The sequence below is a fragment of the Solanum stenotomum genome, chromosome 8, assembly GCF_019186545.1.
Source record: "Solanum stenotomum isolate F172 chromosome 8, ASM1918654v1, whole genome shotgun sequence".
Taxonomy (NCBI): Eukaryota; Viridiplantae; Streptophyta; class Magnoliopsida; order Solanales; family Solanaceae; genus Solanum; species Solanum stenotomum.
In genome coordinates this window covers 10,934,330-11,004,870 of record NC_064289.1, presented here as the reverse complement: position 1 = coordinate 11,004,870, position 70,541 = coordinate 10,934,330, and the positions used below count along the sequence as shown (strand labels likewise).

The 70,541-nt window shown below is 33.3% G+C and overlaps 7 protein-coding genes and 1 long non-coding RNA gene across 11 annotated transcripts in view; 4 read left to right on the top strand and 4 right to left on the bottom strand.

Annotated features, from left to right (window-relative positions):
* Nucleotides 1–8,372, bottom strand: part of LOC125874931 (uncharacterized) — an 8,413-nt gene extending 41 nt beyond the window's left edge. The window contains exons 1-9 of one of the 2 annotated variants that reach the window (XM_049555983.1): nucleotides 7,991–8,372; nucleotides 5,086–5,349; nucleotides 4,893–4,995; nucleotides 4,109–4,188; nucleotides 3,918–3,995; nucleotides 2,374–2,465; nucleotides 776–887; nucleotides 435–560; nucleotides 1–351 (exon numbers count right to left, since the gene is read on the bottom strand). The exon at nucleotides 1–351 is cut by the window's left edge and continues 41 nt beyond it. In XM_049555983.1, coding sequence (XP_049411940.1) covers nucleotides 235–351; nucleotides 435–560; nucleotides 776–887; nucleotides 2,374–2,465; nucleotides 3,918–3,995; nucleotides 4,109–4,188; nucleotides 4,893–4,995; nucleotides 5,086–5,349; nucleotides 7,991–8,302 — 1,284 coding nt within the window. In that variant the 5' untranslated portion in view covers nucleotides 8,303–8,372 and the 3' untranslated portion in view covers nucleotides 1–234. The remainder of the gene's footprint in view (nucleotides 352–434; nucleotides 561–775; nucleotides 888–2,373; nucleotides 2,466–3,917; nucleotides 3,996–4,108; nucleotides 4,189–4,892; nucleotides 4,996–5,085; nucleotides 5,350–7,990) is intronic. The other variant, XM_049555984.1, reaches the window with a different exon arrangement.
* Nucleotides 8,373–13,687: 5,315 nt separating this feature from the next.
* LOC125874943 (B-box zinc finger protein 32) lies at nucleotides 13,688–14,855 on the bottom strand. The gene has a single exon (XM_049555996.1). It carries the CDS (start codon nucleotides 14,529–14,531, stop codon nucleotides 13,743–13,745), a length of 789 nt encoding a protein of 262 aa, XP_049411953.1. The 5' UTR covers nucleotides 14,532–14,855; the 3' UTR covers nucleotides 13,688–13,742.
* Nucleotides 14,856–24,405: 9,550 nt separating this feature from the next.
* LOC125874928 (protein ROOT PRIMORDIUM DEFECTIVE 1) lies at nucleotides 24,406–28,714 on the top strand. The gene is made up of 3 exons (XM_049555979.1): nucleotides 24,406–25,925; nucleotides 26,409–26,846; nucleotides 28,246–28,714. Exons 1-2 carry the CDS (start codon nucleotides 24,481–24,483, stop codon nucleotides 26,413–26,415), a joined length of 1,452 nt encoding a protein of 483 aa, XP_049411936.1. The 5' UTR covers nucleotides 24,406–24,480; the 3' UTR covers nucleotides 26,416–26,846; nucleotides 28,246–28,714.
* A 639-nt stretch (nucleotides 28,715–29,353) lies between these two features.
* On the top strand, nucleotides 29,354–43,338 carry LOC125874925 (mannosyl-oligosaccharide 1,2-alpha-mannosidase MNS1-like). The gene is made up of 14 exons (XM_049555977.1): nucleotides 29,354–29,558; nucleotides 31,326–31,373; nucleotides 32,055–32,249; nucleotides 34,264–34,376; nucleotides 35,132–35,197; nucleotides 35,322–35,493; nucleotides 36,649–36,738; nucleotides 36,888–37,012; nucleotides 37,130–37,195; nucleotides 38,447–38,555; nucleotides 38,644–38,742; nucleotides 39,259–39,339; nucleotides 39,424–39,594; nucleotides 42,799–43,338. Exons 1-14 carry the CDS (start codon nucleotides 29,406–29,408, stop codon nucleotides 43,051–43,053), a joined length of 1,743 nt encoding a protein of 580 aa, XP_049411934.1. The 5' UTR covers nucleotides 29,354–29,405; the 3' UTR covers nucleotides 43,054–43,338.
* A 640-nt stretch (nucleotides 43,339–43,978) lies between these two features.
* LOC125874929 (metal tolerance protein C4) lies at nucleotides 43,979–50,355 on the top strand. Of its 2 annotated transcripts, XM_049555980.1 has the most exons (13): nucleotides 43,979–44,538; nucleotides 44,643–44,697; nucleotides 45,727–45,859; nucleotides 45,957–46,012; nucleotides 46,385–46,499; nucleotides 46,595–46,652; nucleotides 46,765–46,883; nucleotides 46,960–47,079; nucleotides 47,629–47,730; nucleotides 47,806–47,878; nucleotides 47,957–48,024; nucleotides 49,665–49,725; nucleotides 49,801–50,355. In XM_049555980.1, exons 1-13 carry the CDS (start codon nucleotides 44,232–44,234, stop codon nucleotides 49,923–49,925), a joined length of 1,392 nt encoding a protein of 463 aa, XP_049411937.1. In that variant the 5' UTR covers nucleotides 43,979–44,231; the 3' UTR covers nucleotides 49,926–50,355. The 2 variants fall into 2 exon arrangements, with proteins under 2 accessions (XP_049411937.1, XP_049411938.1); XM_049555981.1 differs by lacking the exons at nucleotides 49,665–49,725; nucleotides 49,801–50,355 and adding an exon at nucleotides 48,905–49,013.
* A 309-nt stretch (nucleotides 50,356–50,664) lies between these two features.
* Nucleotides 50,665–55,120, bottom strand: LOC125874933 (protein MANNAN SYNTHESIS-RELATED 2-like). Of its 2 annotated transcripts, none has more exons than XM_049555986.1 (6): nucleotides 54,818–55,120; nucleotides 54,133–54,241; nucleotides 53,962–54,032; nucleotides 52,892–52,977; nucleotides 51,388–51,967; nucleotides 50,665–51,201 (listed from the first exon to the last, which is right to left on the bottom strand). In XM_049555986.1, exons 1-6 carry the CDS (start codon nucleotides 54,911–54,913, stop codon nucleotides 50,923–50,925), a joined length of 1,221 nt encoding a protein of 406 aa, XP_049411943.1. In that variant the 5' UTR covers nucleotides 54,914–55,120; the 3' UTR covers nucleotides 50,665–50,922. The 2 variants fall into 2 exon arrangements, with proteins under 2 accessions (XP_049411943.1, XP_049411944.1); XM_049555987.1 differs by having other exon boundaries at nucleotides 53,962–54,029; nucleotides 54,818–55,064.
* A 2,518-nt stretch (nucleotides 55,121–57,638) lies between these two features.
* LOC125874935 (uncharacterized) lies at nucleotides 57,639–61,926 on the bottom strand. Its single transcript, XM_049555988.1, has 7 exons — nucleotides 61,493–61,926; nucleotides 61,316–61,378; nucleotides 60,405–60,541; nucleotides 59,944–59,981; nucleotides 59,797–59,842; nucleotides 58,562–58,726; nucleotides 57,639–57,909 (listed from the first exon to the last, which is right to left on the bottom strand). Exons 1-7 carry the CDS (start codon nucleotides 61,861–61,863, stop codon nucleotides 57,728–57,730), a joined length of 1,002 nt encoding a protein of 333 aa, XP_049411945.1. The 5' UTR covers nucleotides 61,864–61,926; the 3' UTR covers nucleotides 57,639–57,727.
* Nucleotides 61,927–70,295: 8,369 nt separating this feature from the next.
* Nucleotides 70,296–70,541, top strand: part of LOC125874956 (uncharacterized) — a 1,975-nt gene continuing 1,729 nt past the window's right edge. The window contains exon 1 of the long non-coding RNA XR_007447332.1: nucleotides 70,296–70,541. This exon is cut by the window's right edge and continues 19 nt beyond it. This is a non-coding gene — a long non-coding RNA (uncharacterized LOC125874956).

The window sequence follows — 70,541 nt, the reverse complement described above, 5'->3', positions numbered from 1 at the left end:
TCTTGAAACACCATCACCAACCTTACATTGCAAATTTAGGTCGGTAGAAGTCAGTTTTCTGAAGAACTCAGCACACCCACAACCATTAACCCTCTATAAGGCTATAAGTTAATACTTCCGCAAAAAAAAGGTGACAAAACTGATTCTTGTAATGCCATAACCGCCAACCTTACACAGGCTATTCCACTGATCATTTTGACTCCTTTAAGTTAAATAGATAGCATTTTGCAATCTTCATTTCTGCAAATTGTGAAGTCGGCCTCCATTTATCAATTTCCAGAGTGCTGCTTTGGCTTCTTCTAGTGTTTCAACTGAATGGCCTTCTTCAAATGATATTCTTTGTACATTGAACTGCAGGAAGTAAAGTAAAAAGAAAAGTTTAAAGGGTGTGATGTGAAAACAAATGACTTAAAGAAGCAGCACATAGAAAGTACCTGTGCCCCTTGACGGACACGAATATCTGTCCCCTTGCTATCTATTGAGATCAAAGCGGCATCATCCACCTCACTTTCTTGTGCTAAAAGATCTTTTAGAGGCTTTGAAAATATTGCATTGAGCTCCTATAAGAATCACCAAAAACATTCACGAGCTTAGTCGAAGCCTCGAAAAAAGGGAAGGAGGAAAAATGAAGCCTCGTATCAAACCTAGAATGGTAAATACAATCTACATATTCACTTACTTCAAAGTTCTAATAGTACTACAAATATATAGTAGCATGGGCACATTAATCAAGTCATTCAGTGATTATCAATTCCTCAAACTATCAAAAACGTACCTTAAGATATTGTTCACCACCATCAACAGCAATTTTATCAGGATGAAGTGACTCATACTCCTTGACATCCACCCAAGCAACAGTTCCAAAGCCTCCAATGAAATATATATCGCTGTTATAATTGATAAAGCAAGTAAGTTCTTTGAGCTATACATTGCTAATTATTCTCTACGCAACAATCTGCAATGAGAGCTTGCCTTTTGTTTCTTCCTTTCAAATAAACCATTCACAGGAAGTGGTAGATGGATCTTTTCAAATTCAAACTTAAAACATGGTAGATACGTTGGTCATGTTGTGTTCAATCAAACAACCAATTATGACTCATCATAAATGGTAAAACACTAGTGGTACGCACACAGAATCAAAAAGTAGATAACCTCCAGCATTACTATTATTACTATTATGATTACTATTCTTATTGTTGCTGTTGTTATTATTTGATAGGTAACGTAAGAGTTCTATTGATTCATGTTAGCAGAAAAGCGGGTGAAAATCCAGCCAAAAAGAGAGAACTTCACAAAGAGGGTAAAGAACAGAGAAAATAGACACATGGCTTCCGACTCTAAAACATTGACCAAGCTGATCTTGCACCAATAATTTAGCAAAAATATACATTTGTTTTGAAGATTAGCCATATCATCCTTTCTGACTTAAAAAAACTCTAGCATTTCTCTCCTTCCAGAAAACCCACCAGTGACGGTAGGGGATGGTGTTCCAAATTCTATAAGAGGCTTTAGACATGCCCCTCTGCTGCTCCTTATGAATCTTTTCATAAACAATTCTGCCCACCGGAAAATTTCAAATAATCCAGAGGTGTCTTACATATATGCACAATAGCTGAGAAAGTAGGTGCTGTGGAAGGAACAGCACAGCAAAAGGAATGTTTCACATGCTTTGAGCTAAAAGATATACTAAGTAGAGAGGATGCTTAAGCAAGCAGAATCCACTCTGCAAATACAAAATCATAAAATATAAGTACTGGCAGCAGAGCACAAAAACTTTGAAGCGAGATGCAAGAGACTCCTGGCAGAAAGGAGCCTGCTTTGTTTAAGCAATTTTATTTTTTTGATAAAGTAATTAAATAGGAGCCTGCTTTGTTTAAGCAATTATAATGGACACATGATCTATCCTCTTTCTGTTTCTCAACATTTACATATTCAGATTCCAGAGTGGAACTCCAAGTTTACTACTGTAGAAAGAAGTTGGCAGCAAGAGAAGTCGTACCGAACTGCTACAGACAATCGACATTTTCCACGAAACCAAGTTAAATAAACCCAAAATGTACAGTAATAATTCAATAATAAAGAGATTAATAATTTGGTTACAAACAGGTAGCATAAGAATAAAATGCTTATAATGAAAATCAACTAGTAAATTTAGAAAATAAGGTGCACAGGTTAGTAGTAAAAAGGCATTTGCCAGACAGCCAGAGGCCAGAATGCACAGAGTGAAAAGATAAATCCAAGTCAAAAATTCTGAAGAGACTGATGATGTAAATAGTTCGGAGAGAGAATGCATATAATAATTTGTATACTCCTTTCATTTTCATATGAAACACGAACCCAGCAGAATTATTACTTGGAAGAAAAAGAGTTGACCTTATATTTTGCATCCTAAAGTAAAAAAAGTTTCCCCATTGTTGAGAAGGACCTTGCTGATGTTTTGCTATATACTGCTTGTGTGCCCATTCCTATTGAAACAATCGATACAGTTGTTAAGAAAACTGCAACATTCATATCATTTAGAGATAATTCTAATAACTTGGCTCAACCAACAGAAAATAATGGCAATTAAAGGTTTAGTTTTCAACATAAAAATTACAAAATTCTACAAGTGGCATTTGAAAGCAGATTGCAGGATCAAAGCTGGCAGGGCAGCAAATCTTTTTCTTTTTTGGTTCTTTTATGGGGGCGAACCCATCATCTCCAAGTTTTCAAAGGTTGGCTCCAAACAGTTTTCTCAGGGTGAAAATAAAAAAAGTGAGTTGTTTTTTAATATCGAGTAAAGTTAAGTTATATTACGAAAAACAACAACAATATACCCGATGATATCCCACAAAGTGGGGTCTGGAAAGAGTAGAGTGTATGCAAACCTTACCTCTACCTCGTGGAGGTAAAGAAGTAAGTTTAGTTATATTTTAATGGAAAATATAGAATCTACATAAAGACATGATTCCAAAGAAGACAGAAGGTCGTGAAAGGGAAACATAAGAAAATCGATCTAGGCAAGACACTTTATACACCATGCAGAAAATAAATGTTCACCTTCACTTCTTCGTCCATTCCAAGATAATGTACGGTTCCCCGGAATGGACAGTTCTAAAAATATTTTAAACCAGAAGTTACATAGGTTGTCTTTACAAGCTCCATTATTACACTTCACTGTGCTATTTTTTTATCTATTCCAAGAAAGTCTTAAAAAGAACCTATGGCTTTGCAATTTAAAAAAAAAATACAAATAGAACCTATGGACTTTGCATGTGAACTTCTACATCTTTGTACAATACCAATACTCAACTGTTATCTTACTATGAATATAAAAATCAAACACAAGTATTCAACTTGGGATATATTATTGAAGAAAACAAAAGTAGTTGATCATAATAATAAAAAGATGTCCCTCCTCCTATGTGTCAACTGTTTTTCACCTAGTAAATAATGAAATAGGACCCCTAGTTGAAGAAACTGAAAAATCAGGCAAAGGATTCCATCAAAAAGACTCCACTGAAATAAATTTGATATGACGCCTAGGAGGTCCAACCCATACCAATTCCTTCTTCAAAGTGTATCAAGTAAACCATAACTTCCACTTATCAAGTGTAAAGAGTAAAACAGGAGAGAAATCGTGAGGCCCCTAGGATCTGACGGAAAAACTAATTCCTTTTCATATGTCAACTGATAAAGAATACTACGGTTGATGGTGGACTGTAACATACAGTTTTTAAAAAACAAAACGTAAGAGACAGTTAAGAAAGACCAGATACATCTGGTGTACGTGAGAATTTAAGCAAGCGAAATTATATCATTTTTGAGGAGACAATAGAGATGGCTAAGAAGTTTCTTAAGTGTCTTATTCTAAAGGTAAATATTTGATGTTAACAGTAATCTGAAATTGATCACTACGTGTTGAATAAGACAGCTACCTGTTGATCTTCAGGTAGTGGATAGACATCACCAAATATCGTGACCCTTGCATTAGATAAACCACTCCATCCTGGAATCTAAACAACCAAAAGTGCAATAAACTCAGAGACATAACATAAGCAAAATGTTTCATTCTCAAAAAATTATATAAGCCAAATGTACTTGATGTTTGCTGAAATATATCACAAACCTGTACAACCAATGTGCATCTCGGGTCAGCTAGCAAATTACGGGTGTGTATAGCTAATGGCGAGAATGAAAATATTGGATCTGGCAAAAGAATGAGAAATAATTAATGGGACATTGTATGTAATAAAAATAGGAAAAGAGGCATATATATTATTTTGTCTACTTACGAAGATTTGCTTCATTAAACATCAAATCAAGAACAACATTTTTACAAGAACTTTTAATAATTAAATAAATGTATTACATGTTCAATTTCTTATACAATGGTCAGTTGCATCAATGCTGAAAACTCAATTTAGTTCAAGAATATTTACCAATAATGTACCTAACAATTTCCTGGTAGGTTTAGACAAGTTTCTTAGTCTTCACCACTTTGGTACCACAACCAACAAGGTAACTCAACGCATTAAGATGAGTTAATTCAAGATCATGCTCAAAATTGTCAACAAATAAGAACTTTAACCAAGACCAAAATGATCCCTTTTACAAAATTCACATGGATCAAAGTGGCCTACACTTATTGAGAATCAATATACTCAAAATAGAGTTTGAACTCGATTTCATATTCTAATTATTATTATTTTTTAATGACCGTGGTGTCCGGAACAACTTTCGTGCACCTCAACTAATTCCACAGAATACCTCCCACTAGCAATAGGTACCATGTAACTTTGTCCACCAAGGCTAGGACGCACTTTATATTCTAATTTCTCTAGACTTAATTGTAAGAAAACCCAAAAGATGGGTTTAAAAAAAATTGTTCGGACAATAGAGTAGCAACTTACGCCCCATAGAATCTGGCGCAAAATCTACAAGTGTTCCAAATGGGTAGCCTTCTCGTCGATGATGCATCCGCGACATCACAGTGCATAAATGAGCAAATCTAGCCTGCAATATTAACAATGAAAACACACAAGAAGATGTTATTTTTACAAATATCTGAAAAACTACAAATATATAATAGCACAAGGAATCTACCTGCTCCATTAGATTGCGGACAGCTAAGGCAGGTTTAGGTAGGCCATGAGCTGAGGTTGCACTTTGTACCCCTCCAGAAATGGGAGTTCTGAAAAGCCCAGCCCTTGTACCGCCACTAGTTGAGTGCTCAAGGGGTGAAACCACTTTTGAAGCTTGATTCGAATCATTTCTGTTTATTTCTTGTTTATCTGTATTATCCTTCATAATATGAGAGAGTCCATCACAACAAAGTTGAAGTAGCCATTTAGAGTTACGAGTAATGGACTATATTAAGAAAAGAGAAGTATAATTCAACATGTCAAAAGAAAAAAAAAAGATTCTTCAACATTATTGAACTTAATCTTTTATATGTTCAGGTCTACATTTTTTTATCAAAAAACCAATTCATAGAACATTTCACCACACAACATTCATTTGTAAATACAAGAGTGTTTCATTAAAATTAGTTGCCTAAACTCAAATTTTAGTAAGAAGTTTTTTCATTATCCATGATTTATAAGTTAGTATTCTTATATAATGTAGTATTCTTAAAAAATGTTTTTTCATTATCCATGATTTATAAGTTAGTATTCTTATATAATGTAGTATTCTTAAAAAAACATTTAAGTATTTAACTTCACAGAGTACTGTATGATAAGAGTTAATTCAAATTAATAAGATGTTAGTCATGTGTTCGCAATATATTACCTTGAATATTATTGTAAAAAACTTAATTTACTGCAGTTGCAGTACTATTTAAAGATCTAAATTATTTGTAATGTTTAATAGTATAGACTTCGCTTATCATTGGCAATGGGGCGGAGCGGGTTGAGCTTAACACACAAAATTTTTAATCCTCCCCGCTTCGCATTACAACATTTTTTATTTTCAACCCCCCTCCCCACCCTGCATAAATTTTTTAATATTTTATTTTTCTAGTTAAGTTTGATACTAAAAATAAATTCATATTTTCATTAAGTTGTATTAATTTAACGGAAAAGGGTCAAAATTGTCCCCGAACTATATGAAATAGACCATTTATACCCTTCGTTATATTTTGGGATCAAAAATGCCCCTGTNTTTTAGAGGTCAATTGGGAAACATGTAAGAGATTGTATTATTTTTTATTGAACAATTTTTATAACTATCTTGAATATTTTAGTAGCTTAAAAGAAATTATCTTAATAAATAATGCTTTATCAATCATATAACATGTAAAAAGTTAAAATTAAGTTTGAACCCACATAAAATCACATGTACCCCGCACCGCACCGCACCGCATTAGTTTTTTAAAAAAACACTTCAACCCGCCCCGCATCCCACCCCATTGCCATCCCTAATTGGCAACCATATTTTATCCTTTACTCAACCTTTTAGTTATATTAACTTAAGTTTACTCTTCACATTGGTACCTTTTATTTATATTTTAGGGAAAAGGGTCAAAAATACCCCTCAACTTTGGTTTATTAGTTGACTATACCCCTGCCATTAAAACAAAGTTATTTATGCCCTTGCCGTTACCAATTTCACCATTTATACCCCTCTATTGACGAAAATCCCCAAATTGACTCAAATTAACCAATTTTACTTAAATTACCCAATTCTAACCCGATCCGACCTGACCCAAACCACCAAATAATATAACCCATTTTTGTTCTATCTTGTTCATCTTCATCTTTAATGTTGGATTCCTTTTCAAAAACAACCTGTAAACAATACATTTGAAAACACCCATCAAACAATTAGCAAAAACCACCTGCTCCATCCACGAACTCCAGCAAAGAGCGAACGCCGCCAGTCCCCTCCCTTTTCCCCTTTTACGTTTCTCTGCCAGTCCCCTCCCTTTTCCCCTTTTAGTTTCGCCGACAGTCCCCTCCCTTTTCCCCTTTTACGTTTTCTTCTATTGTATATGTGTTTTTGGCTCCAACTCCGGTGAACAATGACCATGAACTCCGGCAAGGCTCTGCAAATCAGCAGCCACCACAGCCTCTCTCCCAACGCCAAAATCAGCAAACCCATTTCTCGAATCAGTTAACAACACCAATACAGCTCCACGACCGAGCTTCACCCTCATTTTCCGGTGACCCTCTATTTTCTTTCCATTCTTATAGTTTATGATGATTTATTTTTTTTTTACATTTTTCACTTTATTCTCTGTGTTTCAGATTTGGTTAGGGAGTTCAAGCTCCAATAATTTTTCATTCATATTCGTTGTTCAAGTTTGTGTATGCTATTACACTTTGTTGTTGATTATTTAATTTTTGGTTTGATATTATTGTATTTTTGGGCACTGTTACAGCTTTTGCTTGTTAATTTGTTATTATGATGGACTTTTTTTTTATTAATTTTAAAGTTGAAGATTAACAAAAATGAAGATGAACAAAAATGGGTTTATATTATTTGGTGGTTCGGGTCGGGTCTGATCGGGTTAGAATTAGTTAATTTGAGTCAATTTGAGGATTTCCGTCAATTGAGGGGTATAAATGGTGAAATTGGTAACGGCAAGGGCATAAATAACTTTGTTTTAACGGCTGGGGTATAATCAACTAATAAACCAAAGTTGAGGGGTATTTTGACCCTTTACCCTATATTTTAACTTAAGTTTATTCTTCACATTGTTATGTGTGTCGCATGTAATTTATCTAAACATTGTATTCATCAAAACAATAAAGTATAATACATTATGAAACTATGTGTATCAACTATCCAAACAAGCTGCGAATATGTCTTTCAAGTCATACCTAAAGATACTTTGGGAATATCAAGTTGAAGTATTCCTAAGGGCAAACAATAATAGATATTGACAAGCTAATTTCATCATCAACATACTAGTGTAATCCCACAAGTGGAACTAGCTAATTTCATGAATTTCATAAATTGGTCTGAGATTTCTTGTTTCTATGATTATCAGGGGAAGAGGTTTTACCTGGGACAACGAAAAAGTTGATTCAGGAACTAAGCCAAACGCATTATCATTCTTCAACCCATTAATATCCTCTTCTTCGCAACCGCTTTCACCCGAGAGTTCAGCACGGCTAACCACCAGACGGGGAGAGCAGCAGCCGCCAAAAGAGCAAGTTGAAGGCGGGCTAAAACTAATTTTTGGATAACAAATACTGCGCCTGTTAGATGGATTGATGGATTGAAATACTGGAGGGGTTTCTGAAAACCTGGAGACACGATTGGAGCTTGAGATGGCTGCTTCCATGGAGGAGGAGAGGGTGTGCGACGACGCCATGTTTAAGAATTATTACTATGGGATTGGGGCAATGTGAGCTGAAGTTAGAAGAGGGAAAGAAGGTCGCCAAAAGTAGTGAAAAAAGGTTGTAGGAAAAAGGAGGGCGTTTAAATAAAGCTAACCATAAAAGCATCATGTTTGATCCGGCCCACATTTACTCGGCCCAGTACTAAACCTTATTTACATGAAGGGAACATACACAAATCTTACTACTTTATGAGCTAATTATTTAGATTCACGATAGTTTGCAATATTACATTCCTTACCTCTAAATATATGTAAGTAGAGCTGTCAAAATGGATTTGGCCCGCTAGGCCGGCCCAACTCAACCCTTGAATTAAATAGGGTTGGGCTTAATTTTTTCAGCCCATTTAAGAATGAGGTTTTTTAGCCCAGCCTCATTTGGCTCGCTGGCCTCGTAGGCCCAACCCGTAAGTCTCAGAGGCCAGCCCGTGGGCTGTTAATTTTAAAAATATTTATTATATATATATATATATATATATTAAGTAGTGTTTTATTTGTTAAGATTTTGTTAATAAATATTTTTAAAATATCAATATAAAATCAAGACGAACTTCTTTACATATCTTTTATATTTTAGAGGCATTAGCCTACTAAATTTTCTCATTAGCTTTGGTCCATTACTCCATTATAACTATGAATCTTTGACCTCTTTTACTTTTACTTTTATGCCTAATTTTCCACTTCTTCTTTATTGTCTTGTTTATGAAAATAATGATCATGTAATGCTTTTTTACTCTGATGAATCTTATGAATGTTGTATCTTGGCTATTATGTTTTTGTTTTATAAATATTCACTGAAGTATGTGTAATTCATGAATGAATTTCTGTATGTATTGATGTCGTGTTCATCAGACATCAATATTCGTACTCTTTCTAAAAGGGAAATGTTGTCCATTTTTTATTGAAGGGCCAACCCGTCCCAACTCGTGGACCGCTTAGGGATGGGTTGGGCTCCTATTTTATATGCCCTTTAATTAAAAGGGTCAGCCCGTCCCAACCCATTTAACTCTCTAGCCTGTTAGGGTTGGGTTGGGTTGGACTAGCCTATTTTGACAGCTCTACATGTAAGACAGATGCATATCAATTAGTGTGTCAAATTAAGGGATATAATTGAAAGTCATTAATTAAGAGAAAATTACACTTAAATAACTTGAGAGGATATGGCATATCACAACTCCTGAAAGAATCAAAACAATTAAAAGCATTCATCTTCTTTTGGAGGGATTAAGTAGAGTTAAAATTCTTTAACTCAAATTCATGAACTCTTATTTAGATATATGCGAATATTTTGTCAGACACATGTACACTTAATCAAATACACTGATAAAAACAAGGTACATATAATTTTAACTCAATAGTGTATAATGTGGGTATCAGACACGGATTGAAAAAAAAAGGGTACTTGATAAAGGAAATAGAGATCACAACCATCAAGCACGTGTACGAATAAAGTGGCAGACAATCTGGCAAATGAGGGAGCAAGGTGACCATTTTTTAAAGGGAAAAGAGTATGAAAAATACTTCAACTTTGGCCGAATTTTCTGTTACAATACCAAACTTTATGTAGGACTTTTTACCCCTGAACTATTTAATAGTGTATTTTAAAGGTATATATGTGCCCACGTGGACATATTACTATTTAGAATGATGCAATATTTATGTTGTCCACGTGGGCACATATGTACCTTTAAAATACACTATTAAATAATGCAGGGGGTAAAATGTCCTCCATAAAGTTTGGTATCGTAACAGTAATTTCAATAAAAGTTAAAGTATTTTTCAGAACTTTTTCCCTTTTTTAAAGGAACGAGCATTTGAAAGTTCCTTCAGTGTATGCTATTGAAGTAATGCAAGTAGACACTCTCGGAACTATTTTTATTAGAAGAATTAAGGCATGTAATATTGACAATGGCTTAAATCATATACGGTCTCTTAAAGTTGTCCACATTTTTTACTTAGACACCTGAATAAAGCCTTGACCCATTGAACACTTAAATCTTAACAAACTTATATTTATTTGACATAAAATAATAATAATCAAAAAGATAAACATGCGTGCATCTCAAACGCATATGCATACCAAATGGACCAATTAAATGATGACACATGTTGAATGGATTAAATATTTTTCGGAAAAGGGCCAAAATTGCCCCTGAACTATGCGAAATAGACCACTTATACCCTCCGTTACATTTTGAGATCAAAAATACCTCCACTGTTATCCCTAGAGACCACAAATACCCCTCAAAAATTAACAACCCAAATTGTTAATGACGTGGCAAGCCATGTGAGACTAATCTCTCCACCTAAGCTGCCAACTAGGATTTCCAACAATTAGAAATAAATCTTTTATTTTTAACTACATAAAAAATATTATATTTTTAATTACATAAATATTTACCACTCTTTATTAATATTTATATTTATTGCCGTTAAAAGTTATTTTTCATCATAGTTTAACTATTAACCAAGTATATTTCCACTTGATAAATAACTAATATATAATATATCTAACTTGATAGGATGATTTTTTGTATAACATACTTGTATCTTCTGTATGTATGAGGGGAAATTTATGGCTCATAATATTAAGTTTGTTCTTGTTTTTTTTGTTGGATTAATACAATTTTAGGAGATTCAAATTTTTTAAAAAAATTAGTGGTAATCCTAGTTGGCAGCTTAGGTGGAAGGATTAGTCACACATGGCTTGCCATGTCATTAAAAATTTGGATTGTTAACTTTTGAGGGGTATTTGTGGTCTCTAGAGATAACAGTGAGGATATTTTTGAGCTCAAAATGTAACGAAGGGTATAAGTGGTCTATTTCACATAGTTCAGGGGCAATTTTGACCCTTTTCCGAATTTTTTTAAAACTCTATTTAAATAACTCAAAACGAACTTCAAGAAAACAAAAATATATATTAAATTAACCCACCCCCACCCCCACCTTCTTCTTCTCCATTGATTCCACAGTGCCGCTGCACCTCAACCGCTACTTATTTCCATTTTCAATGTCGTCGGATCTTAATTCCTAAGCATTGAGACGCTGCACCTCAACTGCCACTAAACCATAGCCTCCACCCATTTCTTCTTCTCAATCGAATCTTATCCCTTTCATCGGCTCAATAATACACCATTGCTATCCATCTAAGCTAACCCCTAAATCACCTTTCATTCTAATGACATTAAACCTTTCATTCATGGTCTTCATCTTCTTTCACTAGTCATCATTATCACAATTACATGAAAAAATAATGAACTTTTGTTGGGAAAAAATAATCAATAACTTTGCTGGAATATTATTTTCATTGGAAATAATGGAGCTTTGTCGGAATATTTAAGACCTTAATTAGATCTACATAAAAAATAAATAAAAGGGAAAAAAATGGAAGAACAATTGGAGGGAGGAAGATGGGGAGAAGACGTTTTTTTAAAAAATTAATTACTATATTTTTTATTTTATTTTTTTATTAATTTAATTTAGGTGTATAAGTTGAAAAGAAAAAGAAAAAAATATCATTTTTTATTGTTCCATGCGCTTAAGGAGGGTGTTGTACACGCTTTTTGCCATGTCAGTGTTTTGTGTCTAATTGGAATCACTTTTGAATATATAAAGTGTTCAATAGGTACGAGGCTAAATTGAGGTGTCTAAGTGAAATCTATGATCAACTTTAAGTGGCTGCGTATGACTTAAGTCATTGACAATATAGGCCATCCAATGGCACTTAACTATGTACTGGGTCCATCTCGAAATCAGAGGTGGAGCCAAGATTAAGAGTTTGGGGTTTCTTAATTTCCTTTACAAAAAGAGCGGGGGTTCAAACCCACAACTCTAGCGTGAAAAGTATTTGCACGACTACTTCCTTATCACTGAACCGTCAATTAATTTTGTTAGGAATTCATAAGTTAATATACATATATTTTTATTTAATTTTCTAATACAAATATAAGGTCTACAAAAAAGCTACTGCGTTCGTCTTAACCCACAAACCCCACCTAGCTCCACCTCTGCCCAAAACTATATATCCTTGTCAGCATGAAGTTAATATAATATCTCATATTTACCCAAAAAAAAAAAAAACAGATAATCTCAGCTTCTCTCTGTAATGTAATGTAACTTCTTTTGTTAATAACTTGAGGCTTTATTTGATGCTTCATAATTTTGTATTAATTTTTGGCAATATTTTACGTGAGTACTCCAAAATCCACTATCACATGTCATTCCTAAAAAGGCCTATGTACTAATTGTAGGCAAATACTACATGAATACTCCAATATCCACTATCACATGTCATCCCTAAAAGAGCCCATCAAACAAAAGTGGCATTTTCAATTTGCGTCTTTACACTTCCATCAATATTAAATTTCAACTTTTATGCACAAGGATAACCAAATATGCTTGTTCAAATATTGAGGTTTATGAATGAAATACTTCATCAAAACTTTGAATATCTTTGTTTTGTTCGTTCTAAAAATATAAATTAAACTGTCTTTCTTGATACTATTTATGTTCTAATGGCTCAGATAATCCTTAACTTGCTTGGATAGAAGTTAAATAGGAAAATAACTTTTATATTCAAATAAGTAAATTTATATTCTACTCTCTTATATGTGCAACATAATTAAGAATATAATTAAAAGTTCGATTGATTCAATCCTAGATTTGTAATTAGGATTTGAAGTTGGTTTTCTTTTTTCTTAATTTAATTAGTATTTTCTTCTAGAGCATGATAAACAAGAAAAGTTGAAACTCACAAAGGAAATAGACATACTTAACAATGTGGCTATTTAAGTTACAAAAGGTATCAAATTTGGGAAGATTATTCTGAAGAAAACATCATGTAACTTCAGCTTGGCTCATATATGGCGTATGCAATACTCACTAATTCAATTTCATGAGAATTTTAAATATGAAATTTTGTAATTCAAAAAATGTTCATAATTTTAGTACGAAAGTTAGAGAAGGTGAATAATTCTAATCAAGGGGCATTCTTGTTTCTATACTAAACTAAAATCAGGTCGAAAATCATTGAAGTGTCAATTTCTACTAGTTATTCGTTTTCTCAAATTGATGTAGTGCCTCGATTTTTTAATTTGATTTTGACCAAGTTTTTAATAGTGTGGGTCTAACCTCGACTTTTTGTTTGATTTTGACCAAGTTTTTATTAGTGTGGGTCTAACTTCTAATTTGTCTTGTAAAGGTTTCTTCCTCGATTTTTTTTTTCATTTTTCCGGTGGTCCGACACGGACTTTATTGGTTCAAAAAAAGCGTGATAAAATGCTGAAAAACGAAAAACAAAAGAAAATACTTTTGTAAAACAGACCTCATGTTCAAATTTTTCTAATGATTTTCACAAATTTAGAAGATAGAAAATAGAAAATGAAAGAGGGGGAGAATATTCTCCAAAAACAAAAAATCAGGTCGAGGATTCAGCCCAGCTTTCTTCCATTCCTTGACGTCGTCGGTTGTTGGTTTTCACTATTTTTCGAAGCTTTAATTCTGTGGCTAATATTATCTTCGCCGGCACTCCCGAGATCTCCTCCAATTTCTTCAAAGATTGCCACGTGGACTTTGATTTTTCTTCAATATTTTTCAAACCGAACCAAAAACACGCCGCCAGGGCTACCCGCAGAGGCAGACCCCTAAACCGACTGAAACAAATAGCCAACACACTACAAGCCGTTTGCACCACACGTTCCTCACCGTTCATTCCGAGCTTAGTGCACCAATGCATGAACACACAAGTCGCCGCCCTCGGATCTCGCAATTTCGTACTTCTGGATCGCACTAAATTAGAGCTACCAGAATTGACTTCACCAATAGAATCGTTTGTAGAGTATTCCGAAAATTGCTTTCGATTGGAAGAGCTTATGTTAATCTTTTGAGTAACAGCACTGGACTGCGTGCTGGAAACACAAGTCGACGACGAAGACGATGAAAGGGAACCGAGATCGGAATCAGCAGACGAATTCCGAGAACAGGAAGGACAAAGAGCGGGACGCCGCGGTGAACAAGGGGAAAAACGATTTTTCGTAAGGGAGTTACAGTGAGAGCAAAGAGTAAGACGAAGGTGGCGAGAAACAAGGAAATTAGCCTGATGTACTTTAGTATCACAGTGAAAACAGAGAAAAGCTGAATCAGATGGACAAAACAGAGCAGCTTGATCATTGCAAAGCTCACAGAGTTTCGAGGACATAACTTCCATTTTTGTATACAAAAAAAATGTAGTTTAATTTCTAAATTTTGGAGCTTGACTTGTGATAGTGGAAATGGGGGAGAGAAAAGATATAGGAGGAGAAGGAATGAGGAAGGTGAGATAACAAAGAGTGCTACGTAATGAGAATTTAGACTTTAGAATGGCTTGTGAAGTGTATTATTGATGAATTTATATGTGTGGTTTAAAAGAAAAAGTGAGCACTGTCCAGTAATATTATTGAGTAAAGGAAAGAAAGGAGAGATTGAAGGAAAGCCAAGTGTTGTGGTTGTGGACTTCGTATTAACCATAAATGCATTTACCATATTGTGGAGTGTGGACTCAAAAGTTAACCACTCTATATACAAAAGTACGAAATTCACTCTTTTAATTTCATTTAGATTTAGATACTAACCATTATAACTATTTTTCTAAAATTAATTCATTCAATAAAAAAAAAATCAAAATTTGAGTTTAATATAGTAGATAAAATCATGAAAAATGAAAATGAATGTACCATAACAAAAAGAAAAAAAATTAACGGAATAGATATATAAATTAATTAGACATAAAAGCTTAATTAATTTGCTCACTCATTTAAACTAAAATCTAAAATAGAATAAGCCTTTTGTTTATGATAATAAATAATTGTATATTATATAGAATTATTATATCATGTTCAAGTTATTTATATATATTAAAAGATATATGTATTTTTATTTTAGAGAATGCATTAAATATTCTTTTCATGTTATGTAGATTTTATTACAAAATCTCAAATTATAATTAATTTTAATTTTTTTAATAAAATTGAAAACTGTTATTTTATGAATACAAAAACAAAATATCTTTTTAAATTTATAAGTTTTTATTAGAGGAGATTTTTTATGTGATATTTTAGAATATTGAATTAAACTTTTTAAAGTTTATTATATATCAGTAAGATTTTCGAAGACAAGAATTAAGATAATATATTGCAATAAATGGCACTAATATTTTATTAATGTTGTAAAGCAATTTTGGATGCCACGTGGGCCTCAACTATTAGAAGTTTTACATCACTCGTAATGGTGTGCAAAACTATTGTGCATGCCATGTGGAACTTTCTCATTAGGAGAATATCATCACTTGACCTATTAGATGGCCAAGTTATACATTTTGGGGTCGTTTAGTTTGAAAATGAGTTATGATAGAATAAGTTATATTGGATGAGTTATGTTGGGATTAGTTATGATGGGATAAGTTGTGTTGGGATTATTTTTTATTGAGTGTTTGGTTTGTTGTATTCAAAATAATAAATTTTAAGAACAATTTATTTATTTACAAAAATGCCCTTCATTAAGGTAAAAAGTGATATAACAAAAGGGTTGAAAGAGACATTTTTGTCATTTACCTATTTTATTCCGGGATAAGTTATCCTGGGATTACTATACCACCCAAGGAGAGGGATAACTTATCCCGGTACTAATTATTAATCCCGGGATAAGTTATCCCGAACTTGCCAACCAAACAACAAGTTCAACGGTACTATAATTTAATCCCGGTACTATTTGGTATTATCCCTTACACCAAACGAGTCCTTTGTATATTAAGCTAATGGCTATAAATAGCCACTACACGAAATGAAAATATATACGGAATACATTACCACTACACGAAATGAAAATATATACGGAATACATTACTTTCTATCTTTTTACCTGTTTTCCTTTTAGTTTATTAATCTTAATTTGCTTAGCAGTTATTTTATAACAATTAGCTTAAACCATAAATACGTAAAAACAAATAATTATATAATAAAAGTAATATTTCTTTTAGGTTTTTGACTCTCGTCAGTCGTGATCTAAGAAAGAATGAGGAAGGGTGATATAGCAAAGAGTGTTAAGTATTGTAAACTTACTATTAATTCATGGATTTGGCTTCTTTTCATTTATTTTTTCTCCATTTTTTTCTAACTTCTTGTTTGGATGAGAGACACATGTCATAAACTTAAATTAATAATTTAAATTTAATAAATTAAAGATATTAAGATAATTAAAATTTTTTATGTATTTGTTTTTAATTATAATTTTTAATCCCACAATTTTAGTTGTATATGATAACTTTTCTAAAAATATTGGAAACTTTTCTTACTTGTCTTTAGTAAAAAACATATTCGTACTTGCTTTGGATTATTATTTTTAAAATCTGTTTTTTGCTACTTCTTTCATTCCAATTTTTTTAGTTTAATTTGGATGTTTTGAAATAAAAAATTTGCAATGTTTTAAAGAATTAATAAATTTGGATCCTCTACTCTAAATAAGTATATGTGAACAGAATTTAATGTAACTTTTTTCTAAGTCGGGTATGTTTTGTAAATGATGTACNATATTAAGATAATTAATATTTTTTATGTATTTGTTTTTAATTATAATTTTTAATCCCACAATTTTAGTTGTAGATGATATCTTTTCTAAAAATACTGGAAACTTTTCTTACTTGTCTTTAGTAAAAAACATATTCGTACTTGCTTTTGATTATTATTTTTTAAATCTGTTTTTTGCTACTTCTTTCATTCCAATTTTTTTAGTTTAATTTGGATGTTTTGAAATAAAAAATTTGCAATGTTTTAAAGAATTAATAAATTTGGATCCTCTACTCTAAATAAGTATATGTGAACAGAATTTAATGTAACTTTTTTCTAAGTCGGGTATGTTTTGTAAATGATGTACCAATCAAATATTTGAATATTTCACAAAATAAATATTAATATAATAAAAAACAATTTAAAATACATATTATAAAGACAAAAAAGAATAAATCTAGTAGTTAGAATTGCAACATTGTCTTATATTTTGAAATTAATTATGTAAAATATTTATTATTTTAATTATTATTAAGATTTATCTTAAATTTTATTAATATATTTAAATTTATAATATGTGTCTTTCATCCAAATAAGAACATTAATAAAATGGAGAGAACATAGATGAAGGGAAGCCAAATTCTTCATCAATGTACATGCCACACGAGGAGTGTGGACTCAAAAAAATTCAACTACCATATTTTTTAACTTCTTTAGATAAAAATCAATAAAACTATTCTTTTAAGAATTAATTGATTTGATATTTATTTTATAGACAACTAAATTTTGAAAAATAAAATTTATAATAGTATTTGAAATCGTCGTAAATAAAAAGAATATGTACATGAATAGAACTAATCGGTTATAGCAAAAAAAAAATATATATCTTTTGTATTAGCGTAGGAATGCATTAAATCTTCCTTCCATATTATTAGTTTTTATTGCAATATCTCAAATTATAGTTAATTTTAATTTTTGATCAAAAATTTTTTTGTTGCTATTATTGCTTCTTTCTTTCTTGTATACGGGATAATTTTTCTTTTAATCGGTATACTTTTTTCATTGTTTTCTTCTTCTTTTACTTGGTTTTGATACACTTGAGTCAAAGGTCATTCGGAACACCCTCTTCCCCTTTTATTTGAGTTTCATGCACTTGAGCCGACAATCTTTTGGAATCAATGTGTCTATCTCCTCGAGGTAATGATAAGATCTATGATACTATGCCCTCTCTCAAACTCCATTTAGTGAAATTTCACTAATATGACGTTATTGTTATAGATAAGTCTTCTTATAATTATTAGAAAATTACAACTAGAGTTATATAAATCTATGAACTAACAAAAATAATTTTTTACAAGTTTTGACTCTTGGGTTCTAAGAAAAAGATTATTTAATGGTTTTATCCTTTTAAGTCATTCATGATTACAAGAGACTATCATTCTTCAAAATTCAAATAACATACTACCTCATATGTGGAGCTATAATTTTAAATACAAATTCGAAAGAATTAAATAAATTTTGTGAGCTAAATTTATAATTTTTAGTTCCACTTATTAATTTAATAATTAATAAATAAATTTTATATTTGTTTAGTCCAAACTGTTTAATGCTACGGCAGGAGCGATGGTAGTATATATTACAAATTGAATGGTGGAAGATGAGTGGTGGTTTTTTCATGTGGAGTCAAATGGAATGAAACAATATTTTAATATTCAAATTCAGACCATGCCACTTTATCACCCATCCTTGTCCACAAAACCAAGCTATTCTCACGTTTATTATATTGATTAAAAAAATTATAATTTAATGTGTCATAACATGTTATTTGTTATTTTTCTAATTTAAATTTGTTTAAAAAATCATTTTTTGTTTGAAATCAGATCAAAGAGTATTTTGATACATTTAACATATTTTTAAATTAAGACTATAAGATTTGATTTTTTTGTGTCTAAGTTAAATAAAACGGATAAATTAAAATAAAGGGAGTATTTTATTCTAAATTATTCCAATTAAGATTACATTTTTTTAATTACAATTATCATTCAAGTTTCTCTTACTCAAATTAGTATCACACTCTCCATTTTATTTCATGCACCACTTCCTCCGTTCCCAACCGGTCAATATATTAAAAATTAGTGTCTCTTATTAGTTGTCTACCTTACAAAATTAAGAAAGTATTAATTAAATCTTTTTTATATTACCTTCATAATTAATTTTTTTTAAAGTGTTTATATTTTCAAATTTCTTTTTTTTTTTAAAGAGTAAATTAATAAAATTATCTTCTTATTTATTATTTTTTAAACACAACACAAAATAAAAAAATGATCAACTAATATGAAATTGTTCTCTTTAAAACGGTATTTGCTCTCCGGAGCATTACTTCTTGCGAGTACACAACAGAACCAAAAGGAGATTTCATTTTTATCTTGTCATAATTAAAGTAGTTTATTTTTGGAGAATCTGTCTATAATTTTTACTTTCTCTGTTTTAATTTATGTGACTTACTTTCATTTTTAGTCGGTCTAAAAAAAAATGACACATTTCTATATTAAGTAACAATTTAACAATAAAATATCTATTTTACCCTTAATGAAATGATTTACAGCTACACAAATTTCTATCATTCATTTTGGACCACAAGTTTTAAAAGTTTTTCTTTTTTTCTTAAATTTCGTGCCGAATCAAACTACATCACATAAAATGGGACAGAGGGAGTAATATTTAGTAAGTTTTTGAGGAACTACATATGTACTTATTAATTCCTCAATTTTTTAAAAAATGGTCTAGTTTGGGTTGACACAAAATTTTAAAAAATAAAGAAGATTTTTAATCTTATGATCTTAAATTTTGTTATGTCAAATATATTAAAATGTCATTCAATCTCATGACTTGAAATATATCTCGTGAAAAGCTGAAATTAAATTATTGTCTACAGAGAAAAAAATCAATCTTTTTAAACAGACTAAAAGAAAGACATAATGCATAAACATGACCTTTAATTTGGCGTGAGCTGATAACTATGACCTTTAGCTTTGGATGTGCACAAGTAGACACATAAACTTATAGTGTAAAATTGAGTAAATAGACACATTCATCCTACATGACAACCTACATGGTAATTTTGTGTCCTACATGGCGTCATAACTCATACGTATATTATGTCATGTAGGATACGTGATCTACTTGTTCAATTTTATACAAGTTTAAGTGTCTATTTGTGCATTCTTAAAGTTGAAGAACATAGTTATCTGTTAAAGTCAAGTTAAAAGTCATGTTTATGTATTATTTTTTTAAATGTACAAAAGTACAATGCATCAAATTTACAAAATAGTTTGTTGTAGGTACTCGATACCTATACATAGGGCATGTTGTTTTTTCCCATCCTTTTTGTTTTGTTAGTTAAAGAAGACAATAATACTCCACTATTACTTACACTTGTCATGTGTCATGTTGCTTTCTCTCGTAGCCACGCAAGACAATGAGGGAGCATCGACCTCGATACGACACTCACCAATCAGCATTAAACTCCCACGCCAACGCCAACGCCATAAATAAATCAATTGCCCCAAAAAAATATCTGAGTATTTTATTCGTTACAACTTACAAGGCATGCATCAACGCCAACAAATTTGACACGTCCAAACTTCCACGATGTCATCATCAGAGTTGCTCATTTTAACACATCATCTCTTCTGCTTTACTTTCTCCAAGTACCACTATGCCCCTATAACTTCCTTTTTTTTTATTGGTGTTCGATGTCCGCATTAGATCCTAAATTCTCTTTTTCTTTTCAAAGATTAAGATTCTAATATTCGTGATAATTAATTTATGTTTAATTAATAAATTTTAAAAAATTTTTAAGTATCAATTAGTGTTTGAAAAAAAATTGTGAGTAAGAATATGTATTTTTAGGGAAAAACATTTTTTAGCTTTTAGAAAACAATTTCTTCTTGTCCATAAAAATATTTTATTTTCTCCTAAAAAGTTGGTAAAGATCTAGTAGTATAGTTGTATTGATTTAAGACCACAAAATTTGAATTTTTTTTATACTTTCTTAAATTTCACATTAATTCAAGATTTGACTATTAGAATTACTCACTTTTTTCAGAATATTTTTTTAAAAATTAATATTTAATTTTAAAAAATTTAAATCCAATTTCTGAAACCTGAATTTGAACAAAATCTAAACATATTCTTCAAATTTATCTTCATACCTTTCAAATAAAGTTTTCTTTTCTCTTCTTTTTTGTAAAAAGTATGACTTATTACCTAAATATAACTTCATATATTTCAAATAAATAAAATAAAAGAATATTTAACCAAAGCCTACTTATTTTTAGTGAGGGTATATTTGTCAATGAATGCCAGCTCAGAACAGTTCTTGATGTTTAAAGCTTGTGTTGTCGATAGTGACGTGGAGAAACTACTAAAGTCGAATAGGCGCTCGAATCGAGAAAATCGAAGCGGACCACACAATTACTGCATGGGAGTAGGACCACGGAAACATATAGTTAAGGAAAGAAATGGTGTGCATAGGTCATAGTATTTGTATGATGAGGTGTTTTACTTTACAGTGGAACGGTTTCATCCTTAATTATTACTTACTTTTTTCGTCTCGTTTTATATGAGGTAGTTTGACTCGATATAAAGTTTAAATTTTTTTTTAAAAAAATCTTATGATCTAAAATGAATGATAGAAATTTGTATGGTTATAAATCATTTCATTAAGGGTGAAATGAACATTTTACGATTAAATTGTTACTTAATATAGAAATGCGTCATTTTTTTTGAACTGACTAAAAAGAAAAGTAAGTCACATAAATAGAAACAGAGGGATTAAATGTTTTGGGTTCGGTTCTAGTCTTGAATATAAAATAATTCTAGTAGGAGCACTAAATTTGAATGAATTCTGCGATACACGATCCAAATTTAATTGATATTTTAGTTTTTTCATTGCAAAATTAAATAATATTTGACATATATTTAATTTAAGATTATGAAAATTAAATATTATTTAAAAAAAAAATGTTATATCAAAACCGAACAAATAAATTAAAATGTACAACGCAATTGAAATGTATCTTTTAAAAAAATCTTATTAATTTAGTTGATTGAGTATCTGAATTCCACTTTTGCTGGTGACGGTTCGATTCCCATATCATAATCGTATTTGAAATAAAGAAGAAGAAATGAATCTTCTATACGAGCTATGATCATTGCTGGCGCCACGTGTCGCATATTTAAGAAGCATTTGGCAAGTGGCTTAACGGAGACCACCAATATCATGTTGTGGTGCACGAGGATGGCATGTTCAAATGTCGAACAATATTTATTCACAACCTCGACGTGTTACGTCACTTAGATACACACAATTCCTAAATACTCTGTCCATTTATTTTTACCGTTTAATTTAAAAAATTAAGAAATGATTTTTCATTTGATTACTAAGTTGTTTTTGTTATTAATTACTTCTATAATTATTCAATTTAATTGTTTTACTGTCTTTTTAGCCTTTTTAGTAATTTTATAATTTTAATTTTATTTTTTCTCATATATATTTAAACTACAAAATTGATAACATTTTGATGTATTTGATATATTTTTAAATTAAGACCATATATCAATAAGTATTTTATTTTTACATTTGACATCTTTAATTTAAAGTAACAAATTTTAAAATATTTTTTAAATTTTTTTAATTTCTTATCAAGCCAAAATATACCAAACAAATTCAAATAGAAAAAAACTACTTTAAGGAATGTAGCAACACAATATTAAATAAGTGAAATTGGAAGGATCCTGCAAAATTTAAAAATTTTACTAGATAAACTCAAATTGGTTGTTTTGGAGGAGCTAATAGAGAAAATAATATTGATATTAGTTTTATTATGGTATTTAATTTTTATTTATATTATTTGAAATTTTCATAAATAGCAAACAAATTAAATTTAATTATGCTCTATAGCTATAGTTTAATTTGCTATGGATATTACCTTTTGTATATATACAAACAAGGTATTTATATATAAAATTTGTATACATACATTTAGGAATTTCAGAACTCCGTTTGTATATTTCACTTGCAATCAGAATTTTTCAGAACTCTATTTGTATATTTTACTTGCCATAGAAAATTTTCAAAACTCCGTTTGTATATTTTGCTTGCCATAACAATTTTTCAGAACTTCATTTGTATATTTCACTTGTCAATATACAAACAAAATAATTCATTATGATTTTTTCGATATTTATACAAATCATATACAAATAACTAGGGTAAGCATATAATCTAGATTTACACAATCAGGAACCGAATTATACAAACTTTGAGTTTATATAATTAGGAACTGAATAAAAAAATAAAAAAACTGTAACCACAAATCATAAATATATGAAACTATAGCTATGAAGCGTTATATACTATCAATATTTGTCATTTCTTATAATTTTTTCTATTTGAAAACCTGTGTATCACTAGTATATATGAAACGAATGAAACAATTTAAATAAAAATGAATGTAAATTTAGGTATTGAATTAGCATTTTTTTTATTTCCTATTTAATGCACAATATTTATATTATAATTTGATTATATTTGTATTTATACCGTACAAGGCTCCATTTAAAAAATCGTTTTCTACAGAAAAACTTTTTCATACAAAAAAATTTAAACTTGAACCTTTAATTAAAGAACAAGCAACCATATTTAGTCGGTGGGTGCAAGAGATTAAATGAGCAAGTTACTAATTAAGAGGCAATAGCTCGTTTGGAGAGACTGAATTTTTTTTTTTTTAAGTAAAAAAATAAAAGAAAGTCAAATTTTAAATGACAAGTCAAAAAATAAAAAAGTAGAGGAGTCTTATTTTTTATTTTTAACTTCTTTTAAGTTATTTTAAATTTATTTTTAATTTTATCAAATACTTTTTAAAAATTAAAATAACCTAAAAGTAGGTTTAATTAATTTTTAAGTCAATCTAATCAAACTTAAAAGTAGGGTTTGACAAGCGGTGTGAAGTGAGATTTTAGATAGGGCCCACCAAGCAAAGGAGTTAGTAAAAGGCCAATTTGGTTAATATAGTATGATGTCGTTTAGTTGGGAACAAGTTAATTCAGATTTAATTATTTCAAAATAAGTTATCCCATCATATAATGTAATAACTTATGTCGTCACTATAATATAAATGATGAGATAAATAATTTAAAGACTATCTAAACCTCCAACCAAATGTGGAAAAAGATAATTCTACTCTATCCCTAATAGAACTGCTTCATTTCGATTAAATTACAGACGTATCCTTGTGAACCCATATACAAAAGGTAGGATACATTTGTCATTTTAGTAAAAGATCATTAGGATACATTTGTCATTTTAGTAAAAGATCATTAGGATACATTTGTTATTTTAGTAAAAGATCATTAATGTTATTGTCATTTAAACCTTAAGTACAAGTTTTTTAGCATACGACACAAGGAAAATAATGCACAAATCTTATCTGAAATGACTATAACATCCTCAAAACGTAAAATTAATTACTCATAAGTAGCTTAACTGCTGTGTGATTCATCTTCCTCCTAAAACCCTAAACCCCAAATTCAAGAACTCACATAATAATCAAAATGCACATTTTCCTTTCGATTTCATCAAAATTATTACAGTCAAAATCCACATCCTTCAAGTCCCTCACATGGATTCCTACAATTTTCTTACTATCCCCAAAGCAAATGTCACAGTCAACTTCCATACCCAGAAACCAACAGCGTATTCGCGACCACGGCTACGATGATTACATGGAAGTGGAGAAGAAAATCCGTAAAGTAATGAAATTCCAAGAACTGCTTCTTACTCAACCAAATTCAATGATCGCCATTTCTCGCCTTGATATGCTTGCTCGCCGTTTTGGGTTCAAACAATATGAAGCAGGGAAGTTTATTCTCAAATTCCCTCATGTTTTCGAGGTATTCGAACACCCAGTTCAGAGAATATTATATTGCAGGCTTACTCGTAAATCACTGCTTCAAATTGAGCAAGAAAAACTTGCCCTTTTAGCTCAATTGCCTCAAGCTGTAACCCGTTTACGAAAGCTTCTGTTGCTTTCGAATACGGGGAGATTAAGGTTAGAACATGTTAGGATTGCAAGGAAAGATTTTGGTTTACCTGATGATTTTGAGTTTTCTGTGGTTTTGAAGTATCCCAAGTATTTTAGATTGTTTGATGCTAAAGAGACTAGGAATAAGTATATTGAGGTTGTTGAAAGAGACCCGCGATTAACTGTTTGTGCTGTGGAGAATGTTAGGGAGAGAGAGTATAGAGAAAAGGGTGGCGAAGAAGAGAATGTGCGGTTTTCGTTTAGAGTAAATTTCCCCCCTGGTTTCAAGATTGGGAAGTATTATAAGATTGCTGTTTGGAAGTGGCAAAGGTTGCCTTATTGGTTGCCGTATGAGGATATCTCTGGTTATGATTTAAGGTCACTCGAGGCACAGAAGAGAATGGAAAAGAGAGCAGTTGCGACTATTCATGAATTGTTGTCGTTGACAGTTGAAAAGAAGATTACTTTGGAGAGAATTGCGCATTTTAGGTTGGCTATGGATTTGCCAAAGAAGCTGAAAGACTTTCTTCTTCAGCATCAGGGGATATTTTATATTTCGACGAGGGGAAATCAAGGGAAATTGCATACGGTGTTTCTTAGGGAGGCTTATAGGAAGGGAGAGTTGATTGAGCCTAATGAGTTATATTTAGCTAGGAGAAGGCTGGCTGAATTGGTTTTGCTGAGTCCAAGGAAAGTCATTGTGGATAGAAGATTGATTAATTATGGAAAACAGGGAGGCGAGGATGAAATAGCTGACTACGTTGAGAATGGAGGAGATCATTCAGCCGCCCGAGAGACGGTTAGAGAAGATTTGGGAGAAGAAAGCCTGGACTCTGATGATGATTGCAGTATTGACTCTGATGGTGATTGCAGTATTGACACTGATGGTGATTGCAGTATTGACACTGAGTACACACACAAGGAAGCCAATAATGATGATGTTACTGATGATGCAGAGGACACTCGTGTCACTGAGTAATCGAACTTAGCTCAGCTATTATAGTGGTTCTTGATCAGATTCCCTTTGCTCATTTGGTGTTAAATTATTGGAAAATCAGCTTATTCAGCTGAAATTGTTTTTTTTGTATTGAAAATCTTGAGGCTCTTGATATCTTTATTCAGGGGTGGGCATAAATATTGAAATACCGAAAAACTGGACTGAACATAATAATTTAGTTCTTCGGCCTGGTCTTGATTTTTGTTTGATATTTGAACCGAGAGAAACATTAGCTGCTGGTGTTTGCTTCTACCTACTTTTCACAAGTTTGTGTTGCTACTGCCTGGAATTAACTTCGTTGAAAAAGAGGCTATTTTCCATAGCTTAGGCCTTAGCTGCTTGAATTACTTGTGTTACCTTAGCTTAGCTGCTGCTGTACTCATTGGTAATACTTGTATTAGCTTAGCTGCTGGTGTAAATGAAAATGAACTAATATATCATACAATTTTGTGTTGGTGCAGTGTATAGGCATAAGGCCTTTGGCCTTTTGCTGCTGAATTATTTGCTTAGCCTCTTAGACTCTTAGTTGCTGGCCTGCTGTGTAAGCTGCTGATACATGTTCGCGTCGATCATGCAAAATTGCAAGCCATGTGATAGAAAAACAGCTGCTGCCTTGGTGCATATGATATTAGGCCCATACCAAAGAACCGAACCGAATTACAAAAGATGGAACCAAACTGAGGTAATTTCAGTTCAGTATTTGGTATGCACCTGTGAAGAACTGAAAACCGAAGAACCGAATGCTCAGCCATATCGGGAGTTCTTTGATTGCCAAATGATTTGGGGGATCTCTGTGTAAAACTTGACTGTTTCATTTGTTTTACAAGACAGCACCGATGTAAGCTTTTACCCATGGCTACTTGAGAGCTGGTCAAGTTCTTCTTCCTCTTAGATGCAATGTAAGTTACTTCTTTCATTCTTGTACAATCTTTTTATTATTATAGAAATTAGATTCTGCTCTGCTTTTATCATCTTCAGTTGTCAAGCTATGTTTAGCATCAATATAATATAACAGATAATAAATAGTCACAAGTACATACGTTTATGTAAATTGCCTTCTATCCAAAAACAAAAGAAGAGAGAATGAAATGCATGTGTATTATGTATATCAATATGTGTATGTTATAATTTGGGCCTGCTAACATCTTATTTCATTATTAAAGAAACCAAGGGTGGTCCAAAGTTGCAAAAGCACCTGCTTAAGCTCCTATAGTTTTGCTCTGCCTAGTAATTTGCTGTTTTTCCTGAGCTGAAAAACAAGAAGATTCCATTGCATCCTCCCTTTGTCCTGTTTCTCTACTGTGATCTTCCTATTTATGCTGTTTTCTTCTCCTTTCTCACGCACATATGTAGAAATCAAGACCTTGCATGCTCTGGAAGCTCATGAAAGCGCTTGTATGTTTAGCTATTGCCTGATATATCTTTTAAACACTTACACTTCTTAGTCCTACATAATTTTTCTTGAGGTTTTTGATCTCGAGATTCTGAACTTGCTGACTGATTGAAGCTATTTCTGGTTCAAAAAGTCTGGGCTTGTTAAGCACTAGTTAGATTACAACAACAATAATTCATGTGTAATCCCACAAGTGGAGTCTAGGGAGGATAGAGTGCCACTTTGGTTATCATAGACTACTTTAGTCATTGATCTTTTTGTGCACTCTCAATATCTTTGGTGGGAAAAAAGGGTGCAGGGTTTTAGAGTACTCCCCGAGTAAAGCATTCTTTGAAAATATCCAATTGCTTAAACAGTTGATTTTGATCTCAACTACTTATTTAATTTCATTATCCCTTCATTCCATTTTCCAAATGGAGTTCTTCCCCCTTTGTATCACTCACCAATCTTGAGCTTGATCATGATCGATTTTGAATTTTTTGCAGTTAGGTTCAATCCTTTGTTTAAAAATCTTGTATGACAAGTACTTGTGCGGGTTAGGGTCCAACAGGAAGGAACTCATTGGGGATGAGGTAGTTGGGCCTTTGGGGACAGAAAAAATGAAGATAGAATTTTTGTGGGTGATTATATTGCTTCAGAAATAAATAAAAAGAAGATAGTGGTGGTGTGGCAATAGGTTTGGCAACAGTAATGGTGGAAGGAGTATATGGGCGGTCCGTCTGGCGTTCTGGCAGGTTTAGGCTGCTGCGATCAATGTTATTTTTTTAGGTCTTTTCCGGAAAAGGGAATATAATGAACATTACTTGTTTTGGGGAAGTAGTCTCATTTTCTATTGTTCCCGTTTTCTTTATCATGATTTAATTGCTGGTTTTTTTTTTCCATATATGGTCTTGTTGGCATTGTAGCTGGAAGAGTTAAAGAATGGTCGATAGTGTATAAGGTGAAAAGATGTAGTTGCAAGTGGTGAAGAAAATGGATATTGTAGATGATACCGTTGATGCTCAGCAAGGAGAAAAATTGGAAGATGCTATGTGTCATGCCTGGAATTTGTATGAAAATATGCGCGGAGCCACGATGAACTTCAGGCTGGGTTGTTGCTTCTAATAAGTTCTTTTTGTAAAAACATTACCGTTGTTCCATTGTATTTAGTTAATTAACAGTCATATCTTTGGTGGAGGCATCTTAGTAGGGCTCTTAGATGCCTTACTTGTTGATTGGTGTTCTTCTATTTTCTTTCTCTATTATTTAAGGTTTCGAGTGATTGTAAACATTTTAAGATTTAAGTGATTGTAAACAGATTGGATCAATTTTTTCTTTTCTCATACTCAATTTTTATGAACAATTTTACAAATACAAAATCATGTTAAGGTGAAGTTTGTTTTTAAAAGCTGCTTGAAAATTATGATAAAAAGAAGAGACATGTGTTTGAGGTAATTTAAGGCGAAAGCGGTATTTTGGCTTGCTTACGTGGTTTTTCTGTGAAATTTAGTTAATTTTAGTTGTTTTTCTAGAGAGCATCTATAAATTGATTGATTTTAGTTAATTTTAGTTGTTTTCTAGAGAGTATCTATTAATTGATTGATTTTATAGGAAAATGATGTGTCCAAAAAGGAAAACAATAATAAATTTATTTATAAGATTTTTTATTTTTTTTTGACTCTTATAAGTAATGATGATAGAAATATTTTTGAACAAAATTATTAATTGAGAACATTTTGATTTATTTCATGTAGTTAGACATTTTAAATTCACTTTCGCATGCACATGTTCCATCTATTGCTGGAGGGAGTTCCCAAAATCAGTTAATGGTGTGCAAAAATTGATTCGAACACACGGACATGAAAATAAATAAAATGTCAGTCTACATGCCAATTTGGCACCAACTAAAGAAAAAAAAGGAAGAGGAATTCGTACGCTAGTTCCTACGCCCTATTCCCTAACGGCTATTGGTCTTCGTTATTTCTCGTTTTAACTACTTGCCATTTTATTTTCATTCCCAATGGATTTCTCTCTGATTCACCAATCTCGATTGTGATCAATTTTCAATTTCTCTGATAAGCAGAAAATGGGGAGGAGTAGATCGTTAGCGAATAAGTGGAAGTACATCAATCCATCTTACTATTTGAAACGCCCCAAGCGTCTTGCTTTACTTTTCATCGTTTTCGTATTCGGTACTTTCTTCTTTTGGGATCGACAAACTTTAGTCCGAGATCACCAGGTGCGCGTTTTTCTGTTACCGTACTTTATTGCCACTTTTTTTTTTATTGGAGGCGGGGAAGGGGAAATGGAGAGGGGATTATAAGGTGGGGAATAAGTTCAAGTAACCAATTAACCGAGCTACTAAGATTTGCCTCATTGTTATTTTACTGTCGCCGTCCACATTTTTTTCTTTGATTTTCTTAGTAGTAGAATTAATGTAACATTTCTTGACTTGTTAATTGATTCTCTTGGTGATAGTTTCCGTTTTACTTTTGAGCTAGTCTTTCTTTGTTACCACAATAAGAATGTCTATGTTTCATTGGAGAATTTACGTGTTCTAGGCGGATAGAATTGAGTATTTGAGTGCCCAGCCACCCCAAATCTGAGGTACCTCAGTGTATGTTGTATCTGACTATGTGTATTGTACCAGTCCTCATTAATTTGATAGTCTCTATATTGGAAGATCCAAGGTAGTTCAACTTCTTACTGGAATTATTATCTGTAATGAGTTGAAGTAAACCTTACGAATTACTTTAGCAAGGCCCTTCTTCAATCAAATAGTTGATCGTTAGTCCCAACACTAAGCATGGGATTAAAGAATTCTCAGTGAGATTTGATTTTTGATTATTTTAAACTTTTAAGATATCTAGGCATTCATTTTAGAGATCTTCTAGTAGCTGCAGGACTATACTTTTGAGGTTCTTTTTGATAATTGAAACATAAGTTGAGTTAAGGTGAATGACTCCCTTGATAAAGTTAGATCGTTTAGCAACAAAGAGCTATACCTTAATTCCAAATTTGCGCAGGTCTGTACAGCCAGAACTTGGAATTCTACTAAACCAGACCCATGTTGAAAATAGAGATGCAGCAAGAGGATTCCCAACGGTCACTATCCTAGTACTAGACTCATCCAAAAGCACTTTTAACTTAATAATTCTGATGGGATCTAGTTCATCAATGCGGTACGATCTCATCCATGGTTTAAAACTTTATCCAAGTAAGGTTAGATACTTTAGTATTTGCTGCTTCATTTGATGAAGTGGGGGAGGTTCAGTTGTCGGATTTCCAGGATAAGAAGTGTGGCGTTCTTTTTTCATCATGTTGGAATTTATGGTCTGTTAAAATCCTTAGGAAAGCAGATATTGACTGGTTGTCTGGTGATTGGTTTAAGTTTCTAAGTGAGAGCCTGCATGTGGGCTTACTTTCTCTTTCTCCCCCTTTGCTCCTTCGAAAAAATGTTAATTGATATCAACCCAGAACTTTGGTTTAGGGGTAAAATTGCAACATGTGATGTGTGGGTTAGGTGCATGTCACGGATTTGAACCATATCACCGATAAAATCATGGTATTTCAGTAGATAAGAATAGAGGGGCTATCCCTCCTAGTTTCGTACTGTGTGTCAATGGCTCTCGGGGAATTTCCCGTTGATAAAAAGAAATGTAATTGAGTTCTTCCGTCTTGCATGTGAACATCAATTAGTTTTCAAAAGAAACTAAGTAAAAGGTAATACTCTAATGCTTTCTGTTTATTGGTGTCGGCAGCCTGTGAAAGTTTGGTTATCTAGCTAGTAGTAGCAAAGTTCTAATAATGTTTGATTCTTAATGCCCTTCAATTTGTATAAAATTTTCTTCTACTCTGTCCTGTGATCTTTTTTTGATGTAGAAGTTTGTTGATATATATACTTCATAAGCATGCTAGTGGTTCTTAAAACAGTTATGATTGGGACATTTTGGAGTTTTAAATTCAGTTTGTCTTGCAATTTTTCAATGAATATGTGATTTTGCAGGAAGAGATCTCTAAGTTGAATGAAGAAGTGATACGGTTGCAAGATCTGGTAAGCAGTTTCCGCACTTCTTTTCAAAGTCTGTACTGGTATGATTAATTTTCAACTCTTCTATAAATCTTGGCTTGTGGGGAAATCTTTATGCTTTAGCTTCTTATAATTTTGGTGATACACAGCGATTTCTCCTCCTTCCAATTGAATGAAAACATTGTTTTACTATTTAGAATGGAAAACCTGATTCAGCTATCAGTTCTTGCAATTGAGTTCAACTCTTTTATATCTTGTATGAAAACTACTCATGCTTATTAGGGTTCAACAGGATGGAACTCATTGGGAGAGAGGTAGTTGGGGACAGAAGCAATGAAGATAGAGGTGGTGTGTGTAATCATATTGCCTCATTGAAAAAGAAGAAGATGGTGGTAGTGTGAGCAATAGGTTTGGCAACTGTGATGGTGGATGTGGTGGAGGGCGTGTGGAAGGAATAGATGGGAGGTCCGTCTGCGTTCTGGCAGGTTTAGACTGCTGCGACTAATGTTATATTTAGGACTTGGTAGGTCTTTTTAGGAGAATAGAACTTATATGAACATCACTTGTTTTGGCAAAGTCGTCTCATTTTCTTTTGTTTGTTGTTATTGCTTTCAAAACTCACAGGGTTTAATATTTAGTTCTGTTTCCTTCATCATGGTTTAATTGCTGGCTTTGTTTCCATTTATGGTCTTTGTGGCATTGTAGCTGGAGGATTTGAAGAATGATCAAAGTGTATCAGGTGAAAAGATGAATTTTAGTTGCAGTGGTGGTGATGTGGGGAAGAAAATAGATTACACAGAGGATCCTGTTGATGCTCAGCGAAGAGAAAAAGTGAAAGATGCTATGCGCCATGCCTGGAGTTCATATGAAAAATATGCATGGGGCCACGATGAACTTCAGGTCAGTTGTTGCTTCTAATAAGTTTTCTTTGTACACAAATTACCTTTATTCCATTGTATTTAGTCATTTAACAGTCATATCTTTGGCAGAGGTATCTCTGTAGGGCGTTTACATGGTTGCCTGGTGTTTGATGTTCTTGTATTTTCTTTATCTACTATTTAAAGTTTCGTGTGATGGTGAACACTAGCTATGCTTTACCTTTAAGCTGACCATTTAAACTGCGAGTCTTCATATTTTTCTCGTCCTTCAATATTTCGTCAGAAGATGTTGGATCAACCTTTTTTTTTTATTTGTTCCAATTATAGAACAGTTTAAGTCCAGAAATATAGTTTCATCGTTTTTGGTGTATGCTCTTTTGATCTAGACATTTTTGGTGTATGTTTTTGGTTTTATTTGTCTAGAAGTTGAGGAATAAGCTACACCTACCTAGATATCTATCTTATTTAAGTTAGTTCTTTAATTTATACTAAATAATTTCTTTTAATCAAGATTACTGATAAAAAGTTATTTGTCTTCAAGGGTTTCTAAAATGCGTCCAAAAGGGAGTTACCTCAAAATTTAAATATGTAAAAAGTGAAGTTTCATATATGAACAATATCTTATACTCAAGTCTCAAGATTACTGGTTAAAAAAAGGTTTTGTATTCGAGGGTTTCTAAAATGCGTCCAAAAAGGAGTTACCTCAAATTTAAATATGTAAAAAGTGTAGTCTCAATTAATTAACTCCTACTTTTACAGTTTTTCTCCAAATACTTTCACTTTGACATGAATGGTGTAACTTAGGTCATTCCAAAGTGACTACCTCTTTAGCTAGAAATCTTTTGTCTTTTCTTTACTTCAAGTTTGTCTTTTAGCGATTGATCTAATGGAGAATTCTATGATCTGCTTTTCATTGTGTAATAACTCATTTACCCTTGTGTTCACTCTTTGAGTAAACATGAAGAAATAATCTAATATTGTTTCTTGTCTCAAGAATCCTTTCATGTCGAAGTACGATTAACACTAGGAGTTTTCTTGATGTGGGAATATTATTCATACAGTTAGATGCTCGAGAGGTTCATCAAGAATTTTGAGCATCCTGGTAATGAAGATAACACTATGATCTTATCTTGTAAGCTCTTTTTATGTCAAAGCTTTGAGGGAACATTTGGTGCAATCAAAAGTGAAACTTCAATCTTCTGTGTTTAACTTCTCTGTGAAATATTAAACAATCATTTTCGGAGAAAGTAATTAATCACTGGAATAAGTATTTTGTTGCACAAGATATTTCTTGTTCTTCTTAAAAGGCCACTGTGAGGTAAAATCTTGGGGAAGTTTGTTTATGATTAGAGTATTTAGGGCTCTGCTTCCGAGTAATAATAACCTTATGTTGCACAAATCTTATTCTTGATGGAATTGCTAGCTTCATATTTGATTTTGTTCGACTCTCTACTTCCCTTTTCTTTGTCTTTATTTGACTGATCATTTGATTTATGAAAAAATTCACCCAGTTAGCTTTTCAAAATTTTCCTGAAGTACCCTTATAGGCAGACTTAGGCGGTCAAATTTATGAAGAGACAGAGGATCTATGTAGAATTAATTCTCATTGACCTTTTTTGGTGATATCTTATATTATGACTACAAGAAAGGAAGTGAATTTGGGAGACAGTTCCATTTTTACTTATATTTCATTTTTTTTTGGTTTCCCATCCGGTGTCCGGTATTCGCATTGGAGCCCGACTAATCCGGATTAGTGTCGGGTAGGGCTCCATTCGAGGGTAGCATTCCCTACCAAAGATTTTTCCAAAGCCAAGGCTTGAATCCGAGACGTTTGGTTAAGGGAGGAGCAGCCCCATCCAGTGCACCACATCCTTTGGTGGTATATATTCAATTTTAAATCTAAGAGGCTGATAAATTTCCCTTGATACTTTTTGATCTGCTTCTGCTATGTGCTTGTGGTACTTTATATATCATATCCTCTGTTTGACATGTGCCCGCAACTATTTGATTGTCGTGCTAAACTTTTGCAATGCCAGCCACAAACAAAGAATGGTGTTGACAGTTTTGGTGGTCTTGGTGCAACATTAATCGATTCTCTTGACACACTATATATCATGGGCTTGGATGAGGAGTTTCAGAGAGCTAGAGAGTGAGTTTATTGTTTTCTTGCTTCTAAAAGCCTTGAGTTTATCTTTCTTATCCTAGATTGAAGCCTTGTTTATGTGAATACCAGCTTTGTGTATGTGGACGTCCCATTTTCTACTTTATCTTATTTGGCGGTGATCCTTCTCTGCACACAATAACCATGGTTGTGTTTGACAAATATTATTCATGTTGTTTCTTTTTTTTTTTTAAAGAAAAAAATTGTGGGGTAGGGAAGGGGAAATGGGGGAGGGGGATTACAAGGTGGGAAACTGAAAGCCAACCTACTAAGCTACTAAAATTCCTCTTACTCATGATCTCAATTTTGTTCTCAAGAAGAGAATGAATTGTTAAATCTTATTTAACTATGAAAGCGATCACTAGAATTAAGTAATGATGTATGCGATAAATCTAAAATGCATCTTTGAGTTAATATCCTTTATACTTGTCATCTCTCTGATTAAAATATGAAGTTATCCAACCTCACCCCTCCCGGCCCACACCCGATGTCCTCTCCGAGAGAGACTGCTTAGAGTTCTGTGTTTCCTTGGATTATGGATTTTATGTGTGGCATCTTGTCTTCTCAAAATCATTGGACTGCCAGTTTCATATCCCTTTTACTTTTAGATTTTAGGGTTTATGTATTACTTTCTTTTATCTATGAATCAATAGTGCCAAGTGGAAGACATTTGTGAATTTCCATATTTTTGTGCTTCAAGTAAGAGTTTATTGCTTGTGGCTAACAAGGAGCTCTGATGGCAGGTGGGTTGCAAAATCCCTGGATTTCAACAAGAATTATGATGCCAGTGTTTTTGAGACAACCATAAGGTTGCTTTATAAGGTTTAAGATGCTTTTGTAATGCGTTTACTTAGATTCCTGACACCTTCTATCGGCTTTGATGATTTGTTTCTATGTTCTTTACTGATTAAATTCTCTGTAATTTAACAATAGAGTTGTTGGTGGACTTCTTAGTGCGTATGACCTCTCTGGTGATAAGCTTTTCCTAGAAAAGGCTCAAGACATTGCTGACAGACTGTTGCCTGCATGGAATACACCCACTGGCATCCCTTACAACATTATCAACTTGTCACATGGGAATCCACATAATCATGGGTGGACTGGGGTAAACCCGAACTTTACTAAATTCAAGTTGATTTTCCCTGGAATATAACTCAAGTATCTCATGCTGGGCGTTATTCTAAATTTTATTTGACAAGTCATTTGATGCTTTACCCTGCACCCATTTTCCATGAAGGGCATGGAGGAAATTCCAGCTTTGGAGAAGTGTATTTAAAAGGGGAACTGCATGATCGAAGAATCGTGCATTACCTTGAGAAATGCTCTAATTTTCTTAAAATATACTTAAAGGGTCTTATGATCCACCCCTTGTTTTCTCTCTCTTTGCCACATCCCATCATGCTTTCTCCCAACTGACTCCAGCTTGCAAGTAGAAACATGTCTTGTGCAACTTAGCAATTTGCAATTCTCTAAGAAACTGTCCCATATATTTTCAACTTGTTTATGCAACCTGCCATCTCTTAACGCTGTGAACAACAACATACCCAGTGTAGTCCCACAAGTGGGGTCTGGGGAGGGTAAGATGTACGCAGACCTTACCCCTACCTTTGGGGGGTAGAGTTTCTGATAGACCCTCGGCTCAAAAGAGAAGATATTTGCAGGGTAGGGGGGGCTGTTTTAACGATGTCCTTTTGCTGAAAGTTCTCCTGTGTGAATCCAACTCTTTTCTTCTTAAGTGCTGTTTATTTCTTTTCTTTAGGGAATATTGGGGAGCTGCAGGGTGAGGGTGTTGTGCATCCACTGGGAGAAAACATTTCTTTACTTAATTTTTTTTCCTTTTAAGCACTTGGACAGAATCCTCTTTTTTTGAAAATTGGTAATTCGTAATCCGTAATCCTCAGCATTAAGGGCTATGCAGTGGCCACCTCCAAAAAGTTAACAATGAGCCTAGGAAACTCAAACTAATTACAAGGATCCTAGGAAATCTACCAACTGAATTACATCGTCTATATTTCCTTCTTTACACCAAAAATCAAAGTTTGCAATATAGTTCTCCTTAATCCTCTGCATGGAGTTACATCTGTCCTCAAAGCACCTTCCATTCCTTGCAATACAGAATCCTCTTTGCATACCAATGACTATCGTTTTGAAATCTGCATATTTCAGGCTCATGGCATGTAATATATATATATAATATAATATAATGATTTCTGGAGTTCTAGTGTACATTTGCTGAAACTATTGTTCTCCCTGTTCTCAGGGTCATAGTATCCTGGCAGATTCTGCCTCTGAGCAGCTTGAATTTATTGCTCTTTCACAAAGAACAGGAGACCCGAAGTATCAACAAAAGGTATTCCACCAATAGATTTCAATAAGTAACATCTTGATAGCTACTAAATAAAACTACAATATCAAAAGGGCATGACAGAAATTGATTAAGCTACACAGACTCAAATCAATGTTCTGCTAGTGACCAAATGGCATAACGTTCTATTTCAGGCGGAGAATGTCATCTTAGAAATTAGTAAAACTTTCCCAGATGATGGGTTGCTTCCAATACACATTAATCCAGAGGGAGAGGTGGTTGTATACTCCACTATAACGTTTGGGGCCATGGGGGACAGGTGACTTATCTGATAATGTGAACTGAGAATGGACTGGTGTCACCATATCCCTCTGTTCACTAGCACTTAGTTTTCCTTTGTTTGTTTTGTACATTATAGTAAAAGATGTTGTTTCAGCTTTTATGAATATTTACTCAAGGTCTGGATACAAGGAAACAGAACAGCTGCCGTGGACAGCTACAGGTAAGAAGCTTAAGTTTAAATTTTCTTTATTTCTCCAGTGATATTATTATGTATAAACTAAGGTTAGGTCCGTTAGGATACTTTGTCGGTCTTGAACCAAGTCTTTTGTCATGCATCATGGCCTAACAAATAGAAATGTTATTCAAATGTTCACATATATAGACCAAGATGCCCAATCAAGAAAGACATGAATTAGACAGAACATGAAAAGAAAAAACACTGTTAAGGGGGAACAATGACAACATGCTGTAGAGTTGATGTAATCTTAAGACATTAAAACAAACCTGAATTATTGGAGCTATTTATTATCATACCATTTGATATATGTATATATATCAGAGTAAGAGTGATTAAATTTACTGCTAAGTATCTGTTCTGCTATTTTCATCAAAAAACTTTACTGCTATTTTTAATATTATTCTGATATATACACAATCTCAAACCTGAGCGAGCATTAATGAAGGCATGCTTATGTAGTCCCATCACTTTTTCCTAAAAGTACAAAACTTACAATCTTGATTAACAATAGAGTGCTCTTTTAGTGTTGCATTTTTGTACTCTAGTTACGTCTTCCAAGTATTACTTTAACATATCTCTAAAATTTCAGATATAATCCTAAGTTTCAAACAGTTTTGTTTACTTAACTTCCTTGCTGGTCAAACTAGATTAGTCAAAACTATTAAATTTAGTTGAGGATTTCCTTATGGCTGTTATCTTGATTAGCAGTTGTAAGCTGTTTTGCATTAGCTAATTTAAAGACCAAAGAACTGGGGGTTTATGGCTTCAGTGCATCATATTGGGTAATTGTTGTTTCCTTTGAGAAATGCAAAGTTAGCTCCATATGCTCAGTGGAGGAACCAGAAATTTTAGGAAGGGGTGTCAAAATTTAAAAATGTAACACATGTGAAAAAAGAAGAGGAGTCAACATATAGCATATATACGTTAAACTAAAATTTTAACCTAGCTAAACCATGTAATTTTCTGGCGAAGGGGTGTCATTAGCATAAGGTGGCTCCGCCACTGCATATGCTTTACTGGTCTGAAGTGGAGGAAGATGAAATTGGTTATTGCTTGAAAGATTTGTGTTTTAATTACTTAGTTAGAACAAAAAGGATCAGAAATGTGGACCAAGTCAAAGTATGTCAATGCATATATCTTTCCTGAAATTTTAAATGTGAAGGATGTTCTTTTACATTTTTTTGCAATCTCGAGCATATTAAATGCAATTCTTCTATTTAATTTTCCAAACAGAAAAATGTGGGAGACATCAATGAAAGGTCTTTTAAGCTTGGTGCGGAGGACTTCTCCATCATCTTTTGCTTATATTAGTGAGAAGGTTGGATATTCTTTCGTAGACAAGGTGATGTATAGCATTCAAATGGGAAGCAGTGAGTTCTGGTCATGTGTGTGATTCTTAGATCATATTAATACTTTTGAATTCTGTACAGATGGATGAACTTGCATGCTTTGCTCCAGGAATGTTAGCTTTAGGTTCGTCTGGTTATGGTCCTGATGAGTCTCAGAAGTATTTATCACTGGCAGAAGAGGTATTTTGAACTTGTAGAGCTCCAAACTATGGTCCGACTTAAGTTCCTTGTCAAAAAAACAAAAAAAAGCACAATGGTCTGACTTAAGTTCTTATCTGACCATCTGTATCTCATGATAGTTTTGCATCAACTTTGAGCGTGAGGTTGTTTAGATTACATTGGACATTATTCTGCCAAGTTTGGTTTGCTTTTATTTATTTGGTGGCACTACAATGTGAAGCATAAATTAACCTATGCCATATTCTGTATTCAGATTCTTTCCAGCTGACTTTATGAATCCTAAGTTGGGAGAGGCACATTTTGAATGTTTACCTGGTGTCATTAAACTAAGCATTTTCATATAGCTCCTGTATGTCCAGACTTAATAATTCAACCTTCTAGCTTTCTGTCACAGATAAAGGGTGCCCGGGAAAGAAGGCACAGAGTATCCATAGTGGGCTACTTCCACTATTGCTCGTTAGTAACAGAATGCTTGAGTAATGCTATTTTACTGGATCTATTAACCTCTTCTTGCAGCTTGCTTGGACTTGCTATAACTTCTACCAGTCAACACCTACAAAGTTGGCAGGAGAAAACTATGTCTTTAATAATGGCCAGGTCGATTTTGCCACTTAGTTTATTAGTACATATTTGTCATTACTGTTTACTTATGTTGATAAAGAACTTGTGGTTGTTTTTCAGGATATGACTGTGGGCACATCGTGGAACATACTAAGGCCAGAAACGGTCGAATCTCTGTTTTACCTCTGGCGTTTGACTGGAAACAAGACATACCAAGAGTGGGGTTGGAACATATTCCAGGCATTTGAAAAGAACTCAAGAATAGAATCTGGATACGTTGGACTTAAAGATGTAAGTACTAACTTAGACTCTTTAACTCTAGTTGATGATTTTTTTTCCAGATTGATTCATCTCTTCAAATGATCCCTGTTGACCTCTATAAGTGGGATATATGCCTTCCTTATTATCTGCTTTTCACTGTTTTCAGCATTGTCTTTGTTCTTTTTTGAACGTTTGCAATTCTTAGTGAAGACGGTGTGTTTTAGTGTCATTGTTAGGAAGATGTGTCTTCTGATACCCACATTCTTATTGTTTTAAGTACCATAGTTGGGATATACTCATATACATGCATGTTTGTGTTTTCCCAGATTTGAATTAGAATAACATGGGGCTCCTATTGGTGATTTTCTTTCTGATGCCTTTTCCATTGTCTGGCATTTGTGTTTCAGTGCTTCAGATCTGAAAGGGTTCAGTGATTTTGATATATAATTCATCTATTCTGCTTAGACTTCTGTTTCCTCCTTTTCACCTTAGGCTGATGCTTTCTTACCCTTTACCTCGCTCTATGGTTCTTTGCTTTGCATAATCTTGGCCTTTGGCAGGTGGAATTGTACTTTACTTTATAACATGAGCAATTTTCACGAGTTAAAGTTCATTTGTTGAGACGTAAATTTGTATCTGAATCTGCTTTCTCAAGCAAACATGTCAAAATGCTTGAGCAACATAGAACCCTTTATTCAGGAGAATTCCTATTCCCCCCTCCATCCTTTTATAATCCCTGGGACTCTCTGAGATTGCAAGCTTCTAATGCTGCACGAGTCATGACAAAATTGTGGATGCGTTTCTTGGCCACTTAGCCAGTATCACTTACCTGATACCTTCCTGAAAGCTGTCACAAGCAACCACTGCCTCTACATTTCAGTTTTCACGAAAGAACAATAAGACTGCATAGCATGGTTAGGATCTGAGGTGCTGTACTTGATACCAAGAAAAATGACATTTTTTAGAATTTTGGGAATAGGGCACAAATGGAACTTCATTATATCAACAAAAAAGATAGTGCAAGAAACATTTGTAAATTATCTTTTTTAATAATTAAATTAACGGAAAAGGGTCAAAATTGCCCCTGAACTACGCGAAATAGACCACTTATACCCTCCATTACATTTTGGGATAAAAAATACCCCCACCGTTATCCTAGGAGACCACAAATACCCTCAAGAGTTAACACCCCAAATTTTTAGTGACGTGGCAAGCCACATGGGACTAATCCCTCCACCTAAGCATTGCCAACTAAGGTTCACTACAAAAGAACCTGACCTTTAGTGGCAACAAAGTCGCCACAAATTCCCAAAATATTGCCACTAAAGGTTATGAGTGATTTTTAGTGGCGACTAAGGCTCCAACAACCATTCGCTAGTAAAATCTATTTTTTCAACAAAAAAATATGATAATTAATTTTTGGTTGCAACCTAATTTTCTAAAAAAAATAACTTGCAATATCAATATTAAAAACATACAATATTATTACGAAAAATCATCAAAATTACTTCTCGATTCAAATCTCCTACTATATATATATAATGCATCATTGTACATTTTATACATTTACATATGACATAAAAATAAAACATATAGTGTCTTCAACTCCTACTTAATCGATATCATATTTGGTTTTTTAAAAACAATGAAGAAAAAAACACAAAATTAGAATTTAATGTTAAAAACTTTTAGTGACGATTTTCTGGGCTTTTGTGGCGACTGTTGTTGCCGCTAAAGGTCTAGTTCTTTTGTAGTGAATCTTAGTTGGCAACGCTTAGGTGGAAGGATTAGTCCCACGTGGCTTGCCACGTCAATAAAAATTTGGGGTGTTAACTCTTGAGGGTATTTGTGGTCTCTTAGGATAACAGCAGGGGCATTTTTGATCCCAAAATGTAATGAAGGGTATAAGTGATCTATTTCACATAGTTCAGGGGCAATTTTGACCCTTTTCCGTTAAATTAATTTTACTGATTCTCCCAAATGTCGTGAGATTTATAAAGGTAGTATGTTACATGTATGCTTAACCTTCCCAGAAGTCTATCCATTTCTCTATCCAACAACAAACTTCTTGTTTATAGCAAAAAAAATAAATATCGAAGTTTAAGAAAGAAAGGAAAGCTTTTCAAATTGTGGTCTTAAACATGCATAACAGTTGTGTGGCTACAAGACTTTCGAAACTTGTGGTCTTAAATATGCCATAATATTTAGGTGGCTATAGAAACTTCTCATTCAGGATAAAATGATAAGTTTAAGTGAAACTATCTTCAAATTTAAAAAGGTCATTTCTTTGAAAGGTAAGAACCGAAATATATATCCAAAAAATAAAAATAAAATACAAACCTGCCACATGATATACTTTGCTTATTGATCTAAGACATTGATTCAGATTGAGCAACTCCTCGCCTTCGATTTTGACTTTGATATACATCCTAAGGTATATTGCAGCTAGACCCCACAATTTTTCCTTTCGAAGGGTTCAATTTGGTACCATGCTGAAGAATAGGTTGATCCAAATAGGGGAACCAAATGAAGTATTCAAGCATAAAAACTCCTGACCTATGGTCGAATCAGTTACACACCCCACCTTTGTAGAGGTTCTATTACCTCCCTGCACAATTTCAAAGTGGAGTTAATCACCTTGAAACATCACAACCATAATGTTAAAATAAGATCTGTTATTAACCTTTTGTTTAATCTCGAGATCAAAGAATTGGATTCTCCAATTTGACATCTTGAAAGCTTCCACCACATTTCTATGCCAATAATATGAGAGAAATATTGAGCAAGCTGAGTAAGGGCACCCTATCTCCTCTGACCTTTTGTTGCTTTTTCTCCTATTTGGCTCAACTTGTTGTGGGGCAGCAGAGCTTGATTGTCTGTCTTCTCGGAACACCTTTTCTTTTCAATTATACAGAAAAATGTGGTAGAAAAAGGGAAAAGGTGGGGGTGGGGGTGCATGTGTGTGTTCAAAACATATAAGAGCTTATTTTACCAAGAATGAATCTAAACTGTTGGGTGGAATGTAAAATTGCTGATATGTGTCAATGACTGTTGGTCATTATCAGCTCAAGTTTGTGTTTGTTTGAAAGTGGATTATCGCTTGATCTGTCACTATCTTCCAGTCAATAAGGGAGTTATGCTTGTGACTATTACTCAAATTGTTTTTTTTTTCCTATATTCAGGATTTGATATTCAATGATATTTTGGACACCTGTTTTTGTTGTTTTTTCCCAGGTTAACACTGGTGTGCAAGACAATATGATGCAGAGCTTTTTTCTCGCAGAGACTCTTAAATATCTCTATCTTCTTTACTCACCCCCTTCAGTCATTCCCCTAGATAAATGGGTTTTTAACACAGAGGCTCACCCCATAAAAATTGTGAGCCGGAATGATCGAGCAATGAGTTCTGGAGCTGGAAATTCAGTTGGACAGCAAAAATCATATAAGCGGCCACTGACCAGGAGAGAAGGCCGATTTGGTAACAAGTAGGTTCTCACAGGTCCTCATTAGTTTAGTTGTTGATACAGAATTATGGGAATGAAGTGCTATATTGCCTGGCACTTGTTCAGCCAGATTCGCGGGATTTGTTGGACTGATGTTAGAGTTGGGCAGTAATGATCTCCTATGACCACTTACATTATTAGATAATAGCTATTTTTAGTTTTAGTTCTTACATTCCCTTAAAACAGCCAAATGTATTCTAGTAGAGGGCATTTGGTTGTGGGTAGCTCTACATTTTTGGGGCTTGACGAGTATTTGTATATCATACCTTGTATCCAATGGATTGGTTTAAGATATTTGAGATTCTACAAGCATCTTCACATACTCTTCGTCCAAATTTACGTGAGTGTTTGATTGGATATGCTGTTTAAGAAATGAAAATTTTTGAAATTTGTGATCTAAAACAAGTTAAAGATATTTGTGTATTTAAAAATCTATCTCGTAAGGGTCAAATGAGAAGTTTAAAGTTAAATTGGTTTCAAATAAAAAAGTAGGTAGACTCAAAATTTGACACATAAATTGAGACAATTGGAGTATCATCATTTTAAACACAGTAATTCATGGAGCATAAATTGTGTAGTAATTTTATGGCCTAATTCGCTAGACGTAATCTTAAAGAACTTTTTGTCTTGTTCAACATAAGTTCGATAAGAAGTAAGTTATGTCTTTTGCAACATAACTTGTAAGTTCTAAAATTGACATTTATAGTTATGCTTTTTTAGGACATAACTTGTAAAATTCGAACTAAACTTTTGCCTCTATCGCTATAACTTGTAATGTCTTTTTAAAGTATAATTTATAGTACATTATAATAAAAAATTATCTATTAGAGTATTTCAAATTTCAAAGTCATGGACATTTATGTGAATGACCCAACGATGGTCCATTGACAGGTCGAAGGCCAAGTTCAACAGCCCAAACATAGTTAATTCACGAAAATTGGGAAGGGGACAACGCTTTTAGGAAATATGCTTCTCTTTACCCATGGAGAATCTCTTGAGGGGACTTTCCGATTTCACCATTGATGACTATCCGTCTGCAACTCTATTTCAATGCAATGAGTTTTGGAGTTCACATTCATTGCAAAACCTCAAAACCCTAAAGCCTTAGTGAAGTTCCGAAATTACTTTTGCTCGAGTATATAGTCTTTTGTTTGTCACGCATTGATGCCTACTCCTCGCGTTCTCTCTGCTCTTCGCTGCTATCGCCATCGTTATCAAGGATCGTATTCCCTCTCTGCAGCCCTAGATAAATTTGATTTTGATGCTTTTCACACTTGCTCATCTGAAATCAAGGAAGAAACTAAACCTCATTTGGATGCGTATCATAGATTTCAATGCAATCCGTGTTCAAACTTCAGTGGAGGTCAGGGGCCTTCATTCGCATTGCGCAGTATATTCTCGGTTAATTCTTCGCGAAATGTGGTATCGTGTTCGATTTCCAGAAAGAGTAGTCACCTGTTCCTCAGCCGCGGTGAGTGTCCTTTCACCATAACTCAGATACGAATTCCGGAGCAAAATATAGCTTTACCAATTAGAGTTCCTATGTGTAGTGTTTTAGAAAATTGCTCTTTTCAGGTTTGATTACCAGAGCTAAGAAGATAAAGACAATAGAAGTGGTGGATGATCCTGGGTAACGTGTGTTGTTCTCATCATATATGATGTTCCTTTTGTTTTCTTTTTAGACACAATTGAATAAATAGCCTTACTGTTTCTTAGAAATTTGCAAATTTAACCTTATTATGTTGTTAGCATAACAAGTCCCTCATCATCATTCCATATCCCTTCCCGTAGGACAAGGGGAAAGGTAAGCAACAAATAAAAATAACAATGGACTGTAAGCTCATGCTCCCAACCCTGGTGGGCATGATAATCAGACACCAATGCTTGTGAACTATAACAAGTTGACAAACACATTAGTCTATATCAGCACAAGTAAGTCCAAACATCACCGTTTTGGAAGAAATATTGATTAAAATTACATGAAATGAGCTATCAGTGTCTCATTACATTAACAGAAAATTTAGGTTAAATTGTATATTTGACATGCATAAGAGAATATTTGTGCAGTTGATATTCCTAAAGAAAACTTACTTTGGGATTTGGACACAGCCACTATGGTACTATCTTCTATGTTCCACTGGAACTCAGTTGTCTTATTGCAAGTAATTTAATCATCATTCAAAGGTGTTACTCGGGGAGGTGATAATTCCATATTCAATCAAGTAGCACTCAATAACATTAAATGGATTTCAACATGTTTGCTTAATTTGGACTCCATTTGGTCAGACATAGTAGTGTTTCACACAGTGTTCAGGAAAGCGAGCGCTTTATCGTTTAAAGCGAAGCGATGCGAGCCTTCTACGCTTCATAGACTAGAATGAGCATGTGAGCGCTTCATCGCTTAAAGCGTGAAGCGGGGCCTTATCGCTTTTTTCTGCTTCATGCTTCCCTGAACACTGGTTTCACATAGAGTGGTGGAAATGACTTCACTATCAAAGTGATTAATAGTTTCTCTAGATTAAAATGTTTACATCAAAACCTTATCCTGTACAATCGTGGCAACCTACATTGACTAAAAAAAGAAGATATTTCTTAGCTAAAACTATGAATCTATATATTGTGTCACCATGTAATTTGTTCTTTTTTTTAATTTCCATAGCCAGCGAGCAGTCACAACAGCTTTATGGTGCAATTTTCTTGTCTTTTCCCTGAAGTTTGGGGTCTGGTTTGTCAGTTCCAGCCATGTCATGCTGGCTGAAGTTGTTCATTCAGTTGCGGATTTCGCAAATCAGGTATTGCACATGTTCAAAACTAACTTGGCCTAGAATGAGTCAAGTTCTATCTTTAATATTTCATCAATCAAACAAATCTTGATTGCTCGCTTTGTAGGCGCTTCTTGCTTATGGTTTAAGTAGCTCCAGACGTGCACCAGATGCTATCCACCCGTAAGTCCCAATACCTTGACATTGCAGACATGCTCCCCCCTCCCCCTTTCCTTTTTTTTTCCCCTTTCCTTTTTTTTTTTAAAAAAAAATTCTATTGCATTTGAGTAAAGCACATCTGTAGATATAGCAGTATTCTCTTCCATTGCAAATTGAAAATATTAACCACTGATTTGGTGAATGTGCAGCTGTATCGTACAAGATATTTGTTTTTCAAATATATGTGTCTGGCCAAAGCTTTAACAACAATAAATCGAACACATTATGATTGATTTGGCCTTACACCGATATAGTGGAAAAGATTTTTTATCTGGTGACATGTGTATCCGAGGCTTAGAGGCTGATGAACTTGTTGAACGTATTTTATCATTTCAGATACGGCTACTCCAAGGAAAGATTTGTCTGGTCTTTGATATCTGCTGTTGGTATCTTTTGTCTTGGTTGTGGTGCTACTATAGTTCATGGAGTACAAAACTTGTGGACTACTGAGGTACTTTTATTGAAATACAGTGATCCATCGTCTGTTGTTAAATACTGTGCATTCACATCAACTAGAACTGTATTCTTCCTATGTACTTGTTTCAGCAACCTACAAATATTGGATATGCAGCACTGGTGATTGGTGGCTCATTCATTATAGAGGGTATGAATTCTTCTCTAATAAATACAAGTAGTTAGAATGTTTGTTCCTTTTATGTTTTCTACCACTTATCTCACTCTCTACATATTCTTTCCGAACCCTGGATTTCTTTTAGGTATTTCTCTCGTTGTGGCTATTCAATCTGTCAGAAAAGGAGCTGCAGCTGAAGGAATGACAGTGAGAGATTACATTTGGCGTGGTCATGATCCTACAGCTGTAGCTGTCATGACAGAGGTGACCAACATGCTTTCTTGAGCTCCTACTCATGATGTCTTTGTCAGTGATGTGTAATATGATGTTCAATTTGTAGGATGGTGCTGCAGTTACAGGTCTAGCCATTGCTGCCGCATCACTGGTTGCTGTAAACGCCACTGGAAATCCAATTTACGATCCCATTGGTTCCATTATAGTGGGCAACCTCCTAGGAATGGTATGTGATGCTAAACCTTGAACTTGTCCTGAAATTCAGGCATTGTAATCTATATGTATTTTCAATGTGTCAGCATAATTCAAAAATGATGATACCCCACATGAATGAAATGATGATTTCTTAAAAATGCGAGTTCATGAATGAAATAAAATATTGAGTATAAGAAAATGGATCAAAATGCAGCAGGATAGATATTGATGATTCATATAGCCAATTCTAGTTTAGATAGGGATCAAGTGATTGTTGTTGTTCTTAGCTCTTGTATCTTGGTTCTGAAGTTAATACTGGGGCCGAAGTAACTTGGGTGACTGTGAATTAGCATATAAGAGAGATGTTGACCGAGACAAGTGAAATTTGAAGACTCGTCTCACAAAATGCTTTCCAGTGTTAGTGATGCACTCTATCTGATACAACGACTGATGACATGGATGACTAAACTTTGTTGTCAGTAATAAGTGTCTGATGCCTTTACGTTCTTTGCTTGTCATCTCAAACTTAAGTTTTGGAAAAGGGGAAGATTATTATGTGACAATGCAATTTGAAATGCAGGTTGCTATATTTCTGATTCAGAGAAATCGACATGCTTTGATTGGTAGAGCAATTGATGACAATGACATGGATAGGGTTCTTCAGTTCCTGAAAAATGATCCAGTATGTTGATTCTTGATCGCTCTACTCTGCTAACCTCATTGCCTAACTAAACCATCCAAACTTTACTTGCTACAGGTTGTTGATTCCATTTATGATTGCAAAAGTGAGGTGATTGGGCCTGGGTTCTTTAGGTTTAAAGCTGAGATAGGTGATGGGATCTGGTTCTTCATTTCTTTTCTTCAGTTTCTTTAAGGTACACCTCCTAATATGTTGCTTTATATTGCAGACTTCAATGGTGTAGTGCTGGTTCAAAATTATCTAGAGAGAGCTGGACGTGAAGAGTGGGCTAAACAGGTTATTAGTTTCGCATGCTAACTTCTTTATTCTTCCACCACACCACATTTCATTGGGGTGAGTGAGGGAAAAATGCATCTAGTTTTTGCATTTCAGTAGCTGACAACATCAATGGATTGATAGAGTCCTTCATCTTTCCTAAAATAGAAGACATTTGATACTTCTTTACCATGCCAACCTGGTGGCAGATCTTCGGCCCTACATTGGTGTTTCTCAAGATGACTTGTTTAGGAAGATGTAATAAAACTCAACATAAATTCTTAGAATACAATAATCTATAGGATAAAGCCAAATTGGAAAACAAGTGAGGGTACAGGTGGATCTGATGTGCATTATTATAGATAATGATTCATCATATGAATGATATGAAATACAAACGTGTTCACTTGTTTGTAACACACACACATTAGTTTGTCCTGATTTGTGTAAAATTCTTTGAGTTGGCATGGTTGATTTGACTTGCATAGTTTATTCTTAGTTGCAGAACAATTTGAAGTTTTGGAGAAGTTGTGTAATGAAAAATAAATTCATGATTAAAATTTTAGCTACTCTATTAGATTAGTTTTAAGTTCGTTCATGTAGTTGTAGAGCAATTTGAAGTTCTGGAGAAGCCGGTGTGGTGAAAAACAAAATGATTGAAATTTTAAATATTACATGAGTTTTAAGTTTTGAAACGTTGCAGAATTGTTGGATATTATTATCTAAAGAAATATGTTGTGTATTTTGGGACATCCTTATATAAAAAGATCAAAATTATTTTGGTAAACGATGGATGAAAAGTGCTAATTTGTATGTTTCTGCATCATGTCTGTGTGTTTGTGCTTCATAGTTCAAGTAACGGCCTCCTGTACCCTCAGCTGTTCATCTTTCCTACTTACAGTTGATCATCATCTGCAAGATTCTTTAAAGCCTATTCTCCTAGAGATGAGTTGTATCCTTTTATGTAGTCACGTCATTACCAGATAAAAGAGCTCATTTTTAAATAACTACATGATTTTGGCTCAATTATCTACTTCATTCCGGATTTGTGGTATCTGCTGCAACTCTGCTAACCTGACCCAGCATGGGACTGATATTACGGATGAATTTTATCCCATCCACAACAAACTTTTTGGCTTAAGTTGTTTGTTTCTATCCAAGAAAATCCGAACTATTTGATTAAATCTGTGGAGCATAGAGTTTCACCAAGATATTTAACACACACATGTTTGACAAATAGTGTTCCAACCATATGCTAACAGCTACAGGTTTAGCAATTAATCTTGCCGAGGATTTTACTTTAAGATTGTATCTGTCCTTGACATGGAAACCTGGATAGAACAAAGATATTATGCTTCATTGATGTAGGACTATCTGCAAGTTTCTTGACCCTACATTTTTGCTTCTTTTTTTTTTTTGTAGTGATGTAATATATGCTTGGCACATAGTTCATTTCTTGCTAATACATTCTTGAAGTTCAGTTACTTCATCTCTATTTGATTTTGCGAACATTGATGACATATTTCTTGAATTATCACAACTTAAGCTTGAAATATGAAGACCATAAATATTATTTCACTTTCTTCTTCACCCTTGAGGACATGTTGTCTACAAGCATTATTGATTTGTAACATCCAGTTATTTTCTCTTTTCATATTTAGTTTCGAGAGGCTTCAGAGCAGAAGGATGATGCAGCTTTACTGAAAATGATGTCAATATATGGTATGCCTAACTTTGAACGTATGGTTGTGAATTGCACCTGTTAAATGCTATGAACTTTCTCTTCTTTCTTGGCAGGTGAGGAAGTTGTCACAGCACTAGGGAGTGAAGTTGATCGGCTAGAAAAAGAAATCCAGGAAATAGTTCCAGGCATTAGGCATGTGGACATTGAAGCCCATAATCCAATTGTGCCATCCCCATGAGTATACATCTTAATAAAAATATTGAGCTATGCGTTAACTTCTTGTTCAAATTATAACAAAATGGGATACATGATTGATGAATTCTGGGAATATCATTATGCTTGGATGCTCCCAAAGAAGCTTTCTCTACACCGACAGCTGCATAGAACTCGTTTGAAGGATTTGACATTTCAGTGTAGGGGATAATGATCCTCTGCTTGTATTTTTCTTGTGAGAATAGAATAGAAGCTTTTAATCATTTCCGGCTACAGTTGTACTAGTGCAAAGAAACTCAGTGACATGAAAGGCGCCTTGGAGAGATTAGATATCCATTATTAGCAGTGTAAAGAACGGTTCCTGGTTATTATTCTCTACTATCAATTGTTATTATGTAATATATGAACATTAGAGACATCAGACAAGTGATAATTCAACAGTGCCGATTTTTTTTACTTTCCATAAACTTATATGCTAAAGGCAAAGCTTAATATTTAGAATTAGTATTAGTCCTAAAAGTGATAAATATTACGAATCCACGGGCATGACAAACTTAAATATTGATATGATATTCTTTCAGAATAAGAACTGTAAATGGTAGTGTTGGAGAAGACGATAGATTTTGAGATAGTCATTGAAGCTTGTCTATATAGTACATGATGGCAGCGCATAAATAGAAGGTCATAGGCTATTTAATTGCACTACTTATAAGGGAACGCTCCAATCTCCATTGATTGGAATGGAGTTGACAACAATCATAACAAAAAAAATTTCAACACGCCAAGAGTTTTTGTTTGAAATAGCTTTACTGACATGTAAAAAAAAATCTGCTCTACAAATGTTAAATTCAACATTCGACTATTTGTGGCCTGATCTTTTCCATCAAGACCTCTAATAAATGGTAGGCTTAATTCTATGAACCAAACAAACCTGTGTTTCTTACAAACATAAGTGCAAGGAATACGTAGAAGAAATCTGCCATCTCAATCACCTGCATTTTTCAGCCTTTCTTCACAGGGAGCTAGCAGAAACATGAATAGGCGAAATGGTTCTTCTTTGAGACATAATGGGACATGTAATCTGTTAAAGCAGCAGAAGAGCCAGGAATATCAGCTGGAACAAGTATCTGTGTCTTTCCGGAAGCAATTCTCTTACCAGCCACATTGGCATAAAAGAGGCCTGAAATTGCTGGTACGAAAACATCACTCTCAGAACACATGTAGAAGTCGATTACTTTCTCCAGTTCAGAAGACTCTGAGTCGAGAAATTTTGCCTTCTTGTCAATGGGCATTATGCTTTCCTGCAGTTGTGTTTTCGGAGGAGTAAGCAACACAAATAGTAAAAGCACACATGGAGATACATGGAAGCATATAGATTCTTTTACTTCCAAAACATACAATCGAAACTAACTTATCATAATCTAAAATCTATGACAGTAGAGCAAAATATTGTGAAACAGTAAATACAAATAGTAAAGAAACCGGACCTTTGTATATGTTTTAGGAAAGAGATCCTTCAATGCATCAAGGCTGCTATCCCACCTTGATTGAGTCAGATATAGAGTTGTATCCTTATTGAAACCAATTTTTCTCAAGAACATACCAATCTCCTCTGGACCATAGCAGCTCTTTGATTTAAGAGAACTGTCACCTTGGCAACTCTTTTTCTCCAATATATCAACCCTCAGATCCACTGCAATAAACTGTCCTTTTGACTTTGCGCTCAAAGTTCTTAAGCGCTCCACCATGGACTCAACTACTTCATTAACTTCTGGTTTAAGCTCTAGAGTTCCAAACATCGACATACATGCAATTGAGTCGACATTACTCTTCTCTTTCGTTTTTTTCATGTTCACTGAAGGAAAGTATGTTGCCAGCCTTATGTTTCCCTTAGATGTGAAAACTGGTTCAATGTTTTCAGCAATATAATCTTCAGAAACCCTATTTGGAACCTTCACAACAGCAAGATTTCTTGCTGAGACTTCAGCAGGCTGAGTTGTTGCTACTTTGACCACACCATCTAGGCTTCTCACGAAGTGTTCAACATCATAGATGTCTTCAAAATTCCTGAAAGTCACAAATGACCTTCATGAATCTTCAAACTCTGGGTGACTAAAAGTGTGGACCTAGATGATATGAGAACTAACGATAAAAATTCACAGATGATCAGCAGTACTGAAAAGCCGTTAGATTTTGAAAGAGCTCTTCAAATATTCAACAAGCTCAATATAATTCCAGCTTCCAAAGGTTATAGTTCTACAGAAAGAAACTTCAACTAGGAATGGCTCATGAAAATCATATCCAATGTCTGCCTCAGGATTCAATCTCCAAATTACAGTTATTGGAGACAAAAGAATGTAGAAAAGTGTCTAGAGTCTGCTAGGGCTTTAAACACAATTAAATCGCTTTTCTAAAACAAAGGCAACACAGACACATAAATAAGAAAAAATATTAAGTACAAATAATAATCATATGAGCCAAGAAAGAGAAAAGGAGCAGTAGGAGACGAGAAAAAAATTGGTAGAGCTTTGTGCCATGTGCACGATCTCTTTTAATTGGACATTGACAAGCTCTTCCAAGCTGGGAACAACAACATCCCTAATGCACTGTCTTGGGAGGGTAGAGTGTATGCTGACCTTACCCCTACCTCATAGGTAGAGAGGTTGTTTCAGATAGACCCTCGGCTCAAGGCTCTCCAAACTGGGAATGGAGTGAATGAAAATAAGGAAGATGTAAGAAAATAAATAAAGGAGATCTTGCCCAAAGAAATGCATGCAGTCTCTTGACTAATGAGTGAGAGCTTAGTTTCCATCTGGGCATATCAGGCACAAGAAATATGCTGTTCCAAGGGTGTATAGAGAAAGAATAACTCAAGTAACCTTTATGAATGTCAAATACAGATTAAAATTCTTTAAATAGTTCTCATTTGAAACAACATTAAAACTCTGCAAGGATAACAATACATAGGGAACACACATAGAGAACACTGACCTCTTATCCCCAGGTTTGCTCCCTCTGATGTCTGGGATTACAAGAGTTGCACGCAGATACCTCGCTACTATAACTGCATCAGTAATCTAACATGCCAGTTCCACACATAATAAGACAATAGAAGAGAAGACAAACATAGACGCAACTCTGTATAAGTCTAACTCATCCTATAACATTTACAAGAATCCGCACTTTGCTGGCAGCATAAACAGAAAGGCAAAGTGATGATGTAATATAAGAAAGTGCCAGATATTACTCCAAGCTAATGAGAAATAACCATGATATAAGGAATACAGCAATATCAAGTAGTGGTTTAAAGTTCAGTTTCTATCCCATCCAACCCCTACCCACTGCATGTTGGCATAAAGAAATGTGATTGGAGACAGAAACTGTAGTCACAGTGAATAACCACATCTCAACCAAGAAGAATGAACATCAAATATGGATTAAAGAAAGACCCATCAAAGTAACTATGCGCTTAGCACCCCTACACAGAAGAAATAGATACAATTCATATGACCACTTGAAATATTTGAATGGCCTGGAATCTAGAGCACCATACACAATCATTTCAGATCAGAAGCAAACAGACCAACTAAAAATGTAAGGTGGACAAGTAATCTTAGACGATTACCAATACCCGCAGAGTGAAAAGAAACAAATTCTCAAGTGTAAACGTAACCAAAAAAGCAATAAAATGGATGTCCAATGTAATTTTTCCACTTTAATAGCTAGTTATGCCTCATCTACTGTAGTTTTATAAGGTTTTCCCAAAAACATGAAATGCGACAGTGTTGTGCTCCTTTTACGGTTTTCAACACTTGAGTAGGAGATAGAATGGTGCTGAGTCCTGCTGTTGAATGTCTCCGTGAATCATCCTAAACATTAGTAAATTATGTACAACACAAATAACATCAAGAGCAAACTTGTAGATACCATTTGCAGCAAACAAATGCTTGACTATAAGATAGAACCTAGAGTTTGCAATTAGTTTGTCAAGTAAATTGCAGGTAATTATCCACCTACATACTGCTATTTGATAAACTCAAGATCTAACACTAGTAAGATACCTGAGAGACATGATATTCAGGACCATTAGTAAGTGAGAAGGTAACAAATCCTTCTGATTGGTCAGCTTCTTCTGTTAAGAAAATCATAGAATAACAGATGTACAAATTGCTTGAAAGAAATTAAGATAGTAAAAGATAACCTTAAGAAATCGAGATTATTAAACCACTCACGGGGAACTGGTTTAGTCCAACAAGGCTTTAGGGATTCACCACCCTTCATCCAAGGGCCATTTCCCAGGCTCTGCTTACTGGTACTATGGATAGATATATCAGAATCCACCTTCATCGAGAGGAAAAGGATCAAAAGAAATCAGAAATGTCCAAACAATTAAACAAAGAATATCACATAATCAAATGTTGACACTAGACACTGTTTTATCTGTTTTTGGCATAATCTTATAGAATCTCTAAATGCAGAAATTAATTAGACAGATCATTTTTAGCCAAGGCTAAGCCAGAAAACACGGGATCTTTCAGGAAACTATGAAATCTACTAGGTAACAGTAGTGAAAGTTTGCTGCAACTGCCCGCTGAAAGCTGGTGAGAATATTTGTTGATTGAAAATACTAGAAGCTTTTCAAAACAAGTTAAATACTGCATAGTTCGATTCATTTCGAACAATATAATGAAAACATAATGGATCAGAGCCAGAACAAAATCTAAAGCAGCAGTAGAACAAATAACTCAACAAAGCCAAAAACAAAACATCAATCGGCCAAAAATGGAGAGCAACAAGTGTAATTACGCAGTTGGAATAGCCACTAATGGAGATGTACAAATCCACGGTACAAAAAGGAACATAACATCAAATGAACTCAAAATCAAATAGTTAGAGCATGATTATGATAGGAATTACTGGATAAAAGTGATCCCTCGTGATCATGTTGCCGAGCATTACAAACATAGTAACAGTAAGAACACCAGCAACAATTTGTCTCGGATCCACTGCCATATCTCACGGATCCACAAAAGCTCTGTTCACAAGGAATCAAATATGGAAGAAGTTGAAGGTACACTGTGCACAGAGTAACATAGAACAGCAACTTCACAGTGAAAATGTGTATTAGGATGCTGAGTTTTATATATAAATGATTAAATTACAAGCAAGAAAAACTAAAAATCCGGCGGGACAAATCACCACTTTTGGTAATTAAGTAGAATTAGCAGCAAGTGTAGCAGTGCTATTTGTTGTAAATTTACCAAGTTGGATTAATTAGGGCCAATCAGGATAAGGACAGACTGACTGACAGAGTGGCGCTCCCACTATTTATTTGTTTATTTTTTTCGACGTTCATTTTTCTGCCACCGACACTTCTTTTGAAAACGATTCAGCGCCTAAACACAACGCCGTTATCTTTCCGGCCCAAAATTTCGTAGTACCGATTGATCGGGTATGAAGTTTAAAAATACGAAAAAGACTTTGTTAATTTACTGAATTATCTTTAATTTTAGTTGATTTTTTTTCACGATAAAATGTTAACTGAGACTCAATAAGAAGTATATAGAGATGACCAAAAAAGATGGAGTATGAAAGAAAATACTCATTTTGAGCATATATTATGGAAAATGAAAGAAAAAAAAAAGGTGAAGTTATGACTTATCATGTGCTTCATCAGATAATAAAAGGTAATCCTACTTTTGTTTTCTTTGATTTTTTTAATTTTTTTAAAAATATCTTGTGTTTTATAGTAAATCTTTTTTATTTAGTTTAAATGTGTAAATATTGTTCAAAAATAAAATCAAAGAACCTAGATCTGCTTATACACTGGCACTCTAACCTTTCATTCCTCTTTAGACAAATTATTAAAATCGATCCCAATTTAATGTAAACACTTGCCTTTTTAATATGTTCAGAAAGAGAGTGTAATTTTTTAATATTTAGAAATAACTTAATTTTATATGCTTATTTTATCCTTAATAATGGGGCATTGCAATACTATTATTGTCTAATAGCTTTTATAATAATAATTAAGTTTACTATTACCCTGTCGGTAATTTTCAGCTAAATAGGTCAAATTTATTTTAGATCACAATTTTTAAAAAATATTTTTAAAACTTTTTCTTATACCTAATCAAATAGTGTTTTTATATAAATAGAGCGGAAAAGAAAGTGAGTTAATCTATCATACTCTCTATTTCAAAAAGAAATCATAAACGGTTGGTGTACAATGATCAATTTTTTTTTTGTCTCAATCTGGATATCGACTTATTAGTCTTTTTAAATACATTTTACATAAATTAGAATCTACAAGTTGTCAAATTAAATAATAAAAAAGTACATTGTGCAACAACATTATGATAAAATGTAGTAATTTAAATTCTAATAATGTCATGTAACGTGGAAAAAACAGAACAATATCTACCCACTAGAGGTGCACGTCATCTCCGGCGTTGGATAAATGAAAATTTCAAAAATCCTACAATTGTTGTCTAGTAATTAAAACAAATAAATAAATAAATAGGTTGAAAGAGATGGTGAAAGAAAAAATACACTTCATTTATTTCTCTTTTACACGTTTTTTAAAAAAATATTAATTTCAACAATTTTATCCTTATGATTTTCTTTATTGAATATTTATTCTATTGAGGTGTTTGAAGTATTTAAAAACAATTAATAGTATTAAAAACAAAATGATTAAATTTTTTTTATCTAAAACTTTTAAGATAACAAATAATTTGAGATAATTATTTTTAAAAAATAAAAACAAATAGTATATCTTCTCCTTCCGCCCACTTTTATTTGTCATGTTGCACTTTTCAAAAGTTAATTTGACTAATTTTTTAATTTAAAATAGATTACATTAATTCGATATTTTTTTTAAAAAAAATTAGATATTGAAAAACTATACGATACGTACAATAAATTGTAATTTTTTGCATATCAATATGATGAAAAAATACATCGTAAAATATTGATCAAAGTTTTTATAGTTTGACTCTAAAAAAGAAAATCATGACAATTAAAAATGAACAAGGGAGTATCTATTTTTCTTATATTGGGCAAAGAGAAGAGAATATAAAAGAGGACGAAAAGAATGGAAAGGTTGTTGAGTGAGGTTGATTGGCCGCCTCACACAAGATTGGCGCCTCATGAAAAAGGTTAGGTGTGCGGATTTTTTTATTCTTCAACACCCTATTTCATCAGTATATTTAGGTAAATCTAATATCGAGTGAAATGAATCTTGCTCTGATTTCATGTAAAGTAGATTTCATACCTTAAAAAAGTAACTTATGAAGAAAAAATTGTCCAAATTCATAATTTTCTCATCCCATTGATGTGAGGACTTAACAGACATATAACTTTTGTTTCACTCCCCATCAATTATTCCTTTGATTGTATAACAACAAATGTTTCTTGTACTCATACTATTTCCTTTCATTTAACTCTATGTTTGAAAAAGGAAAAAAATCTTCTAGTTACATCACATACTTTCTATGTCATTCCAAGCTCCAAATATGGGGAAATATCCTTTCTTTCTAGAAATCAATCAAATCCACCACATTTTCAACATACAGTAGATTACAACTAAAATTCTTGTTATATGTTTTTTTTCATTCCAACTTCAATGTTTCATCCATTTGTTTGAAAAGTAGAAATAAAACTAGTTTTGATTTTTAACCAAACCAAACCGTGAACAGTGCACAAGCATCCATGTAGAAGTGGCAATAGAAAGAAATGAGACTACAAATGACAATATGTACACTAGTGAAACTTACATACCAAAAGATGGTCAAAGTTAACAAAAGAGTTGACACAACAGAACAACTAACTAGCTGATTGTGGCTGAGAAGATAAATACTCTTTCACCATCAAGATTTCACTACACAGCTTTTTAGGGACTTGTTGTAATGCTTTTCCTTCTTGCCATGCTTGCCCTACCATCACTCCTGGCCCGGCATGACGTATATATATGACTATCTCATCGTTAAATGGCCATGGATGCTCCGCTGAGTTGTTAAAACACCTCAATTAGGTAAGTAATTAGACTGCACTAAACAAAACAACAAAGAAAGCTAGGCAATGCCATATCAATGCAAAGGAAGAGGTTTCATGAAATTGTATCTCTTTAGTAGCAACTTCTATAATAACAATCTAATCGAGAAAGAAACCTACCAGCATCTCAACCCCACCCCTTTTAATTTTCTATGGGATTTTTAGAGAAACAGAAGCACTAGTAGATTTGGTAGCTGATAGTCAGATAGGACAGTGAAAGCAAGAGAAGCATTTAAAGGTGTCCTAGGTTGACATACACAGAAACTTCATGCATACGATTATTATTGATAATATTCGTCTCATAGAGAACATAGTGGGATCATAGGGTCCATAAAAAATTTTCTGCCAGGAACTGACTAGATAAGGTTTTGAACTAGTTAACTTGACAATACAAAGGAAAATGAAATCCAAACAACTACGTACAGGACTCACTACCAAGCCTGGTATTTCAGGACATCTAAATCAGTAGGGAAACAATTGTTTAGGAATGGCTAGGGTAGATAGGCCACTGAAGTTGAAGAAAACAAGGGCTATTGGGTAATATGTGGTTTGCATGAGAAGCTGTCTAATCCTCTTCAACAAGAAGCCTGATGCAATAATTCTCACCTGGCATGGGGAAACCATGAGGAAAATCAGGGAGATCCAAGATTCCATCTTTGAATTCATATGCTAAATCACAAGGCTCTTCTGTAGACATCACTTCTTTGAGTTCATTAACCGTAAAGTACAAAGGAGAAAATGAATTTGAGAGCCCAGAGAAAACTGATTCACCTGCATAATGTGGATGATTGGTTAGGAAAATATACTAGGCAAATTAATTGTGCAGTAATCATATCATGATTTAATCAGTGGTTAGTGTGGAACCTAATAAGCTTATTGCATGTTGCCTGATTCTAATATATTGTTCCTGACCATTATCAGACATATATTCCCTCCATTTTCATTTTGTCTTTGTTTGACAATTTGACTAAGGCACGGAGTTTAAGAAGGCAAGTAAGATTTTTGAATCTTCTCGTCCTAAACAAAGGGTGTGTTCAGTCAAATGTTTTCGATTTTTTCCATGTTTGGTTGGTTAAAATTTTTGGAAAATATTTTCTCTAAGAAAATAAGTTCCTTAAAATGAGGAAAATGACTTCCCGAGTGGAAAATAGAGAAAACAAGTTCCACAAGCGGCATTCTATATTGATTGTGGCCGTCCCACCGTCCAACCCACCTCATCTTCACCCCGTAGCCCACATCCCAACCACCTCACACCCTACCCCACTCCACTTCCAATAATATTTGTCTAGTGTATATACAAATGCTTTTAAGAATAATTTTTTTTTGCTTACGCACTGAACACAAGCAAATAAGTAAGAAACCTACTTATTTTTCTAGAAAACATTTTTCTTCATGCTGAACACACATTCTAAATATGTGGGCAATGTATCAAAATACCGATTGAATCTTGTGGTTTTAGACATGTCACATGGGATGTTGGAAGAAAGAGTTACTAACTATAGTTAGTGACATCCTTTTTTAAATGGACAAAAATGCAAAGTAAAATACGTAAATTAAAACAGAGGGAGTATCGTTTATCTGAGATTGCAGTCTTTGTAATAATAAAGCAACATTTCCAAGCAAGCATGACACTCAACTTATGAACAGACAAGTAACAAACTGCGAAAGAGTTCTCATGATTACAACTGAGTAACAAAATGCAAAAGAAATCTCAAGAATATACAGAGTAACAAGATGCAAAAAGCTTGAAATAAACAACTATCTTCTCTGGAGAAGAATTATTAAAAAAGAAAAGAAGAAGTTGTTTGCACGTAGCTGAAGATAGCTCCTAATTAACTTACTAATGAGTCGCCCATATGTCTTCCCATCACCAGCGTAAAATACAACCTGGCATAAAAATTAGTTCATGAACTCAAGTATTAGCACCAAATTACCAGAGTTGAATTCCTTCAAAAATCAGTTCAAAAGACACCAGTTAAGGGGGCAACCTTTTTGAAGAAATTTAACCAAGCAATCTGCAGTGGCCCTGTTCACATTTCGAAGTATCTTAAAATCATTCACCAAACATTGAATTGAAAATGACATACACTGGTATGTTACTAACAGCTAGTAGAATACAGGTCCCTTTAGAGAAGTAGGACAGATTTCTAAGGATCTAAAGCTCATATAGCACAAGCTGCACAACCATCAGACTCCCTCTATGATTACCTCAACCCAAATCAAATATGTGAATTATCAGTCAAACTCCCTCTGAGTACATGTGATTTCAAAATCTGGTATCATCTAATTGCTTGAAACTTCATATGCTAAGGGCAAATAGGAGAAAGATCAGACAACCAATCTTGGCTAAACTTGGACAACATTTTATCATGGTCCAGAATTATTAGAAACATAAATCAGAACATAGAACTATATGGGTCATGAAATGACAAAAATCAAGATAAGTAACCTCCGCTTGTTCGGCACTTCCAAAATTCAGCAACTGTATCACTATTTCCAGTTGCTAGCAAACTGGATGCACTTTTCTCTACCAGTTTTGAATTATTGTACCGTGTGCCAGCTATCTCCCAAGCTTGTGAAATCAACCTGCTTGAAGTTAAACTGAGGATATGAGGAGATATTGTAATACCATCAATTGTCTGCTATGTTACATTACATAAGCTGACTGTCCCTAGGATGGGTTATATTTAAAAGAGACATAAAAGATAAATCTCTTGAAGTGATAGTTTGAGGTGTAAAGATATGTAATGAGCACAGCAAGCTTCTCAGTCGGGGGAGGAGGAGATAATCATGCTTTTGCATATAGTTAAAGATCCTCCCCACTTTAAGCAATTGTCAACATAATCACAGTAGGTATTCTATGATTCTACAAGCTAATAAAATCCATAAAAGCAAGTCTTTATCATAAATGTATAATAGCCATAGATCACAAAGCAAAGGGATGTCCAGAGGGGCTTAAATAGCAGGGGATGTATGGCGCATAATATCTCAAGATGTCTAATTACTACGAATGCAGTAAAGAAAAGACACATATTCCCTCCAATTTATACAACTAATGTTTACTTTCCTCTAATCAAATGTTTCATAGAATAAACTCTCACATCTTTCAAGAATTCAGATTCATTTTTGTTCAAATCGTTCAAATTTAACCAAAATGTTTTGCTTATGACACTGGTCTCACCTAGGCCAGTAACGTAATACTATCATCTATTCTTATCAATATAGTATACAAGTCATTCTATCCTATTAAATTTCATACTCAGTCGAATCATACAAAAGGGACAGAGGGAAATATTCTCTGCTTCATGAAGCACAAGTCATAAAAGCAAGAGAAAAAAGGAAACCAAGTAACATACAGACCTTGGGTTAAGCAAGGCCAACAGCCTGTGCCGCCTTTCCTCCGGAATATCCTCTATTTTCTTCCTAATCACAACAACAAATAACATGAGAAATGTCGAGACTGAATAATTCCTTAAAGGCTAAAATGAATCAAATTTACTAATCGTCTATCGGGGAAAGTCAGTAATAGTGGTTCACCAGAGATAAAAGGCGGGATTATAAGAAGATGGGTCCAAAGGAATAAGCTCCATGGGGGGGTCAAGGAAGGTGACTGCATCCTGTTCGTCCAAGTACACTATCTTGCCATTCGGTAAAACTTGGTAGGGTTTTTCATCCCACGGTGAGGCAGAGCTGGAGAATGAAGACGAACTTGCCCGTACGGCGGTGCTGTGGTTCGCCCGACGCGAAATTGACAGAGACGCGCCGGACGGAAGAGCTGAGCCAAACTTCGTGGAACAGAAATGGGAAGCTGGCTGCCGATTTTTGCAAGTGATTATTTTGGGGGAGAAGACCACGAGGCTACGGGCGCACGCCCTCTCTGGTGCAGCTGTTGCTTGAGGATACTGCATTGTGAAAAGCCCAGGTTTAGCCAAGTGAAAGGTAAACCATTGTTACTCGAGAAAATTGAAGGAAAGGAATTTAAGTTTTGAATTAACTATTAGTGACTATATTGACCAACAAAAGGTCAAACATACTTAAATATTAAATTAAGTTAATTGTGGATTCAATTGACATTTTCAAAACTTTTCACCCCCTCTCCCCTCAAACGTGAGACCCTCAAACATTCTCCTCTCTCTCGCGGCAGAAAACTTTTCATACTTTCCAAAAATTAAAAATTGTTTCGATCGGGACAATCAATTTCTCCAGCAACTTTCAACTTCCGATGGCCGTACTTTGAACTTTCGATTCTTCTATTCTAACCATCCAAAAGGAACAACAATTTGCAAGTAAAGCTTTATTTTTTTGAAAAAAATTAGGGCCTTCTAGTTTTTTTTTTTTTTTTAATAGCTTTACAATTTGTATATACTCTTCCCTTAAGAGTTGCCTAGGTTTTGTGCGATTCATGTTGAGACAATGAAGTTTTTGCTTGTTTATGCATTAGGAAGTGGACCAACTGATTGTTCTAGGAAGAGCAAATCGACTAACCCCACCCTATGCTTTAGGACAATTTTTGGCAAGATTTGATTTTTATTTGTTTTTTTTGTTTTTTGGGTTACTTGGAGATTGATTTGGATTAGTGGGGTTAGTTGATAATTTAGGTGAGATGGGGAAGAAAAGGGGTTTACCCAATTGGGTTCCTGATGGGTGGAAGGTGGAGGTTAGAACACTCAAGAAAGGAAAGAAAGAAAAATTGTCCCTGCTTTCTTGTTCATTCCTTTTTTCTTAATCTTACATTTGTTTTTGTTTTTGTTTTTGTTGTATTTCGCTTTAGGGATGATAAAGATTGATTCATTTTGTTCTATTCATTTCTGATCTTCCATTGCAATTGTTATTCTTGGCTTAATCTGTACTAATATGATATAAAATCATAATTTTGCTTCCCATAACTATTTACCTAGTTGTGTAACTAAGGGCTATTACTTTGTGTCTTCTCCTTGTTGGATAAATTAGCAAGCTTGATGCCATGCTTCATCTATATAGATAAACTAGGCAAAGTAATTGAACTTAGTAATGGATACTTTGTTGAGATGCATGCAAGCTGATCCAAACATCACTATTAGAAAAAAAGAAAAAGAAAGGGCAAGTTTTGGGAGTTAGTCTTCTTGATCTAAACAAGGTTTTAACTGAAGATGTGCTAGTTTGCTTTTATGGCTGAAGTAGGTAAAAAATTCAACATGTACTTTTTTTTTTAACCTTGTAATGTCTAGACAATATAAGTATATGAAATGTCTTAGTTCTGATAAAAAGTTGATCTTATATTTATCTTTTGAAATTAACTACATTAGGGCCTCCCCTGTTGCAATAGATGACCTATTTGTTACAACATATGGGTTATTTGTTGCAACAAGTGGATTGTCTGTAGATTATTGTATTATGTTGAATTTATTAAATTTATTGCTATCTTTTTTTTATTGATGCACAAATTGATTGTAAGTTTTTTCATTTTTTCTATTTGTAGATAAAATGACTTCCAAAAGAAAAACAAGTGAATCGATCTCTGATAAATCAAGTAAAGTAGCTAAAGTACAAACACCATTAAAATAACTTGTTGTATGAAACAAAATGAAATATGAAAATTGTAGAGGGGGAAGATAAAAATAAAAAATGAAGAAGAAAAGGAAATAAATGATGAAGATGGAGATGATGAAGAATCTGAAATGATAAAGAAAATGAGGAGGAAGTTGAAAAAGAAAGTGAGGAAAGAGATGAAGAAGAAGGAGATGAAAATGAAAGTGATGAAGGAGATGATATTGAAAGTGAGGAAGGAGATAAAGATGTTGTCAAAACTTTTAATATTGACAAGTTTCAGGTAGAGATGCCTATAGATGATCCTACAAATTTGACAGGTGATTTTGTTGTAAAATCAGCCATGTGCGCCAAAGTTGATGCTTTTAGAACGATATTGATGAATGAAATGTTGGATGATTTCTTTAAGTCTAGCTGTTTTGGATACTTTCTTGATCTGCCGGAGGCTAACAATGCACGATTTCAAATGAGCATGGTGTATGATCTTCTCAAGCGCAGGATCAAGCATAAGGGAGATGATGATGATGCTTTGGAGGATAAGAACAAGAAAATGAATGAGATTTAGATAAATTACTGTGGCATGCCTGTTTGTTTTGGCATGAAAGAATTTACCATAGTGACTGGACTGAGATGTCATCCTCCTTCTGACCCTCTTCCTAAAGTTGAACGCTTAAGAAAACCAAGAGAAAAAAAGATATCTAAATCAGTCAAGGTTGGCAAGAAAGGTAAAAAGCCAGTCAACACCAAAACCAACAAAGGCAAAGAAAAACTAAATAATGAAAATGAGTTGTTAGCTATTATTGGACCTAGTTATAAAGCCAAAGATTTGATAGAAGATCTTCAGAGCAAAAAGGTTTTGAAGAAGCACAAAGAGCAACTGTGCTTAGTTTGGTTTGTGCATGTTATTTTATGGGCTGAAGACATCAACAATGTCATGGTCATTTGCTACTGTTTTGCTTTCTTCCAATAGATAGTCTATTTGTTACAACATATAGGCCATCTGTTGTTGCAACAGATGGGCCATCTGTTAGAAATAAAATATATAGGTAGATATTATAATAAATATTTCATCTATTATAATTTATAGATTAGTTTTAATATAAACTACTTTTATTTATAGATTGTACATTAATGGCTTGTCCCCACAAAGCAAAAGATGCAAATGCCATTCTTTTTAACTCTAGAAATTATTGACACAAAATCAGACCCTACAGTGGATCTGATAAAAAAGAATTGGTTGGAGCAACAACGATCAAAAGGGAAGCACATATTGTTTCTGGTGATGCTACTGATGTTGCAATAGATGTTGGTGTTGATGTTGATGTTAATGTTGGTGTTGATATTGGTGATGCTGGTGCTAAAAGTGGTGGTGAGCATGTTGATGATGTTGGTGGTATATATAGTGGATTCAACCCTTTCAGTGGACATACCACATCTTTTGCTCCTTCTTCTAGCTCATGTTCTGCATGTAAATTTGAAGAATGCAAGAACAAAGAGGCTCAGTTAATATCTACTGGTGAAGATGTTAAGAAGTCTCTGATGCTCTTACTAGTGCTGTTAAGAAATTGATATCTAAGAGAGGTATTATTTCATCAAGAAAAAATTTGGAGCCATTCACACCATTGAAGATTAAGAGGAGAAGAAAATCAATTTTCAAGATATTATCAAATATGAAAAAGAGACAACAAATTGCAACTATTTCTCTTCCTTGCAATGTTGAGTCATCTTCAGGACCCATAGAAGAGCAGCAAAAGTTGTAGAAGGTATGGGTTGCTGGAGTCATATTTTGTAAGGTGAAGAACATGATGTTTTGTAATGGCTAATGACAATATTTTATATTTAATAGATGTCCAGTTATTTTACCATGAATTCTATTTTGTAAGCTGAAGACTTTTATATGAATTGTAATTCATGAACACTTGTCATATTTAATTAATCATATTTTGTAATTGTCGATGACAATATTTTATATTATATAGATATTCAGTTGTTTTATCATGAATTCTATTTTATTCTTAGATTTGTAAAATGTTAAATTATACTATTGAAACAGATGTTGCAGAAGGTTATAATCTATTGCAACTCATCTATTGCAACTGATGAATCATCCATTGCAACGGATAATACATATTAGACATTTGTTGTAACAAATGATCATATTTATTTGATTATTTTCAACAAATGGGTTATCTATTGCAACAGATGAATTATCTATTGTAATTGAACTTATAATTGAACTTCATTTATCATTAATTATGGGTTAAAGAAACATTTCATATTAAAATAATCAATTGATCAGTTTATTTAAGACGAATACAGTTAGTTGATCATGTACGTACTCTATAATACATCGAAAATGTAATTGAACTTATTAATTGAAAGATAATTATAAGTAAATAACTTTATTTATCACTAATTATGGGCTAATGAAGCATTTCATATCAAAATAATCAATTGATCATTTTATTTAAGACGAATACAGTTACTTGATCATGTAATTATTCTACAATACATTGAAAATGTAATTGAACTTATTAATTAAAATGTAATTATAATTAAATAACTTTATTTATCATTAATTATGAGCTAATGAAGCATTTCATATCAAAATAATCAATTGATCACTTTATTTAAGACGAATACAGTTACTTGATCATGTAATTACTTTACAATACATTGAAAATGCAATTGAACTTATTAATTAAAATGTAATTATAATTAAATAACTTTATTTATCACTAATTATGTGTTAATGAAACATTTCATATCAAATATATATAGAATCAGTTGAAAATGATCAAACATATATGCTCATATGTTATAACTAATGTTCATATGTTACAACAGATGAAGCATTCACTGTAACATATGAATATATATGCTTAATTATTTTCAATGGATGAGTCGTCTATTGCAATAAATAATACATATTTGACATTTGTTGTAACAGATTCCTATAATTATTGCAACAGATGATCATATTTATTTTATTATTTTCAACAAATGTGTTATCTATTGCAACAAATAATGCAATAAATAATGCATCTAATGCAAAATATGCAAAATTTGTTGCAATGGATGAACATAACTAATATATTTTATATAATAAATATGAACATACACAATTAACCAAAATGAGTTAAAATTATTAGATTTATAACTAAGTACAAAATAGTTATTTCACTATTACAATAATTATGGAGCATTTCGAACCGGACATGTTGTTCTCTTGTGTCCAATGTTTTTATATATTGAACACTTATTTTTTCTTGTTGGAAATGATTCCCCGAAATTGATTGTTTATCTTAAAAGGTAGGACTCTTTGATTTTCAAAAGACTTGTGCATGTAACTGATGACAAGATCATTTGGTTGACAATTTAGTCCACAATAGCTAATGATTGAATTCACAAAATTATTATACAAAATATTCCTTTGGACGGTCATCAATACTGACTCTGACATGTCACCATTCTTCCAACGCCAAATAAATTGATTGTTCTTCTCAATCCATTCACTATAACAATCAACATCTATTGTTATTGATTCTTCCATTAATGATACCTAAAGGAATTTATTAAAAATATTTAATAATGATTGCATAGTAAAGTTGAGTGACTATATATAGTTAAAAATCATATGCACAATCATTGTCCCAACAAGTCAATCATCTATTGCGACAAGTAGGTCATCTATTGCAGCATATGATTCACTTGATGGATACATGTCCAGAACTAGAAACTTATCCAATATGTAAGTCAATTGTTGCAACAGGTAATTTATCTGTTGCAATATATGACTTGCTTGTTTGGACAAATTTTTGGTGTAGTTTGGCATGGTACTGTAACACGTATCCAACGGGTAAGCCATCTGTTGCAACATATGAGTCGTCTGGTGTAGCAGATGACCCATATATTGCAATAAATGACTTATCTGTTGTGACAAACTTCTGGTTCTTATTCAGCTTGGCCTGATATTGTAATATGTGTCTAATAGGTAAGCCCTCTGTTGCAATAGATGAGTCATCTGGTGCAACAAATGACTCATCAATTGCGATAAATGACTTATTTGTTGGGACAAGCTTCTGGTTCAGTCCTAGCTTGACATGGTACTGTAATATGTATCCAACAGATAATCTATCTGTTGCAACAGATGACTTACATGTTGGGTACACAACTGTAATTTTTTGAAGAAACACTCAAACTATCAAAATGAAAAATTAGAGCAAAAATCATTAGTTTACTTACCAAAATCACATATGATGTAATGTCCAATGATATATGAATGAAAATTGGTCTGAAAGCAGCAGTACAATGTGAATATCAACTGAAAAAAAAATGATGAATAACCAGAAGATGGTGATGAACAAGAAGAAGAAGAAGAATGATGATGGAGAAGGAGAAGAAGAATGATGATGGAGAAGGAGAAGAAGAATGAAGAAGAAGATTAACAACAATGGTCCCCAACAATGGGAGAATAAGCAAGAGAGAAAAAGGAAAAAAGTGAGTCGTTGGAACCCTTTTTTCCCTCAATTTCTTATTATATAGGGTTTTATATAAGATGGACTAAAGTGTAAAACAAAAAAACTTAGGGATGAAAAATTCAACCCCTTAATTCTTAATTTAAAAATTGTCACCTCTACTCAATAATTAAAACTTGAGTCACCAATCCCTAATTTTGAATCTTTTCTATAACCCTTAATTCATTGTCCTTTGTTAGTCCCAAAAGACGTTCAATAATTGTTACATTTCTTAAGCAAAAACTTTTTTTAGTAATTATTACATTTGTGACATATGTATTACCTTATCTTATTAATGCAGATAATTAGCGGCTTTATGACTTCACTCCCATCACTAAGAATTTGAAAAAAAATAGGTTTTCTTTTTAATTTGTGTTTAGCCATAAATATAAATTTGAGTTATTTTTGACTTGTTGCAAGTAATTTGGAGTGAGTAAACAGAATTTCATATTCAATCTCATAGATATAAGATACATATAAAATTCTACAAAAAATTGTATTAGATGAAAGTGGTATGTACAATTATCAACCACTCAGCCGTTTCTTCGAAAGATTATTTTTATTTTATTCCTCTAAATAGAACATGGCTATAGGGGTGGATACCCCCACCATCTGTAGAAAGATTTCAGGTGCGAATCCACCGATATTTATCTTTTTGTTGTTTTTTTAAATTTTGAAATTCAACTTTAACTTGAATTTTGAAATTTTATGATCAAACCTATTTTTTTTGGAGATTAACTTTGGACCGTAAAGTAATTTCATGGCCAAATATTTTATGTTTGACCATATTTCTATTATATAGAAGGGAGAGTTTTCAAACTTTCAACATGGCTGTTTTTTGCCATATTTAGAAAAGTTCAAGTGCAATTTGGTCATTGCCTCTTGCAATTAATGTTTAGAATTACGGTATTTGCTATCTTTTGCTCCTTAAAACTCTTATATGACAGTGCTTTATAATTGTACATTTTCTTCTTTAGACAAAAAAAACCAGCCAACATCTCCATAATGACACATATATCCATCTTTATTTAATTTAAGTTCCCCCGCCCCCCCACCCACAATGTTTAGAATTATGGTATTTGCTATCTTTTGCTCCTTAAAACTCTTATATGACAGTGCTTTATAATTGTACCTTTTCTTCTTTAGACAAAAAAACCAGCCAACATCTCCGTAATGACACATGTATCCATCTTTATTAATATAAGTCCCCCCGCCCCCCAACTTTATTATCTCGGCTGACCAATACTATTGTGTATTTCTTTATTTTAATTATCACGTCTCACCTTTTTTAGTTGATTACATATTTAAAAAAGATATTAAAATAATTAACAATTTAGTATACTTAAAAATAATTATATATATATATATATATATATATAACTACATAAAAAGTACTATATATCACAATAATTAACAATTATTTGACACTTTAAATTCTATCAATACCATATAAATTAGGATAAAAAGAGTAACATATAATATTTAAATATATTTTAAAATAATATAAGTAATACTATAATTACTATAATTAACAGCTTAATTATTTAAAAGTTATATAAAAAGTTTGATTGACTCTCTAAATTCTATCGGTACCACATAAAATGGATTAGATGATAAACATATATTGTTTGAAATTGACGAATACAGTAATTAACAAAAAAAATCGCTCGACTCCAAAAAATCTATCAATTAATGCCACATAAATTGGGACATGGGAAGTAACATATATTATTTAAAAATTAAGTTAAAAATGTACTGTAAAATACAATAATTAACAACTTAATATATTGAAGAGACATATAAAAAATGGTTAATTTTTGAAATCCTACATGTGCCACATAAATATCGGAACAAAGAGAATAATAAATATTATTTTCAAAATTATGTAAATTACTATAAATCACAATAACTAACAATTTAAAATATTTTAAAAATCATATAAAAATTTCAATAGCTTCTCCAATTTCATAATATCACATAAATTAAAAAAATAAAAAAATATAAAAAAATAAACATAAAAATAAAATATATATATATATATTGTATCCCGTGCTGGCACGGGGTCCTGTATCTAGTATATATATATATAGATTAGAATTTTTTTTTATTTTTTTTGAGTAATTTGAATTGTAAAGAGTGAAATATTTATATAATTTTTTTAAACTTACAAATTCCAAAATTAAGTTAAATTTAGGACTAAACATGTTTTTCAAAGTTAACTAAGAAAAAAGGGAAATATTTTTAGAGAAATCATAATTTTCTACGGTATAGAAGTAAAATTTGCCTATTTCCTTGTATTGATAGGGTATCGTGCGCAGGTACTCATCTCATCCGTGGCAACAAAACGCAGCCGAGAGAAAGCAAAAAGCAGCAGAAAAATGGCATCTAACGCAGCTGCACCGTTTTGGAGGTCGGCAGGCATGACTTACATAACATACTCAAACCTATGCGCGAACCTGGTCAGAAACTGCCTTAAAGAGCCTTACAAGTCCGAAGCTTTGAGCCGTGAGAAGGTCCATTACACCATCTCCAAATGGGCTGAT

Bases quoted from the DNA above. Each gene is read 5' to 3' on its own strand.
- LOC125874943 (XM_049555996.1), bottom strand. From the start codon at position 14,531: ATGGAAGTTATGTCCTCGAAACTCTGTGAGCTTTGCAATGATCAAGCT.
- LOC125874928 (XM_049555979.1), top strand. From the start codon at position 24,481: ATGCACATTTTCCTTTCGATTTCATCAAAATTATTACAGTCAAAATCC.
- LOC125874925 (XM_049555977.1), top strand. From the start codon at position 29,406: ATGGGGAGGAGTAGATCGTTAGCGAATAAGTGGAAGTACATCAATCCA. The intron at 31,374-32,054 runs GTAAGCAGTTTC...GTGGCATTGTAG, and splicing joins TGATACGGTTGCAAGATCTG to CTGGAGGATTTGAAGAATGA. The intron at 35,198-35,321 runs GTTGCTTTATAA...ATTTAACAATAG, and splicing joins GTTTTTGAGACAACCATAAG to AGTTGTTGGTGGACTTCTTA.
- LOC125874929 (XM_049555980.1), top strand. From the start codon at position 44,232: ATGCCTACTCCTCGCGTTCTCTCTGCTCTTCGCTGCTATCGCCATCGT. The intron at 44,539-44,642 runs GTGAGTGTCCTT...TGCTCTTTTCAG, and splicing joins TCACCTGTTCCTCAGCCGCG to GTTTGATTACCAGAGCTAAG. The intron at 46,653-46,764 runs GTATGAATTCTT...GATTTCTTTTAG, and splicing joins TGGCTCATTCATTATAGAGG to GTATTTCTCTCGTTGTGGCT.
- LOC125874933 (XM_049555986.1), bottom strand. From the start codon at position 54,913: ATGGCAGTGGATCCGAGACAAATTGTTGCTGGTGTTCTTACTGTTACT. The intron at 54,033-54,132 runs GTGAGTGGTTTA...TTTTCTTAACAG, and splicing joins TTGGACTAAACCAGTTCCCC to AAGAAGCTGACCAATCAGAA. The intron at 51,202-51,387 runs GTCCGGTTTCTT...ACACAACTGCAG, and splicing joins TTCCTAAAACATATACAAAG to GAAAGCATAATGCCCATTGA.
- LOC125874935 (XM_049555988.1), bottom strand. From the start codon at position 61,863: ATGCAGTATCCTCAAGCAACAGCTGCACCAGAGAGGGCGTGCGCCCGT. The intron at 59,843-59,943 runs GTTGCCCCCTTA...TTTTTATGCCAG, and splicing joins GGTTAAATTTCTTCAAAAAG to GTTGTATTTTACGCTGGTGA. The intron at 57,910-58,561 runs GTGAGAATTATT...TTAACAACTCAG, and splicing joins TCATGGTTTCCCCATGCCAG to CGGAGCATCCATGGCCATTT.